This window comes from Rhipicephalus microplus, chromosome 8, assembly GCF_043290135.1.
Source record: "Rhipicephalus microplus isolate Deutch F79 chromosome 8, USDA_Rmic, whole genome shotgun sequence".
NCBI classification, from domain to species: domain Eukaryota; kingdom Metazoa; phylum Arthropoda; class Arachnida; order Ixodida; family Ixodidae; genus Rhipicephalus; species Rhipicephalus microplus.
The window spans coordinates 47,287,397-47,359,485 of record NC_134707.1 but is presented as its reverse complement, the minus strand read 5'-3'; the positions used below and the strand labels follow the sequence as shown (position 1 = coordinate 47,359,485).

The window sequence follows — 72,089 nt, the reverse complement described above, 5'->3', positions numbered from 1 at the left end:
TGTAGGAACTGAACTTTCTTTAATGATATCAATTTACAGCAAAACCTCTAATGAGATCACAACAATGATCGTGTGCACGTAGTTGCCCGCTAACGTCCCCACCGCCACCAGTGTTCGTTATAGTATCACACAAAATAGTAGTAGACCGGCATTCACTATGCTATTCATCATTTTTTCGGAGAAGCGTAGTATTCGCTACACACTTCTTGTGAATTTTGTGCAATTTTTTATGCAGTGGCTCGTGACGATTAAAAATGAGGCCAGTAGTGGGTATGCGCCACATTGAATAGGTGTTCAAGCACAAGATATCTTTTGAGTTGGAGCATTGGACGACCCACTCATTACGCAATTCGCGTTGTTTGGCGCCTGGCCGTTCCTTTGATGTTCTATGAAAGCTTTATTACCCATGCTAACGCCTCCCTCTGCAGCACGCGTCGCCTGCCTGAAGCCTGCCTGTGTGGTAAACTGGGCTAGCACTCGGGGGACACGGGTTTCAATCTCGCTCTGTCCTTTGTTTTTTTTTATGTACAATTTTTTTTTCATATTTCTGGCGATAGTGGTACGGACACGGGCCAGGGTGGCGGCGGTGGCGGCGGACAACTACGGCGTCGAACGCGTTCCTTGTAGTCTCGTAACAGCTTTCGTTGTACAAACTAAGTAGGACGAAAACACAAAAGACACAATAGAATTCGAACCCGGGTGCACTGCGTACCAGCCTGGTATTCTGCCATTGAGCAAAGGCGGTGCTTGAAACCACGTTGCAAACTGGCCTTGGGCAGGCTTCATGGCGGGAAAAGATGACGGAAAAAATCGCGTTAAAAGGAGTACTGTCACGGGGTCATGACGTACCCAAAGGTAGTGAATTAGATGTTCAGATGAAACTGTTTATTTGGCCGAACTTGTATCTGGTAAACGAAGAGAGAGAGATAAAGATGCAAGAAAAGGCAGGGAGGTTAACCAGACGCACATCCGGTTTGCTACCCTGATCTGGGAAAGGGATAAAGGGGAGAAAAGACGTTGCAGAGAGATGAGAAGGTACACACAATCACGAGCACACTCGGGGAGCACACACAGTCTACAGGCGGTCGCTCAGGTTTGTTGACTTTAGGTAAATTAGCAGTGCTTTAGTTGCTTTCTGCGCAACTGATGCAGATGCCCAAGGTCCTAGTATCTTCTGCACACAAAATGGTCCGGGGTCAAGTTGATTCAAAACCATCCGGAGCTGGCATCGCTGTGTATCGTAGCAAGCACAGCTGCACAGGACGTGTTCGATGGTCTCTTCAGCTCCGCTGTAGTCGCATGTAGGAGTGCCTGCCATACCAATGCGAAAGGAGTACACCTTTGTAAAAGCAACACCCAACCAAAGGCGGCATAACAGTGTCGCATCGGAGCGGGAAAGTTGTGATGGTAGCTTTAGCTTGAGCGAAGGATCCAGTTCATAAAATTGACACCTTTGGAAGCTGGTAGACGACCAGAAGGTGCGTGTGAGATCTCGAGCCAGCAGGTAAAGTTGTCTTGCTGCATCATTCCTTGATAGAGGAATCGGGACTACACGGGTTCCTTCATGGGCTGAGCGGGCTGCAACATCGGCTAATTGATTTCCGGTAATACCGATATGTCCAGGCAGCCATTGATATATAATATCATGCTCTCGTGCAAGAGCTTCATGATGGCAATGTCTTATTTTTTGTACCAATTGGTCATGACTTCTCCTACGCATGGCAGACTGCAAACTCTGAAGCGCTGCCTTCGTATCGCAGAATATGACCCATTTTCCTGGACGTTCTCGAACGAGATATTGTAAAGCAGCCCTTATAGCAGCAAGCTCTGACGCCGTAGATGTAGTCATATACGACAACTTAAACTTGATTGTCATTGCTGCAGCCGGAATTACAGCGGCACCTGATGAGCTGCTGGACGAGACGGACCCATCAGTGTATATCTGCGTTCGGTCTAAGTACAACTCATGTAATAATTGCAGTGTTGCTTGCTTCAATGCTACTCTGGAGTGATTGCTTTTCTTTTTGATTCCCTGAATTTCGAGACGCACTTGCGGCTGGTCGAGGCACCACAAAGGACATGCCATTCTCGCAGCTGGCGTATATCCTGATGGAATTCTGTTTAGGTGCTTGGCTATGACGTCCTTAAACGTAGCACGTAGTCTTCTGGAGGGTAGAAGGGCCTAGTGGTGGTCGGGGACATGGCTAGCATGTCGAATGTGCGCTCTGGGGCAATCCACAATTCTATATGTCCTGACCGGATTGTCTTTGGCAAGCATGATTGTGGCATAAATAGAAGCGCATCGGGGCAGTCCTAGGCAGATACGCAGTGCCTGACCCTGCAAACTCTCCAATGAATGAGTATTGGATTTGCAAGTGTTAGTCAGTACCGGCAAGCTGTAGCGCAATAGACCCAGAAATAGGGCCCTGTACAGCTGTAGCATGAAGGCCACAGAAGTTCCCCATGCTTTCCCGCACATGAATTTCATTATATGCACAATAGATAGCAGTCTCTTCTTCAAGTACGCACAATGTGGGCTCCACGAAAGACTTCTGTCGATTATTATGCCCAGGAAACGATGCGTCCGTGCATATTTGACACTCTGTCCATTGATGTAAACAGGGTATGGCGTCATTGGTTTGCGTGTAAACGCCATCAACGCGCACTTCACTGTTGATATAGCTAGGCCTTGTTTCTGAAGGTAGGCTGTTGTGAGGGTTGCTGCCCGCTGCATTCGTGCACGCACCTGAGGGCGAGTAACTGCAGCACTCCAGAGGCAAATATCATCGGCGTATATGGATAGGCACACCGACATTGGCAGAACCTTCACCAGACCAATGAGGGCAACATTGAACAATGTGGGGCTTAAAACACCTCCCTGAGGTACTCCGCAGTAGGTGTAATGTTCAGCAGTTGTACCCTCATATGTTTGCACAAAGAAACACCTGCCAGTTATATAATCTTTTATCCAATCAAACATTCGTCCACCAATGCCCATTGCTGCGAGAGAAGTTAGGATGGCATCGTGAGCTACATTATCATATGCACCCTTCACGTCAAGAAAGAGTGCCACTGATATGCGCTTGTGACTTTTTTCTTGTTGAACAAATGTCGATAAGTCAAGCACACAGTCGATGGAAGAGCGGCCCCGGCGAAAGCCTGCCATGCAAGAAGGGTATTTGGTGTATTGTTCCAAGTACCACTCGAGACGAAATAGAATCATTCTTTCCATCACTTTTCCGAGGCAGCTTGCGAGGGCAATAGGGCGATACGCTGTCAAGTCCAATGGTGATTTTCCCGATTTCAAAACAGGTATTATTCGACTTATTTTCCATTCTCGGGGAACACTGCCGCTGAGCCAGGAGTTCTTGAAGCATGTTAAAAGTTCTTTTCTGGCTTTTTGTCCAAGGTGTCCCAACGCACTATAAGTAATACCATCTGGACCTGGCGATGACATGTGCTTACAAGTGACTAAAGCACCTTCCAGTTCTTCCATGGTGAATGGAATGTCCATTTCTGGTAATCGCGTCTCAGGAACGATCACGGCGTCGATGCTCTCGTTTATAATATTCCCGGCAACTCTCGTGCAAAATTCTTCAGCCACCTCGAGTTCTGTTTTTCCATGATGTAGTGCCAAAGCTTTAAACGGGTGCCGTTGTTGCGGAGAGGAGCGAAGAGCACGAACTGTTCTCCAGATATATGACAGCGGTTTATGAGGGTCTAGAGATTCGCAGAATGCTTTCCAGCGTTCGCTCTCCAGCTTGTAAATGCGTCGTTGAATCTTTTTCTGGAGCCGCCTTGCTTCCCTCAGATCGTAAATTGATCTTGTGCGTCTGTATCGTCGTTCAGCACGCCTTCGTATAGCTCGTAATCTTTCCAGTTCAATGTCAAACTGTGTGCTTTTAGACGAAAATGGTAATTTACATTTCAATGCTTGCATAACTTCCACTATGGTATTTTCCAGACTGCAGGCGAGGCCTTGTTGGCAAGCGTCCTCAACACGCGATGTAAACATCGACCAGTCAGTGCCAAGTACAACATCGGAAGAGAAATTTTTTATGATACCATCGATCGTCACGTAGGTGGGTATGTGATCACTCCCATGAGTCTCAATATCGCAAAACCATTTAACTTTGTGAGATGAGCACCGTGACACCAATGTCAGGTCAAGGCAACTGCCATATGTGAGACCCCGCAGATACGTGGGGGTACCATCGTTCATAATGGAAAGGTCGTAATTGGAAGCGAATGTAACAATGTTCCGGCCCCTGGCATTCATCCTAGTGCTCCCCCAAAGCATGTGATGGGCGTTCAAGTCACCGGTGATGATCCAAGGCCCATCGGTCCTCATTAGGATGTCTTTTAATCTGTCGCAGTCAAATCGCGATGACGGAGATATATATCCACCAATAAGCGTGAACGAAACTGCATTCTTCTTTACACGAAGACACACGTACTGATTGTCGTCATTTGAACTTATTGGGTGCGAAAGATAAGTCAAGTCTGTGCGAATGTAAACAATTACTTTGCTTCGTTCTTCGCAAGCGGCTGAACAAAAAGCTTCATAACCGGACAATCTATAAGGCGTTGATACGTTTGGTTCACATATGACAAGTATAGGAAATTGATTGGCCCGGACAAATTGGCGAAAGTCCGAGATACGGGACTTCTTGCCCCTGGCATTCCACTGAAAAATCGACGCACTTTTAACTTCAGTGCGCAAGATGAGATTTTTTTTTGAGCCATTGTGCTTATACGAAGTTAGCAAGAACTGGATTCAGTGCATCCAGTATTTGCAGTGCACTCTTAGCAGACGGAGATTGTATGCTGCTAGGTAGCGTGCGAATCGTGGCAATTAATGATTGTACAATTGCAGTCACTTGCCTGTCTTGGTTGGAAAGACCTCGAACCGGGATCGCGGACTGGTCGTCATGAAACTCCTTCGGTTCGCTTGATGCTGCTTCCCTTTTTAGTGCAGGCCACTCTGTCGCAGTTAGGGTATGCTGACTGGCTTTGTCCTTTACAGCCTTTCCCACGACATGTGGTCTGGGAGGCAAAGAAGGTGGTACTGATGAGGGATCTGGCAAACGTGTCGAGGAGGTAGCGGCCGTTTTTGAAGACCGACGTCGACGTGAACGACGCCTTCTGACTTTAGCTGTGGCTTCTCGATGAGATGAGTGATCGCGCACCATCTCCTTCAAAATAGCAATTTCCTCCTGAATCCGCGGGCAGTCCTTCAATGTGGCTTCATGGAATCCATTGCAATTAGAGCATTTCTTGACAGTTGCGACGCACTTATCCGCTTCATGGGGCTCGGCGCAGCGGTGGCATACCACCGAATTCTCACAGACGCTGCTCACATGTCCAAGTTTCATGCATTTTTGCACTGGAGAGGCTTTGGAATGAAAGGCCGCACAGCATGTCTCAAGTACCCCACCTTCACATGAGAGGGGAGTGATGTGCTCTTAAACGCAATCTTCACACAGCGAGACTTGCCTAGCCGGGTGACATCAACCATTGGAGTATCAGTTGTTGACTTGACAAGAAATTGTAAGTCATTATGGGGAATCACCACATCTATGTCGTAGATCACGCCGGTTACTACATCACATCTCAAGGAAACATGAGAGCGCACCTGGTTGCCGTCCAAGTCAGTTACACTGCGCAGAACGCCCAACGCACTTGCGTGCAAAACGTCCACAGCCAGTACATTCTTTCTGGCGTTCACTCTTATGTCCGTGATCTCATTTGGCACGAGCGTTTCCAGAGACCTCGACACAGACTGTCTGTTAAGGCGTTTCATGCTGACGGTAAGAAGTGCATGCAGAAACAGGATGGTATAAGTGTTCGGTTTTGGCGCTTCACTTACAGTTTGAATAGTTGAGGATGAGGATGTCCTCATGTTCCTCCTCTTCGCTTTGCGGCTCAGCACAGGTTGGAAACCGTCATCTGAACAGTCCTCACTGCTGAGATAGTAAGCATGAGTATCTTCACTGTCGCTGTCACTCGCTTGTCCCATCCGCTTCCTGGAGACGGCCGCCGCTGACGCCGCTGGTGCCGGCAGGCGCCCGGGGTGGTCTACCTCCATCCCCTCCAAGGGAGCAGCGAAAACCGATCAACAGACTTAAATTACAACTGAAGTACGCCAGAGTTAGCAGAAGTAGCTCCTATTCAAAACACACTTCTTCGTCTTCCCCCTGGTAAACGAAAAGTTACATTAAAGTAACACACTGCGACTGATAGCGGCGAACAGACAGAGCATCGGCCGTCGATCAACTGGTAAGCCGCTAGGCGCGTCGGTGTTTAAACGTGCGTCGTCGAATATTTCAGCCTTATCACTAGCCTAACTGTATCACTACTAATAGTGTAAACAAGAAAAAACGCCTGGGAATATCAATATAAAGCATTTTAAAGCAGCGAATCATAAATCAGGCCTACCACATTGCGCTTCCCGTAAATGGTGAGCCGTTGAGTGCTTCAACCCATACAAAAGCTTCAGACATATTTTTTCAGCATCGTCAGCTAGAGCGAAAAAAATGCACTACAGTTATTGCTAGTGCGTAGCGAGAACCACGCTTTTACAAATAATGACGAAAGATGACATAATTAATGCGTCCCCACTACACAAAAATTATGATGAATAATGGCGTTACTATAGTGGGTATTCTGTTAGTGTGCTTGTTATTTTACCGAAAGAGCGTTTTAAGAAAGCTCCTAACGGTCACTTTACAAGCATTCACTGTGACTGTGCTGCTCGTCTCGCGCAGGGGTGGCGTACTACTGTTATAGTGTCAATGCACCCCACCATTCAACTCTATGAATAAAAAAAAAGGCATGGCTCTTAGCTTCAGGGTTTCCTTCGGGAGATTTCAGAAGTATGCCCCCTACCTTATGGTAGAAATGGCCCGAAGTAGCCCTGTAGTTTAATTCATCACCGATTCTGCTGCCCAATAGAGTCGAGGTGGTTTCATAAATATTTGTTGTTGAAAACATATACATTAGTACTTAAAAAAATGTAAGAATAACAGCACAATTCTTTACCGCTTGATTGTTCTTCTAAACAATGGTAGGTCCAGGTGTATAAAGATAAATACTAATGTGTAGTTCTGTTTTACAATCCCGATCAGGAAAAAAAGTACTACAGACAAGAGTGTCTGGCCCATAACAATCATATGCAAGCGCGTTTTACAGAAAAAATTATTTTTGCTAAAAAAAGTTCTAGTAGTTTTGGGCAAAAAACATTATTTCACACAAGATAATTTTCATGACCAATTTCACGTTGGCTAAACATTACCCTTTATGCTCGTAAGGCTAGCCGGACACCGAAAACATTCAGCTTCATCTACAATAAGAAACTCGAATGCGTCCACGAATGGCGTGAAATACGCACCAGGTATTCGAAAAGTTGCATGTTACCTAGCTGTTGCTAACCTCCAACGACTATCGGCATACATGGCACGGAATTTCCAACATTATCATTGACTACGCTTGAGACTTCAAGGTGTTGGTCAATTTCGTTTTACTGAAAGTACGGCAGTTTTTACTTGAGCTGCACTGTTATGAGTAAGAACTGCAACCACTTCCACTGACGTTGTCCTTCAATTTGATTGAATAGAGTGCCTGGTTATACTTTCACGGCACGCGGTACTGCCTATTCTACAGAGAGGTTTCCAATAGTAACCTAAGTCTGCCTCCCCATTTTGACGTCATTATTTGTTGTGTTTATTGAAGACGATAGTTCTTTTTTTGGGGGATTCTTGAACGCCAAAATTTTGGTCTGCCTGCTTGCCTGTATGTGTGTTGATGTGTCTATTGAACAATTCCGTCACTCAGAGAAAGCTGAAGCCCTTGCTCAGCGCCCAGTCATCTTTCTCTGGTGGCTGCATTTAAGCTTGTGAAGATAGTCAATCAAATAGCAAGTACTGCACATATATGAGGTGCAACATCTATGCTCAAGTATTAGTTTATTTAGAAAATGCACAAATACGTAATTATAAAGACCGCAGTGTTTATAAAGAGTGCAGGGCGATTAAAAAGACCAGTTATAAATCCGCCAGCGTGCACGCATCTCAGATGCCATAAGCACCAGCTCCTGTTTTGCGACATTACTGGCAGGTGGCGTCACTGCCTCTCACAGCGCTTGCTTTATAGTATCAATGCCAGCTAGAGGTGGCCGATTCAACACAGAGATGGCGCTGCCTGATGCATCACAAGTGACCACAGACGACACCAGGACTAGTATCATACGGCCGGCGGAAGACCACCGTCTTTAGACGACATTTCGTGCGTAGCACGCCGATAGACCATCATTTTAGTACTACTTTGTACAATTGACCCTGGCCCTCTTTGGTTACTACGGACCCGTGTTTTATAAAACACCACGTATTATTATATATAGCCTGACACACTAGGTTCGTTTATTTTTTCGTGAGGTCAGTAAGAAGAGGAATACTTTTTTTCAAGAGGGCCCATTTCAATTCGAGACACAACAAAATTAATCTAACAGACAGTATGCACAGGGAAAGCATAGAGGTCATTATGTTCGTTGGTTTAACTTTAAGGTATTTTTTAACAAATTGCATGGTATTAAAGTTCATAAAATATCATGCTGTGAACCCATGGGATCATTGACAGGAAGGTAACCTTGATCTTATTGTATCAATGGGAAAAATGGCTTTTTCGTTCCTTTAATTTCAATCAATTTACGTCATTACTGCTACTTCACAACAAGTCCAAAGGCAAATATTGGCACCGATGGTTTCAGTGAACTTCTATCTGTTAAACTCATTTGGTTTCTTTATGGTGCACCTAATATATTTGTTGTTGCTTTTTGTGAAGTCTTCTGTAGAATGAGAAAGCTGGCTTGATTCGTGCTTTGCTGCTCAACCACGTAATTAAAATGCTGTATCTGAAATTGTTCCATCTAAGATTACGTTGACATCTGCTGATGTCTGCATTTCTTGCTTTTATGTCAATTCTTCGGTCTCAATTCCTGTTCTTAATTTGAGCTTGTTTTGTGAGTGACATAGACTTTGTTGTCAGTTTTCACGAAACCTACCCATGTATGACGCTACCTGCACTCCAGCTTTAACCGCGCTACCTGCCAAAAGCTCTCCGTGGTGAGAAGGCTTTCGTGGTGAGAGTAGCGGAAAGATGCCAGCAAGAAAAAAATTCAAGACCTTGGCTTCAACGGCCATGGAAAAAAAAAGATAGTTTGGGATCTGTGCAAAACGTTAACATTGATAACCAGGAAAGCGGTACGATTTATTTACATTAACTTTAAGTCAACTGACTCCCGCCACGGGTTCTGCAAATGATATGAAATAATTACAAACTCGGAAAAAAAGTTGCCTAAAGTATTCTTCAGATACAGTTACCCATACGCTATCATAGACAGCACCGCATAAGTTTTTATATTGTAAAGCAGGCCCACTCGGCACCACTATCCGATTCTCTAATGCCAATCTTAGCAAGGACTGACACTTTCCAATACTGATTTTTCCACGAACTATGGCTGATGGAAATAAACTAACGGAAGCTTTCCCTCAACGCCCGTGACCATTTGTGCAAACACTTTTGTTATTTCATTGCTCCCTCGGAATTGTATTATATAACAAATTTGATCAATTTCTTTTTTTGAAGTGTAACTCTCCAACTCGCAACAAGATTGTTTAGTAAAAATTAATTCTTTGCAACCTTGCTTCCAGTCATTTGTTGTGTATTTTTCTCACCCTGCTTGGACTTTTTGTGCGCAGTACTTCATTGCGATAGCAAATATTTGGACACTCTGGGCTGGCTTTGGCCACCGGTGTTAGCGTTGGCATCGGCGTCACCGTCAGTCACCGTATATCGATACGTATCTATATGTATGAAAACACCAGAAAGAAAAGTAAGTCAGAAAAAGACTTCGGTGCGCAGAATCGAAGGTGGGACCTCTGAATTCTGAGTGTGAGGCATTAGCAACTGAGCCCCGAAGGAGCACCTCCCTCACCGTTCGAATGGCAAGTTATTTATATATGCCACTACCATTAGTGATGAACATCTCGGGGGAAACCATTGTGTTTTCAACATTACTAGTAAGATGGCGCAATGAGCGCGCGTCGCCACATCGTCAAGACGCGGCGGCGCAAGCTCTCACCTCCCACGCGTACTTTGCCCCGCGGAAAAGGAGCAAGGTGAAAGCTAACGAGTGCGCTAATCTCGCGGTGGGGACATTCCTCTTGCCTGGCCTTTGACTTTCACCGGAACAATTCTGTTTTAGTTATCAGGTGCACCAAGGTCACTGCAATCTTTTCACAGTCTCTGTTTGCGAAAGGGGCGCGCTTTTCAGACAGGGCAAAGCAACAACTCAGACGCTTATTTGCGTTTATCTGTACCTGTAAACCCGTTTTGTGTGCCATTTGTGCGTCGGAAACACGGGGCACGTTTGCATCTGCTTCCCATTCTGCACGTGACCTCCCAATATGTTGCTATTGCATTCATGACTTCCCCATTGGGGCAAAGGTGTAACTTTTTTATTCAGAAGTAAACAAAAATATAAATGCCTATATTTCTAGCTCAGAAAAGACTGGGCAAACGTGACACCACCGTCAACGCAACGATGCGTATCGATCTCGCCGGCGTCCGCAAAACAATAACCCGTATACCAAGATTGACAGAGGTCGACGTAAGCCACAAGCCATCGACAACCATCGGCAGCTTCATCTCATGGCCAAATTGATCCACTCACTTCCGGTAAAGGCTGAGGGCGTTATGTACTTGTTCGTGCGACCCGGCTGCCCCGTTTTCTACATTAGGAAAATGAAGTATTTCCACGAAAGAATGCGGCATCGCAAGAATGACCTCCATCAATTTGACAGCGAACTGAGCGCAATAGCAGAATACGGCGAATTGTTTGACCACCACATCAGTGTCGACGGCAAATTCATTCAGAAAAAAAAAGACAAGTCCTCGCTGGTGGCTTCTCCTCGACTCATGGCACAATCATCAGACAGCATAAAACTAAAAGTGCTCCATGGGGACATCGCCCTCTCTCCACTTCCAGGGCGTGCTATGAGTCAAGGCACGCTTGGAATGCACTGCAAACAGCCTTGAGTGAATGCCACAAATATCGGGTATTCTCGCCTTCAAAGAAGAAGCCAATCAAGCTTCATAAATTTCAGTTTTCTTAAAATAAGTTGGCTTGAGTTTGCTTATTTTTTGCAACGTATATTTTAAAAATAATGTTACTTTTCCTTTTTAACTATAATTTTTTCATGGTATACAATAGGTATACCAAAGGATCCTTTAGAGCAAAATAATTGATGCGTAGTTTAAGCGAAATGGCATGGTCTATTTTACGGTATACACAAGTAAAAAGAGTCAAAAAGTTTGATGAGAGCCTGGTATTGCGAGAAAACTGCCTACAGTAATGAGCTACATCATTTTAAACTCTGCAATGTGCACTGTCGCTCAAATAGGTGTAACCTACATGGCATTAGGTACAATACAAGAATGACCTACATGGCATTAGGTACAATACAAGAATGGCACAGCAATAAAATATGGGTCGTTTATTGTGTGATATAACTTGTACTGAGTTTTCAAGTTATTCATTCAGATATGGTTTGAAGAGAGAGCGTTGTTTGATATTCCCGAACTTGCGGAATAGCTTTTTGTCCTTCTGCAGGCGTTGCTTCGGCTCTTTCGATATCTTCGTTCAAAATGTCTCCGTTCTGCTTAACCTTCACAGCTAAAAAGGAAACACCAATGAAAGTTATCCGACAGCATTAAAAACCTTAGTCATTCAAGAACACCACTAAAATAAAAAAATGGGATATGTAGACATGTGCGTTAACAAATTACCGTGGCCTGTTTCTGTACATCGCGCTTGCGTTGTATATGTGGCATCCCACAAGAAAAAATAATGTTTGATGATAGCTGTGATAGCCACAGGTAACTCTGATGAATACGTTTTCGTTCGTCTTTGAAAAGGTGAAACACAAGGCTTAGCTAAATATCAATACAGTAAACATTTTGCCTACATTTTCCTGGGAACAGGCGTATAAGTAAGAAAATACTGATCATTGAGTGCAACAAACTTGATCCAACGAGAAGATAATCGCGTGAAAGGAAGGCAAATTGTAGGTGGCAGACGAGAATAACACCATTGTAGGTACTACATGGCTGCCATAAGCTCAGGACCTGATTGATTGGCAAAACGTGGAAGGTGCCTTTGCGAGGCCTTGGGCCAGCCATCCATTGATGAAGTTATTATTAGCAAATCAAAAGACGCTGTAATAAGCACAGAAGAAAAATAGGACAAGTAACCTGGTGAGTGCAAGGTAGTGTTTGATGCTGTAGTTTGTTTTTCCAGAGTCTTGCTTTGGTGGATGTTGTAAAAAGGCACCTTTTTCAAAATAACTAAACAGATATAGCAATAATTTTTATACTTATGCACCAAGTTAACGTGGCGAGTGTGCAATGTCTGTGTCCACTGAAGCAAATATTTGATATGATATATGTGGGGTTTAACGCCCCAAAACCACCATATGATTATGACAAACACGGTAGTGAAGGGCTCCGAAAGTTTCGACCTCCTAGGGTTCTTTGACGCGCACTCAAATCTGAGCACACGGGCCTGCAACCTTTCCGCCTATATCAGAAATGCAACCGCCGCCGCCGGAATTCGATCCTGCAACCTGCGGGTCAGCAGCCGGGTACCTTAGCTACTAGATCACCACGACAGGGCGAAGATATTTTTTTTTGCTGCAGTGCTTTTTCAAGAAGCAAAAAGGGGAACAAAGATTCAGAGTAGGGATGCGAAAATTAAGCGTAGCTTTTAGGACAAAGCCTCAGCTCATAATGACTGAAGCTCAACTTGGGACGTAGCAAAATAGAAAAGAATAACAGGAGACTGGGGGCACGTTTTGGAGACGGGGGAGCGGTGGAGCTCAGACGGTAAGTTAAAGAAAAGGAGAATGACGACACACTTCTTAGTTCACCCGCATACGACAACGACAGAAGCTTGTTGAACCACAGTAATGATGATTACTTGAAGAATATTTTCTGTTTGTGGAGGCTGGGCTGACATTATTTTTCCTTCATGCTATAACGTGTGTAGACATTCTCAGTTGCTTTCAAGGGGCCGTCATGAGTGGCATTCCAGGAGACATCGTCAGTCACATTTCGGGTACAAGGTGCGTGTCGCTTTTCGCATTTTATGACCACCTCAGCCTGTCATAATAGGGTACTTGAGATGTGATGCAGTAGTACCATGTGAGATTCGGGATGCAAAAATGTGAGATGTGAGATACTGAAACTTTCAGTAAAAAGTAGGGAAGATGGTGACACAGTGCAAGCGACTTAGAGAGTCAAGGTTACATAATGATTGTGTGCCACACTGTGGCTCGTGATGTCAATTTCATGCAAGAAGTCTAGTTCTAATTGTATATCATAGTGTATTACCGATGTAATAGACGGTTTTTGTTTTCTTGTTTTATGAGGAGTGTAACACGATGATAACTTTTCTCTCAATTGTTCAGGTGAATAAACCACGAAGAAACATGTGGGATGGTTAGTTACATAGTATTGCATTTAGACAGACAGCTGAATTAGCTAACTTAAAGTAAAAGAGATGTAATATTTCAACCTTAGCAAAGCGCAGGGAATTCACTGTTGAAAAGCACAATAAGACAGGACACAGGTGAGGGACACAGGAAATTAAAACTGCATCCATACCAACTAGCTCGCCTTGCTTTACTACTGCTAAGAATTCGGCGGCATGGCCAGAATCTGAGGAACGTTTTTGCGCAAGCCCCTTTGATAAAATTACACTAGCTTGCAGCCCGAAATGTGCTACATTCACAGGAACGCGTTTTCTTTTTCGAAGTGCATGTCAAAGCAGCAGTCTTTCTTTTCAGCTGAAATTTAAATTTTCGTGAGACACCGGAGAGTCATACAGCCTCCCAATACACTCGTTCTTTGGCTTGAACGATAACATTGCGATTGTTATTTCACTCATCTCATAACTAGGTAAAATCCACTTAAAAGAAATGGCTATTTCCGTACGAGAGCACAATCAAGCCTGATAAGCATACAATAAAGGCTGTGTCGGTCTACTGAGATTTCTTCAGTTTCCTGTGACTGTCCAAAGGAGAAAACCAGATACCTGTCATGCTAATCTTGGTGCCTAGCCTGATTTTATGGTACGCCCTGTAGTGAGTCTTCATATGTTCAAAAGCCAAAATAATTTTCAAAATCTACACATGTAAGTCACGTTTTAATTTAACATGACGAAAATCCATGCCTTCCTTAACAAACACTATAGGTGAACCTAATGGCGCACCTAGTAACTACTATTTGAAAAATTTCTCATTAGAACACGCAGCATAACATTCAAAAGTTCTTTTGCCGATGGACCCACTGTTGTACATGCAATGAATGACAGGTTTAGTTAACCAGCTCTTTATCTTCAGTCACCAGCTCGGTTCGATTAAAGAGTACCAATAAAGATTCTTTGTACAACTCTCACTTCAATGAAGACAGAAATTTACTTTTTGTACTCACCATGGCATTTCTTTCGCAGAAAATCATATACGTACAAAATTCCCCAGTCGGCCCTACAGCCAGTGTAGAAGAGCAGTCGGCGCCTTATTCCTTGTTTGTTTTTTCTGAATTCCATCCAGCTTTGTTGACAGCGTCCACCATAGAGCAGCCAATATCTGCAGTTGCCCCGTTTTCTTCCTTTCCCTCTTTTCCCAGGTTCTGCAAGAGAAGAACACAAAAAATTGTGCTCACGTCCCCAACAAGTAGCAGCACCTCTGCATTTATTATGAAGCGTATAAATGTGCTTAGACGAAAAACATGCGAATTCGGAAATATTCTATCTGCATCTAATCCAACAGAAATCAATCGAGGTGACAATAATGTTGAAGCTGAATGTTTGGTGTTTCACCAGCATGGAATGCGGGGCCTAAGCCACCATACCCTTTTTTCCTCTGTTTTTTTTTGTTTTTTTCCTTTGGCATTCAGAAATGTATGTGGAAAAAGCACTTAATTATTCGTGTTCTTTTCCTTCTTCTTAATCGCTTCTCTTGTTCACATCTGCCTATTCAATCTGAATTTGGGGCAAACATAATTGCTCTATTGTTAATCTTGTCGCTGACGAGGTTGTCATGTTGATAATTTTCTGACCTGTCAGTGACACTGATCGAGATTTTTACGCTAATTATTGTGTTTATCAAGTGAACGAGACACAAGTCATTATTTTTCAACAGTGAAGCTTCTCTAGCTCGGGGCAAGTCCCTCGTCTCACCGTGCCCACCAGTACTGGAGGCGAGGGCTAGCGCTTACTGCGCGCTTTATTTTCATCGATGGGACCCAGAGAATTTGCGCTGGCCTGCTCAACGCTCGCCCTTTAACGTCTATGCCAAAGACTTCATTCACGCTCTCGCAGTGACCGCACCATAAGTGTACAGTTTGTGTACTGTACAAGTACAGTACACAATAGATAGCAGTCTCTTCTTCAAGTACGCACAATGTGGGCTCCACGAAAGACTTCTGTCGATTATTATGCCCAGGAAACGATGCGTCCGTGCATATTTGACACTCTGCTCATTGATGTAAACAGGGTATGGCGTCATTGGTTTGCATGTAAACGCCATCAACGCGCACTTCACAGTTGATATATTTAGGCCTTGTTTCTGAAGGTAGGCTGTTGTGAGGGTTGCTGCCCGCTGTATTCGTGCACGCACCTGAGGGCGAGTGACTGCAGCACTCCCGAGGCAAATATCATTCGCGTATATAGATAGGCACACCGACTTTGACAGAACCTTCACCAGACTAATGAGGGCCACATTGAACAATGTGGGGCTTAAAACACCTCCCTGAGGTACTCCGCAATAGGTGTAATGTTCGGCAGTTGTACCCACATATGTTTGTACAAAGAAACCCCTGCCAGTTATATAATCTTTTATCCATTGAAACATTCGTCCACCAATGCCCATTGCTACGAGAGAAGTGAGGATGGCATCATGAGCTACATTATCATATGCACCCTTCACGTCAAGAAAGAGTGCCACTGATAGGCGCTTGCGACTTTTTCTTGTTGAACAAATGTCGATAAGTCAAGGACACAGTCAATGGAGGAGCGGCCCCGACGAAAGCCTGCCATGCAAGAAGGGTATTTGGTGTATCGTTCGAAGTACCACTCGAGACGAAATAGAACCGTTCTTTCCATCACTTTTCCGAGGCAGCTTGCGAGGGCAATAGGGCGATACGCTGTCAAGTCCAATGGTGATTTTCTCGATTTCAAAAGTGGTATTAATCGACTTATTTTCCATTCTCGGGGAACACTGCTGCTGAGCCAGGAGTTGTTGAAGCATGTTAAAAGTTCTTTTCTGGCTTTTTGTCCGAGGTGTCCCAACGCACTATAAGTAATACCATCAGGACCTGGCGATGACATGCGCTTAGAAGCGACTAACGCACCTTCCAGTTCTTCCATGGTGAACGGAATGTCCATTTCTGGTAATCGCATCTCAGGAACGATCATTGCGTCGATGCTCTCGTTCATAATATTCCCGGCAACTCTCGTGAAAAAAATTCTTCAGCCATGTCGAGTTCGGTTTTTCCATGATGGAGTGCCAAAGCTTTAAAAGGGTGCCGTTGTTGCGGAGAGGAGCGAAGACCACGAACTGTTCTCCAGATATATGACAGCGGTTTATGAGGGTCTAGAGATTCGCAGAATGCTCTCCAGCGTTCGCTATCCAGTTTGTAAATGCGTCGTTGAATCTTTTTCTGGAGCCGCCTTGCTTCCCTCAGATCGTAAATTGATCTTGTGCGTCTGTATCGTCGTTCAGCACGCCTTCGTATAGCTCGTAATTTTTCCAGTTCATGTCAAAGTGCGTTATTTTAGACGAAAATGGTAATTTACATTTGGACGCTTGCATAGCTTCCGCTATGGTATTTTCTAGTCTGCAGAGAGGCCTTCTTGGCAAGCGTTCTCAACACGCAATGCAAACATCGACCAGTCAGTGCCAATTGCAACACCGGAAGAAATATTCTTTATGATACCATCGATCGTCACGTAGGTGGGTATGTGATCACTCCCATGAGTCTCAATATCGCAAAACCACTCAACTTTGTGAGAGAAGCACCATGACACCAATGTCAGGTCAAGGCAACTGCCATACGTGAGACCCCGCAGATATGTGGGGGTACCATCGTTCATGATGGAAAGGTCGTAATCGGAAGCGAATGTAACAATGTTCCGGCCCCTGGCATTCATCCTAGTGCTCCCCCAAAGCATGTAATGGGCGTTGAAGTCACCGGTGACGATCCAAGGCCCATCGGTTCTCATTAGGATGTCTTTTATTCTGTCGCAGTCAAATCGCAATGACGGAGATATATATCCACCAATAAGCGTGAACGAAACTGCATTCTTGTTTACACGAAGACACACGTACTGATTGTCGTCATTTGAACTTATTGGGAGCGAAAGATAAGTCAAGTCTGTGCGAATGTAATCAATTACTTTGCTTCGTTCTTCGCAAGCGGCTGAACAAAAATCTTGATAACCGGACAATCTATAAGGCGTTGATACGTTTGGTTCACATATGACAAGTATAGGGAATTGATTGGCCCGAACAAATTGGCGAAAGTCCGAGATACGGGACTTCATGCCTCTGGCATTCCACTGAAAAATCGACGCACTTTTCACTTCAGTGCGGAAGATTAGATTTTGTTGAGCCATTGTGCTTATACGAAGTTAGCAAGAACTGGATTCAGTGCATCCAGTATTTGCAGTGCACTCTTAGCAGACGCAGATTGTATGCTGCTCAGTAGCGTGCGAATCGTGGCAATTAATGATTGCACGATTGCAGTCACTTGCCTGTCTTGGTTGGAAAGATCTCGAACCGGGACGATTGCAGTCACTTGCCTGTCTTGGTTGGAAAGATCTCGAACCGGGAGCGCGGACTGGCCGTCAAGAAACTCCTTCGGTTCGCTTGATGCTGCTTCCCTTTGAAGTGCAAGCCGCTCTGTCGCAGTTAGGGTATGCTCACTGGCTTTGTCCTTTACAGCTTTTCCCACGGCATGTGGTCTGGGAGGCAAAGGAGGTGGTACTGATGAGGGATCACGCAAACGTGTCGAGGAGGTAGCGGGCGTCCTCGAAGACCGACGTCGACGTGAACGGCGCCTTCTGACTTTAGCCGCGGCTTCTCGATGAGATGAGTGATCGCGCACCATCTCCTTCAATATGGCGATTTCCTTCTGAATCCGCGGGCAGTCCTTCGATGTGGCTTCATGGGATCCATTGCAATTAGAGCATTTCTTGACAGTTGCGACGCACTTATCCGCTTCATGGTGCTCGGCGCAGCGATGGCATACCACCGATTTCTCGCAGACGCTGCTCACATGTCCAAGTTTCATGCATTTACGGCACTGGAGAGGCTTTGGAATGAAAGGCCGCACAGCATGTCTGAAGTACCCCACCTTCACATGAGAGGGGAGTGATGTGCTCTTAAACGCAATCTTCACACAGCGAGACTTGCCTAGCCGGGTGACATCAACATTTGGAGTATCAGTTGTAGACTTGACAAGAAGTTGTAAGTCAATATTGGAAATAGTGACATTAATGTCGTAGATCACGCCGGTTACTACAGCACATCCCAAGGGAACATGAGAGCGCACCTGGTTGCCGTCCAAGTCAGTTACACTGCGCAGAACGCCCAACGCACTTGCGTGCAAAAGGTCCACAGCCAGTATATTCTTTCTGGCGTTCACTCTTATGTCCGTGATCTCATTTGGCACGAGCGTTTCCAGAGACCTCAACACAGACTGTCTGTTAAGGCGTTTCATGCTGACGGTACGAAGTGCAGGCAGGAACAGGATGGTATAAGTGTTCGATTTCCGCGCTTCACTTACAGTTTGAAAAGTTGAAGATGAGGATGTCCTCATGTTCCTTCTCTTCGCCTTGTGGCTCAGCACAGGTTGGAAACCGTCATCTGAGAAGTCCTCACTGCTGAGATAGTAAGCATGAGTATCTTCACTGTCGCTGTCACTCGCTTGTCCCATTCGCTTCCTGGAGGCGGCCGCCGCTGACGCCGCTGGTGCCGGCAGGCGCCCGGGGTGGTCTACATCCATCCCCTCCAAGGGAGCAGCGAAAACTGATCAACAGACTTAAATTACAACTGAAATATGCCGGAGTTAGCAGAAGTAGCTCCTATTCAAAACACACTTCTTCGTCTTCCTCCGTGAGACCAAGAAGAGTAAAAGGTATCTTTGGGGCTGTTGGCATGGCTTCGAATGCAAAACAAACTCTCGGTCATGCTTTCATCCACGATCCCCTGTACACAAGCCTGCACGACTTCTACCGGAGCGCAACTTCTCGTGGACTAGGATGACTCCCAGCCACTCATTACTTAGACCTACAGTCTGCAAGACAGGTGAAATAGACGCAGTCCAACCCTACCTGATCCTAAGTTAGATGAGACAACGAAGGTTATGTGGGGATGATTACATTCAGAATCCTTTCTAACCCCTTATGCATTGTCCTTGATAGATCCTTGGGTGCACCATCCTTCATATACCTTCTGTTCTGACACGGCCACTTTCTTTCATATGGTCTAGGAATGCCGAAACGATCCCAGTATATCGGCCAACAATAATTCAACGATTGTCGAGGGAGTGGCGACCTGGTCCAAACCTAGCGCAGTGCAGAAGCAGGCCCTGCTCGAGTGAGCCAGCTCGGCGGCAAGAGCCAACAGCATTCTAGACTAAGAGGCCTACCCTATCGACCTAATTGTTAACAATAATTATTCCACTCTACCTCCCTTTCTTCCCAGAATGGCTTGCTTTTTCTGGCGACACTTATCGCTATTCCTTAGTTGTTATAATTTTTATTTCAAAACTAATTGTCACCTTGCACTAACCACCTATGTGGGCGTCATATATAAATATATTGGAAAAATTTAAACATAGAGAAGGCAGCGCTTTTGGATCCTTGTAGAATCAACCTTATACCGACATATGTCTGAACAATTAGACTATAGCCTACATTATACCTTTAAAAGAACCCATACTAGGTACTAAAACAATGAAACCTTGGTCATTTTTGTTTCTGTCAATTTGAACTTTCTTAGTGAAGATCTTTTAAACCACACCTTGACAATTCTAACTTACGCAAGAAGTAACCTTCGTTGTCAGCCTCTTCAAGAACAGCGACTTCTATAAAACAGTGCAAGATCGAGTAGCATGATCTGTTTACGGCCACTACAGCATAAATGCTTTTGATAAGTAAGCAATTGTGCTGTCGCATTGCAGTGTTTGTGCGGCAAAGTAGTTATAAAAACACAGGTTTGAAACGTTTGCACAAACATTAAACATTGTAGCAGTCACTTATTGCAGCGGTACCATCAGCGAAACACGCCTTCTTGCTCTTGCATTGAAGTTTTCCAGCGAGATACTTAGGCATCTGCCTGCTAGTTTGCCTAAATGTAGTATACGTATTTCAAGATTAATTTTAAACGCAATTATTGGGTACACCTGAATTTATGGCGCTACGCTTTGCCTACATTTTACATGTATATGAAGCGACGGAAATCTTTCCTTTATCCTGTAATGTTACACTCAGTCCTTGAGCACAATATTCATTTAAATGTATTATTAGACTTCGAGAAGTTGAAAACGTCTGGGAAAAAGAATAGGCATCCGCAATTACAGGCTTAAAATTATATGGGAAATGGATCATGGTAACTAAATTGCACTTTTAGGAAGTATAAAGTATGCCTATTGTATTGAATAGATTTACTGAGACAAGCTAGCTATATCCAACATTGTTAATCGATGTTAATCGGTAGATAAGAATAAAAAGTCATGCGTGTTTCTTTCAAGTCACCATTTATTCATATATACGAAAATTCTTATTTAAAGGGTATACTTACTCTGAGGACACGCGGTCATACATTCAAGTTCAGTCTCGAACCTGTTTTGACAGTTGGAGCAGACAAAGCCTTTCTCGCATGTCTTTGTCTCGTTGCTATAGCTAAAGCTTAGTAAAATGGTCTCACATTCTTCTACCGTGGCTTCCACGAGGCATCTTGGACTTAATGCTGAGGCACCTGGACAAATCGAGGTAGTCAAAGTTATTTTATAATTTGTTCGCGAATAATTATTCCGTTAAAGGAGTAGCTGGTAGCACATATCTCCCCAAAACTACGTTTCCAGGCAAAACAATTTGCTAAGTGTGAACAAACCAGTCCAATGTGAGGTGAAAGCAAAAGCGACTTGGATGTCATCATCTTAAAACAAAAACACTTGTTCAAGCTAGTTGCGAAAAGTTTAGCATAGGTTCTAAAATATTTCGCTGCATCGGAGTGACGGGAGAGGAGGGTACACGTAGGCACAAAACAGTGACACATTCGAGGTGTTCCTGTCCTTGCAAAAAGTAGCGATCTGAAGAACACTGCACCACATTGCTGCACGCACTTTGTTTGATAGCCGCTGCACTACTTTACTTGAACTGGTCACATATTGATTTGATTTGTTTTGATCTCTTTGTATTATGGCGCAGACACACTCTGGGGAATTGACCAAGAAAATGTAGTGTAACCACTTATTAAGCCCTACCATACTCTTTACTAATAAATAGTTTATAAAAACTATGAATGGTACATAAAATACAATTACTGCAACAAACAGGCAGAGGGGGCGAAAAAAGAGAATAGAAAGCAAAAATTGAAATTATAAGATTTTTATTAACCATTCAGGGTCTATGCATTAAAACACGTATTCATGGTACTTGAACAGAATTTATCACACAAGAGATTTACAGTGAGATACGTTTCGTATAGCTTACATTTTCACTTCTTTTCTTGTTCCTTCTTTTCTTTTGTACGGCTGCTCCAGCAGGCGCCACACGACAAATAGAATAGATAGCTGGCGCGCAGCCATTCTGGTTGCGTTTACTGCGCCTCCGTCAAGGTATCTGTCCACCCTGATACGTCACAGCAGCGCAATATCCAGCAACCAGTGTTATCACCTCCCTCTCTCCGTTTTTGTGCACGCTCAAGTGTTCATCTACGCCAAACTAACCGGCAATACAATCGGTGAACTTGCAATGTCAAATATTTATAAATACAAACAACGGTATATCCTTTCAGTTTTGCAGTGTAAGTAACCTGTTGAATACTCACAAAATACTGGGGTACCAGCGATTCCTAAGAACGTAGTAGTTATTCAGTCAAGATCTTTTTGTTCATCATGAAGATGAGGAGCAGGAAGGCTTGGAGATCTCGCAGAAATTAACCTTCATTTTCAGGGCTTCCAAGTCTATACATTCTCCTCAATAGACTCGTCTGTTCGGTTATTCGGTTTCCGGGTTTCTGCGTCCAATTCTGGTCAGGACCATGATGCAACACAATCATTTTTTTATGCTCTTCAAGTTATTCTTCCTGAATTTTTAGTTTCCCTCTGGGAAACATTGCCCAAGGATTTACAAGCCTAATACTTATTTACGCCTCAAACAGAATGACATAACGAGCCAGTTCGACTGAACGCTACTTCGGGTGAAAATTAACTGGGAAGTCCTACAGTGCATAAAAAAATTCTACGAAAATTCATAATCGATTGCAACGTGACTCTTACAGTTAAACACTCACTAGTCGCTCGCCTGACACCGTGCCGCATGGCTCTGCCCACCATCTCCAACGCCAGCATAGTTCACGCTGATCGGTCTGCCATCTGCGATATCCTGACGCCGTGAAGCTCTCACCGAGTATTGCCCTGTCTTTGAATTCTTTTGACTATGTCGCAATCCTTTTCTTTCTTATATAATTTAACTATCACTATATTACTTTTATTCGCTCCTCATGCAATTTCCTCATTAGCTACTGCAGAGGTGTCGAACTTAGCTGCAGACAGTTGCGGGGCTGACTTTCATCTCCATTACTCCAATCTTAAGATCACCCGATCAAGTAGGCGAATGCCAAGCAACTGTGTGAAGTCAGCGTGCGTTGGCAAATAATAGGAGAAAGCTTATAGCTATGGATATCAATACAGACCAAAGATAATGGCGCAGATGTTTAGACAATGTTACTATTATCATTTACAAGTTACACAAAATGCATATATGATACATTGCGCCTTATTAAGGTGTAACGTTATAGATGCACAAAATACACACATTACTTCAATGAATTATAGTAGCTTGAACTTAATCCACATTTTTTTTCTTAATTTTCCGGTTGTAAAAACGTGTGTTGGGTTTAAGACCACCGAATTTAGCCCACAGCAACTACCGTTGTTTACTAAGAACCTCGAGTTTTCGCAGAGAGAAAAGTCTAGACGCTTACCTTTTGAAGCATCCGCTGCAAAAATAGATGGTATTACACGAGCAAAGAAAAACAAATATGATAATGTCGATCGAGCCATAGTACGAGGTGGACGTTTCTTGGCACAGCTATACACAAAGATGCGCACTTCACACCAAGAGCATCTGTATCATTTATTGCAAGAAGCAAAAGATTTCAGTCCATAGCCCGAAAGAAAAACGCAGATTCAATACATCATGCTTGCATTGAATTTCCAGGGTTCTCGTGGCTCAAAATTATAGAAAATTGAGCAAGCGCCGACGTTAGAGTTGCCTTCGCATTGTTTTCAGCTGCAGTATCTGCATACGACGCTGGTCTTCTAATTCGGAAGCTTTATTTCTTTAAACAAAGCACGTTAAATGCCCTCTGGAAACGAACTCACTTGACACAATAACACATATCAAAAGGAAAGGGCCGTGCTACGCATTGCGACATCCTTTGTTCGATTTTTTTTTTTCTGCACTGCGTATGCAATAAATTTTGCGCAGTTTACTGCAGTGACACCAACTTCAACAGAAGTTTTTCGTACTTGCTTTGCAATGTACATGTCTGTGAGGTTGAAACTCTCCTGCCACGTTGACGGGGTTACCTCCACATGAACCCATAAAGCTTTTGGTGAACATTATAATAATACAAGCTATATAAGTAGTATACAGGCTATTTAAAAGGTAATTGCTAACAGAGTAAAGAAAACATTTGAATTCAATTAACTAAAGGAACAAGCAGGATTTCGAACAGGCTACCCAACAATCAACCACATTCATACTATCAATCAGGTAATAGAGAAATGCTCAGAGTATAACCAACCACTATACATAGCCTTCATAGATTACGAGAAGACGTTTGATTCAGTAGATATATCAGCTGTCATGCAGACACTGCGGAATCAAGGCGTAGATGAAGTATATATAAACATTCTGGAAGAAATCTACAGGGGATCAACTGCTACCATAGTGCTTCATAAAAAAAGCAACTGAATACCAATCAAGAAGGGTGTAAGGCAGGGGGACACAATCTCCCCAATGCTATTTACCGCGTGCTTACAGGAGGTTTTCAGAAGCCTAGAATGGGAACACTTAGGGATAAGAGTTAATGGAGAGTACCTTAGTAACCTGCGCTTCGCCGATGACATTGCATGGCTGAGTAACTCAGGGGACGAATTGCAACTCACGATTACGAAGTTAGACAAGGAGAGCAGAAAGGTGGGTCTTAAAATTATTCTGCAGAAAGCAAAAGTAATGTACAAAAACATCGGAAAAAACAGCGCTTCGAGGTAGGTAATAGTGCACATCAAGTTGTAAAACACGATGTCTACTTAGGGCAGGTAATAAGTGCGGAGCCTAACTAAGACATTGAAGTAACTAGAAGAATAAGAATGGGGTGGAGCGCATTTGGCAAGCACTCTCAAATTATTACAGGTAGATTGCCACTATCCCTCAAGAGGAACGTATATAACAGCTGTATCTTGCCGGTACTTAGCTACGAAGCAGAAACCTGGAGACTTACAAAGAGGGTTCAGCTTAAATTGAGGACGGCGCAGCGAGCAATGGAAAGAAAAATGGTAGGTCTAACCTTAAGAGACAAGAAGAGAGCAGAGTGGATTAGGGAACAAACGGGGGTTAAGGATATCATAGTTGAAATCAAGAAGAGAAAATGGGCATGGACCGGGCATGTAGCGTGTAGACAGGATAACCGCTGGTCATTAAGGGTAACTAATTGGATTCCCAGAGAAGGCAAGCGAGTTAGGGGGAGACAGAAGGTTAGGTGGGCAGATGAGATTAAGAAGTTTGCGGGTGTAAATTGGCAGCAGCAAGCACAGGATCGGGTTAACTGGCGGAGCATGGGAGAGGACTTTGTCTTGCAGTGGCCGTAGCCAAGCAGCTGCTGCTGCTGCTGCTGCTGCTGCTGATGATGATGATGATGATGATGATGATGATGATACAGGGCCAATGTAAAATTGACACTACAAGCAGGCCCAAACGATACAAGGTTGTATCACCCCTGGCATCCGTTTTTTTTCTAAATATGCATTATGTACTTTCTTTACTACTAATAACATCTCAGATTTAATCTTCCAAATCAGCGATATGCTTATGAGTAATGGCGTGGTTGAGGCCTCCCTAAATTTCGCCTAATTGGTATTTCTTACCTTGCGCTGACATCATTCAGTACACGGACTTCTGCCACTTCGCCTCCACTGAAATGCGCCAACCACGGCTGTAATGAAACACACGTACACTTACTATTTATGTAGCGTTCTAACGTAATAATATCTACCTGTTGTTGTTTTTTCTTTAGTTTTTTTATTCGTACGTGCGAGATAGTATATAGAGTGAGTGCGGAGATCTGCAGCTGAGCCGAAAGCGTAGCAAGTTCAATCGGGGCAGTGGCGCTCGTATTTCGACAGAGACGAATCGGCAGAGGTCCGTGTGATGTGTGACGTGGCGACATCCTAAAAATACAAAAAAGAAAAAGTAAAAAAATCACTGCATTTCAAGCTGCTTAAAGATAATTATGGGGCGAAGCTTTCGGAGGTGATTTTTGTGATTAATGTTGAGAATAAAGTTATTGTAATTAAAGTTTGTTACGTTTTGACTTCATAATCACAGCTTCATTAGCTATCGTCTCTGTTGTAGAGTTTTGTAGTCGGCATTACCGCCTTGCATCCGCTTCAAGTTGTCTCAACTGCGCGTCAGCTTGGCGTTTTTCCCGCTTAGCCTTTGCTTCCTTAGTCCTAGTCTGTGGTGTAGAACTCTGTTGTCGCCGTCGCCGCTTTGCATCCGCTTCCTTTTCTTTTGTTTCCGCAGTAGCTTACCGTCGACGGCGACGCTGATACTCAGCACTTCACGCTTTCCTGCGTTCGTCTTCGTCCATATGAGAGAAGAAAATGTGTGGTATGGAACGTGGTTATATATATAGCGTGCACAGCAGCGCCATCACAATTAACCACAGCGCCCTCTGTTGCGTATAAGTTGAAGGTTACATATGAAACGGTTACCACCAACGCCCTCTGTTGCCTATGATTTGAAGGGGACATGATGTTACGGACAGACGGGAGACGGCGGACATCGCGAGGTCTCAAGAAGCTTCGCCCCTAAACTAAAACGAGTGACTTCTTTGTTACTCACGTTTCTCGTACGTCTGGCGCACTTCGTGAAGCAAGAACAATTTTTCCCGTGGTGTCTGTACAGTTGGTATACTTGATTTGACCATAAACGCCAAATATAAGATGTGAATTTTCTCCTCCACTGCTTTCTCATCCAGCCGCTCATCCGTTCTTGGTCTTCCCGCATGACTATCATGCGCGATCAACAATGTCACTTCATTTGGCGTTTGTGTCTGCGCAAGCAGAAATAATAGCGCATAGCTGAAAAGGGCAAAATCTTTATCGACCCAACGTATCGTGGTAACATTGTACATGTCAAAAAAATTATGCGGCTAGGAGGAGATATCGCTTGTAGAATGGGTGACGAATGTGAGGAGGAAACAAGTTCTTTCTTTGAACGTGGGTTGGTGAGGGGCCTTTCAAACAACGCCAGATAATTGAAACCTTTTGAGTCCTTTATTACATGTCTCCTAACCTTAGTGTGGTTGTGGGCCTCAAAATTCTAGATAATATTATTACGATTGTATTTGTGATTAAACAAGGTAGGCGTAGATACTTGACCACAAGAGAAAATAGCAAGACAAAGCATCTTCTTCATCTCTTCTTTGCGTTCATGTGAGTACGCCTTGCTTATCTTATTATGAGTGCGTTATAATAAGGGCAGCCGTTTGTAATTTACAGTGTTGTCAAACAAAACATGTACACAAACTCCTTACAAGCTGCACATTTAAACGGTAAGAGAAAGGAACATGCAGTTAGCAATTATTGTTGTTAGGGCTGATAGAAAAGATAAGTTTATTCAATCACGTTTCTTAGTTTCATGAACAATTTTTTTGTAATGTAATTACGTAAACGGCGCACACTCTACGTCAATTCCTGAGCTGCTTCGGTGGTGATACACTGTCTGTGGTGGGCCGCTTTTCATCCGAAGGTAATGATTTTGATCCCTTCCGTGACCGTCGCATTCACAGGTCGTCAAACCCACTCGTTAGTCAACTCAGAAGACTCACTCACACTGAGATTTATTCGCGAGTCTGAGTCTGAGGGAGTTGAGAATAATAATATCTTGATTAGCTTGAGTCCCAGTGAGTGCAGCTGAGTTGAGCGTGAGTGAGACTCAGTGCGAGTCAGTCTGGTTGAGAAAAATATTGGAGAGTTGGAGTACGAGCGAGTCCTAACTGTTAAATTATTTATTGAGTGTGTCTCAGTGAGCTCCACCTTTTATTTTTAACCTCTGGTTTTGCTTATATACTCACCTATTGGCATTACCATGAGCCTTTACTCAGCTTACTTCTATTCTCAAGCGTGTTGACACATAGCTTAAGATACTAGAATTCACGCAACAATTTATTGTTTATTTATCAATTGGTCGAGTAAGGCAAAAAGTGCAATTATCTTCACCCCCAACCCCCCTCCTAAACCTTTTTATGAGATGTTGATGGCAACATGTCTTGAAGAATGCATGTTTCTAAAAACACGTTCAAACTGGAGTGCGACACTTGATAATTCGTATTTGAAGGCACAAGATCTATAGACGTATCGTGGCTTTTTATTATGTCAGATATGTGTTATAAAGAGCGAAGATATTATTATCAAAAAGCTCCTTCAATACCAGTGGAGTAATGAGCGACCTTCTATTACAAGTACTGGTAGAACATAGATTAACCTGGAACAATAAAAAATTACTGTTGATAATAGTCACTGTGTTGAAGCATTTTTTATCAGATAAGCTAAGATTGAAGATTCGTAACATCAAACTTCGAAACAGTGAACGTTTATGACACGTTTTGGAGGCAGTGATCTTATTATTCTGGCGTCAGTTGGTTCCCACATGTCAAAGCGCTTACCGGCAGAGTGACACAGGTAGCTTGTTCATCATCTATAATCACTGAAACAGTGATTCATTGCAAGTTTCTCACAATCATTTTGACCCATGTGGATAGTAGCGTACTCTACAACAACATGTAGGATTCTTTGAGAACAAAATTGTGCATCTATGTCAGTACCACGCCCAGAAAACCGTGACAACTCAAGCAAAGCGAAGTGATCGAATATATAGCAAGCAAACGATGACATATATAAGTTAGCTCGAGGAAACCATTATTCAATGTAGGGAATTAGGTACCTGAGTACGTACGCATAAATTCACGTTTAACGTTTTTATGGATAATAAATAAAACATCGTCTTGCGAGCGAGGTAAGCATGTTACGACAAATATATTAGTTCTGGAAACGACTTTATGTCGTACAAGTCGTACAAAAAGGTGACACGCTTCATCTCTGTAACTGCCTACGCATGGTGATGGAAAAGCTCGAAGTGCGTAGAAGATCTGAGAGAGTGCTTTGTGAAGGTTCGCTGTGTTTTCATCCGATGAGATGTTTTGCACAATCCGTCCATTGTCTCCGTATACCTTCGTATTTTTATGTTAGTCTTCCTTGCGTATTACTGCCAGAGTTGTTGACCAGCCATGAAGACAATGCCTCTTGCTGTCGAAAAAACACTATTCTGAAATAATTTTGTCGCACCTGCGTACATCACCGTTATATTGACGTTGTATATTTGAATTATTCTTGCTACTATCCTACAGTGTGCTTCTAAGAGCAACACATCACTGATACTTATTTTTTGTGAACATTCTTAGAGTGGCGTCATTTATGTTCAAGTTTTGGGGAAACTGGAGGAGAGAATACTCTTAGACGATTGTAGCACAAATGAATGACATGCAAGGTCTATGACCTTCACCGATCACATTTATGTATACATGTTTGACTGTTGTAAATAGCGAATTACTTAGCATACTGTCAACGGGAATGATGCAATTAGCCGAAGAACAAAGGCCGCCAGAACAGCTTTCAGTGGCATTCTTAGGTGAATATTGTTTGCATTGCAGTTTGTCATAGTAAGATACTTTTGGCGAAGATAGGGTGCGTCGTCAGGTTTTCGGCTAGTTTTGAGAGAAACGGTTATATACTCTTCGCAGCCAGAAAGCCAGGAGCCAAGCTCTGTGAGTATTAGAATCTAGTAGAAAACATTCACCTGTGACAATCACAAATAAGAATCTGAGACAGCAAAAATAAACTATCACCCATCTTTACAATACTTCGTAATGAGACGTCTAAGCACAGCTTTTCTTGTGTTGTGAACCGCCAAATTCGAAACGTATTTTTTTCAGAGAAACAGGAATCCTTTTCTCGAGTAGCTGCTATAATTCTCTGATTCGGGGGGTGTATATCCACACTATGGCAGTGGTGTCGCTGATGAATATCTCGTTCTTCTCACAAGCAGATATAGAAGGCAAAGTACTTCTGTGGATCGCATTGTAATCAGAACGATGTGGGTATAGCGTGGCTGACAACTGCAAATGTTACCTTTCAAGGAACGACGACGCGCTACTCTGACGCCACTTCTTCGCGAAGGGAGACATCTCTGCGTTTATGCTACACGGCGTTCTCGCTGACGTTGTTCTCCTCGTCCAATTTCTTGCTCTCATTGTTTTCTGTCACCATCACCTGTTTTCCGTCGTAGAGCGTGCTAACGCTGTTTCACCTTCCCCTAGGTGAGCAGAACATTACCTAGTTCATGCGGACAAGTTACACAATTCGAATGATTAACGCGAAGCAGGTAGCGCAGGCCTTTGAGAATTGCTTTCTGTTTTGTATTCTGCAAATCACACACTCAATTTACATCTGCAGGTGCAGATGCAAAATAGGCAGCCCAAGAGGGCACTATATTTTTTCGCTAGTCACCATTGAAATGGTTATCAATAACGTCATAACTTCGTTATTCATCTTCCGAAATTGTTATCAAGCTCATGCGAGACTACATTTAGTTCTAAATTTGTCAAGCATAGCTAGCGCAGCTTGGTTGGACAAAACATCTGTTCAAAAGAATACCTTGCATGCGTTCGCTTGTGTGCGAACGCATGCTCTTGAACATCTAAAAATTGGACCAATGTACTCCTCCAGAGCTGGAGAAATTTTCGCTGTTCTCTTTGAAAATTCGTGTTCATACTTACAGATTATAGAACATGAGTATCCTACTTTCTACTACGTCAAGTAATAAGTTCTGGACATCCCTGTTGCATAAGTGTATTTTCTTCTTTTTAGCAACCCTTGGCTCAAGTCGCACGAAGCAAACTTTTTTAGTAAAGCAAAAAAAATTAAAGATTTCCACGACACGTACAGACGACATGAGGGACGATTAAGGCAGTGAAAAATGAGAAGCAAAATATTTTTTTTTATTCTGCACCTTTTAAGAGAATGCATGTGGCGAAATGGTTCTTTACTCATGCACAAGACGGCCTAAACAGTAGTGTACACAGATGGTGTAAACATTAACCATACGTGCGTTATTTTTAAAGACGAAGCTCCTTTTAATCTAACCTTGCCACTGGTCACGCGTAACCGAGAGAAGAAGAGACAAGAAAGAAAGGAAGGCAAACAAAAAAAATGAACATCTATCTCATCTCATTTTCTAGATGGCGCTACTCTGCCGCTAATCTCCGAAGTGCCGCTACTCTCCTATTGGCTGCTGCGCGCGCTTTGCCTGAGTGCGTAGAGAACTAGTGCCTCTCTCAGTCTCCTAGATTGTCACCGTACGGGGCCGATCGTTGGTTGGCATGGACGAAGCAGACTGGCGGGCGCGTTGTAAGACGCTTGCGCTTATCTTCCTTGACTCGCGTCTCTTTGGTATTGCCCGCGCGCTGTCTGCATTCTCGAATGTGATCGGACGCATGGACGTATGCATGCATGGACAGACCTTTCGCCCCACTCATCAATAGCCACTCCGTGGGTATGCTGTAATTTTTTTTCGCTTCCCAGGTGGATGTTTCTTGTACTGGTCCCGGTACACTGGTAAATTAAAATGGTGTGTGCAAATACAAAAAAACACACAAAAAGATGATATTAAAGTCGTTATTACCTTGAATACTTTTAAATGAGTTCATCACTGAAATTCAAGTACCTTAGCTATTATAAAAAAATTCAGCAAATATATGACTTTACGATCCGAACGTTTCAGGTTCGATCCACGCATTGGCAGCCACATTTCGTTGGAGGCTATATGATAGAGAATCGTTAGTGTGCGATGACATAGCACAGTAAACAACACTAAATGGTCAAAAATTTCGGAGCTCTTCATTAAAGCGTTCCTTATAATCATATTGTGGTTCTTGCATGCTAAAACGCAAAAATTGGGGGACACTTAAGCTTCACCTTTTATAGCTGGACGGGAATGGCGAAATCAAGCCCCTAGTGCGCCCTTCAACCGCTAAGTCCATACTTAATAATATGGTTTCTTACACACACACACACACACACACACACACACACACACACACACACACGCGCGCGCACACACACGCACACACACACACACACACACACACACACGCACGCACACGCGCACACACACACACACACACACGCACACACACACACACACACACACACACAGTAGATTGTGCCAGCGAACGTGCGCAAATAATACATACAAGTATTTGATCTAAAGCTAGAGTCGCATGGCCTCCAAGATACGCGCCGCACGCTCGCCATTTCAGAGGCCATAAATAGTCTCGTAATTTCTCACAGATGGTAGCACATTATTTAGCTTTTGCTGTTTTCTTGATCAACGCCTATGGGAAGACATGACATGTTTTCCGCTAGATAGACATAGTTGTCCATATTTAGAGTTAATTGAAAGTTCTTTTGTCTTTTTGGCGGGGATAGTTGCACTATTCCGGTCTTTTTCGAAGTAGTTTGATGGCCTCCCAAAGCGCGTAAAAATCATCTAGTGGACTCGTTTTCATCGTGACACCTGTCGAACAAACTGCGCTGAGGAGACTCCTTTCACTACATGGCATTTACGTACTGTTTTTTTTTATAAAGCAGCTGCAAGTAACCTCATGGCTTTGTGGTACGACACCCGCTTGCCACGCGAACGGCCCTGGTTCGATCCTCCAAGGGACCAAAAATTTGTTCGTTATTTTATTTGCTTATTCCTCGATTTTTCGTTCACGGACGATTTTTCGCTCACAGTCAACGGTGCCGACGCCGACGGTAGAATTTCCGCGACCCGAGCTCTCTAACGCTGTCGCGTTAAAAGCAGCGGGTACATGGTGAATGACACCCACAAAAGCTCGTCTAGGTCACCTTAAGCAGCTACATCAACATGCACAACCTCTATCTGACGTACGTTTTCGGTGGACATCACTTGATTCCGTGAGTGCTGCCGGCGACTAACGCTGCCGGTAACCGTGACTATGGCACTGATAAACGTCCGGTCTGTGCTAACCAAGGCAGGCCACTCTGTCTTACAGAAACGTGAAACGCCGAGAGACCGACCATCAACGGCAACAAAGTGATCGTTTGTACTGAGGAAGCGTCTAGTTGCCTTCACCGCCGACTCGAAAGAGAAAGAAGAGAGTGTAGCATAGCACAGAGAAAAGGGGCGACGTGATAATGCGTAGTGATGAGCGGACGCAAAAGGGAAGGACAGACACAGCCACAAGCAAAACCTGCTTCGCATCTCAAAATTTTGGCAAATAAAAGGACGCTAGGCGTCGCTGCCAACTGTGGTAGTTCGGCCAGTAGCTCTTGCTACTTGCTGCAAACGAACGCAGGGAAATGTCCAAAAGAATGAAAAATTTGGCAGATCCTACGTACTTTTCGAATGTATGTGATGTGAATCAGGTACATAAGCGGTGGCTGCGTTGTACTTTTATTGAGCGACATGCTAAGAAATGACGCTAGAGAATGTAAAAATGTATGCACAAACATATTTCGAAACAGTGAATATGTTTTACATAAATAATTGTTTACAAAGGCGTAACAATACTATAAGCACCATGGGTAATAGATACACCAGATGTGGTATAATCTTAATATATAGGGCTGGTGCTCGCGACGATGGTATAGCATTGAACATTGCTACATATTTTAACTTCAGTGGATGGCCCCTAACTGGAACAGACGTCATTTTGAAGTGACGGCTGTATCATAAGATTCTATATGTTCTTCTTACAAAAATTGATAGCCAGCACTATCAATCACATTTGAAGTTTCACGAACATTAGCGTCTACTTAAAAAGCAGCTACACGACGTGGTGTTGTTCTGCAGTGCAATACTTGATTGCTGCGTGCTGGCATTCGCTTCCTGCTGGGACACTGGTATTTATTCTATACATCCGCTTTTTTTCCTGGCCCAATCTGCTCTCTTCCATATGATTAGAAGTAACTGCCCCTGAATGCAAGAAAGTGAAGAAGGATCGGGGCACCCAAACTTGATTTATTACTTGCGGGAGGAATAGCAGGAAGATTTAAGGATGAGACCCTGGAGGCGCAAGAATAGGAAGGACTTGTAGCCTAATGTTGCGCTAATCACACTGATGCTACGAAGGTAGAACCTTCATTGTAGCTGACACTGGCTAGGTATTCCAAAATGTCAGCGAGAACGCTAGACAAAACTGTGGCCCAATGTGGTCTGTATTTGCAGCAACCAGTGGGAGAATTGCGTTCACAGACAGATGTGTCAAGCACTTCCTCTAGTCCAGTTATAAAAGCATTCCGTAGCACTCGATTGGCTTCAAGAGTGCAGATGGTGCCACGGTTGCAGCTTAGTCAAGTCTTGCTTCTTGCTGCAAGGGTGTCACGATTTTGTCACCAAATGTGCTTCCTTCAGTGCAAGCACCTTCTTATGAATGACGAAAGTTTCTACAGCAAATACGTCATGTCGCTCAGGAGAGACCTGACAAAGCTGGCCACAACAGGTGTACTACAGTTCTAGTGGACATCCAACACGGACCAGTCATACATACAACTGAACACAAAAGTACATGTATCGCTACCCTCTTGGTATTTGCTGTCATTGAGTGCCCCTCAGAAGCTAAGAACACTTGCTGTAAATTTTGCAAAAGATGGTGAAAGGCTAATACCAGTGAATCAATTTGTTTGAGACGGCTGTTTAGAGAAGTCTCATGCTGAAATATGCTAAAATACAAATATACTTGACAATATTTTTGGCATCCCTGTACTACAAATGCGCATTCTAACAAGATGTGCCACAACGAAAGGGATTTTTTTTTATTTTTATTTATTCATTATACCGTTTTAAAGTGTTCACTGCGACAATGGCTTCACTGGTTGCAATGTAGAGAAGTCACAACAAATAATTAGTCTGCCTTCGTTTCCACACAGTCAGAGCCAATTGTTTTCAATCAATCATTTTTACTTCAAAATAGAGATGCAAACAGTAATTACCACTTTAATAGTTAACACTCAATTTCACCGGGTGATTTACTGCAGATGAACGTGCGGTTTATGCATTTCCTCTTCCACCATGAAGAGAAATTTCTGCGTAGAAAAGAATAAAATATGGTGATTCACATATTAGGTGTACTTAACAAAATAATTCTTCAAAAGTAACATGAAAACAGCCAGCTTTGTAAATTCATAATAAGAATGCACTCTTGCTACATAAAATACAACTAGCAACTATGCGGTGTTATGACATTTTTGTAGGAGTTTGCATAGAGTTTATATATTTTTGTAGGAGTTTGCATGGAGTGCAAAGACGAGAGACAACGCGCAGCCTCTTTCTCAATATCCAGACGAAATACTCGTATTATAAAGATGCTTCATGGTTAAGTTTTCAACGAAACAACATTGTCGGATCCGACATGTTCTTTGTTATTTTCGGGGCTGGCTTTTGTCATTGGCAGGAACAAGATTTCAGTTCTGGCGAGTCCGTGGAACGAAGCGGAATACCACTGGAATAGGATAACGTCTGCATGTCCCACTGGTTCACTTAAACGCGTATCCTGCAGTGCTAAGCGAAAATTTTATCGGCTCACAATACGGGCTGAGACTTAGTGCAATCCTATCGAAGATAATTTAGCATAGAAATTTCGTGCATGTACACAAATACTTCAATAGAAATGTAGGCAACGGAAAGGTGTGTGAATTGTATGGGGCAGTGTTAGGAAGAATGCAAGAACAAAAAAAAGACAGAGCAAATGCCATACATTCACTATGAACTCTAACAAACTCGCCCACTTTTGTACTATTCAGCAGAAACGTGTGAATTGTGGCTGATTGGCTAGTGACTCCAGGAATTGAACGACGAATCGCTTGAGATACAGTGATTCTTTGTCATGTGCGATTAAAAGACTTCTCACCCAGAGGTATACGAGTGGCCAATGCCTCAGTGTTGGTAGGCAGCCACCACATATACCCAGTTTTTCTTTCTTATAGCGCCTGTGGCCACCTATAGCGCCTGTGGCTACTCAAGCTGCGAGAACAGCTTGAGTAGCCCGGACCCCCTAGTACGCAGAGGAGCACAAAAGACGTGCGGCTAAGGACAACTAAAATAAATGTGTTTCTTAATGTGCTATAAAAACAATGAAAGATTACGATGCAGGCATAAATAAAGGTGGTCGCAAGTTTACATCACTATATAACCACTACTCGCTATTGTTCAAGAGATATGCTAGATAAGTGTATGTTATGTTCTCCAATTAGGTGGTTCGGAAGTCTAGGCAGTTGAAGTTTTAACATTTGATTTGCATAGTTTGTTTTACATTTTGATAAGTACCACACTTAAGGTTGACGCACAAAATAAGCAGGAAAATGTTTTTCAAACTTAGCCATTCGGGCAATCATATTATTTTTTAGTAAGCCTAACTTATACAAAAGACTTAGTTTGTAATCATATATTGATGCGACCTGAATGATGCAGCGTATTTAAACAATTCCGTTGTGTGGAAGTGATGTGGTAATCAACAGGCAAGACGTAGAGCGTTCTTTTGCAAGATGATAAATTTGCTAACGTTTACAGTTGTAGTTGTGAACCATACAAGAAAGGCATGATTCAATCAAAAAGAAAACAACAAGTTAAATGTGAGCATGTTTACAGAAACAGGAAAGTAGTATCATTGGCTGCACATAACACAGAATATAACAGATAGCTTAGTAATAATACAGTGATAATAACTAAACATATAAAAAACAAACTTTTTCTTCTGTTGCAATTACCCTTTTTTTTTGCATAGAGAAAGCTCTGGCACGGAAAGTAAACCAACAGGTCTGAATGGTTGTAGCTTTAAACATACCGTTGGTATCCCCACCGGCTACGCTCCGTTTGCCGTTTCCTTTGAGAAACGGCAATTTTGGCAAATTCTGACGAGTCTCAGTCACGAAGTTTTACTTCCACAGCACAGCAGACTCGAATAAGTATTTCAACTTATTGTCAGCATAGACAATGAAACTGCGCGAAACAGCCACAGAACGTTCACGCGTGTTCGCTGGTAAGTTTTTTTTTGTTTTTTTAACCAAGTCCTCACTGTGAAGCTCTGTTTGAAAAATCTGTCGCAAGTTCAAAAGATCACATTTTTTTATTTGTAGAGTGTCAACAATGTTCAGGCGAGATTATTTCTTGCGGCTGCTCAACAATTAAAGAGAGAAAAGATGACCCTGACGGAACCATGACATTGTGTTTCGTTGTGTCGTGTGGCATTTTGTGAAAATCGTGGATTTCTTCATGCTGTTCTTAGCTGAGGAAAATGCATCGACTTGTGCAATAACGCACATAAATATGCGTAGATGGATACTCTTTGGTGAAAAACACAAAATAAAAAGAGTACTTTCCATGATACATGGGGCGGAATCCCTATCACGTAGTTGTATTGAGAAGTGGCGTGGTCGCTACTCGGGATGAGACTTTTTCTGTAGCAGAACAGCATTTGCCGATTGATAATTTCTACTTTCAGGGACATTCAACCTCACATTTGTGGTCAAAAAGTATACATCCAGATTTTTTACCAGAAGAAGCTCTTTAGGCTCACAGTAATATCTCCTACCTTCTCTCGGAAAAACCCTTCGGAGTGCGAACGAAGCTGAGCACGTCACCACAAATTTATACCCTTGGAGGAGCCATGTTCAACCATGCTATACTACAGAAAATCACGAAAAATTCACTCTGCTTGGCTTTACGAATCCATAGTGACTGCGTACTTTTTATGCACGTTTAAGCGGGACAAGACAGTACTGATGTTTTTAAAGGGACATCTCATTTTAGTTTTACAAATTATTAACACTCTTTTAGCAAATTATTTGAAAATGGTGGAATAAAAGATTTACCATCATAATTCGTATTATTTTTCTACCAATTAACATCATGGAACAAGGAACGAATAACTCTTTGTAGTTGTAAAAATATTGTTTACCAAGGTGTTCGAAAAGGCCCTGCTTTCGCGCTGACAGGAAAATATTGAGCATGGATAGATTACAGCTTGCCGTTAATTTTGGAATTTTTTTATCGTTTGTTCAATTAACCGTAAGACAAATTCAGTGTGCGGAACGATAGATTTTTGCCAATAGGACAGGGCAAATAGTAAACTAAAACAAATGGCAGCATATTCACGGAGTGAATGATGGAGAGTGGGGCGAAGCATCTATCCGTCCATTCGTTCTCGCTTCCATCCATCCATGCGTCCGTCTGTGTGACCATCCGTGCGGCTATCCGCCCGTACGTGCGTGCGTCTGTTCGTGCATCCGCACGTTCATCTGTGCGTCTGCCCCTGTGTTCATCCATGCATCCGCCCCTGCGTCCGTCCATGCGTCCATTCGTGCGTGCAGCCATCCGTGCGTCCGTCCGTGCACCTGTCTGTGCGTCCGTTCGCGATCTGGTCAACACTCCACGTACTACCATCTCGCATCTTTTCATCATACATTCCGCATATAGAAGCACCGCCATCCAGCGGACATTCCGAGGACTAAACTAGAGGTGGCACAAGCACACTTTCTTACGGCTTGCGCTTCGTGTCTACTTCCCACCTTTAACCACCTCGAGTTCATGGTATATACTAGTTCACTGTATTCGTGGCACTGGGGCCCAACGCTCGTTAAACCTTTCTAAAACCAAAGAGGTTACGCTCAGGGAGTATAACGTAGCAACCTGTTCCTGTCATACAGTGCTCAATGTACATGTCAATGGCTGCTAATGGGGAATGAGAGACAGCAGAATTCGGCTGTTAGTTAACGCGCACGCTGCGAATTCTTTTATTGTTCAACAACGCACAAGAGAAATCTCTCACCGCCAACACCTTGCAGGTCAAAACGTAAGACTGGTTACGCACTACGACGAGGGACGAACGCGTGCTGCTTTAAGGAGCTTCGCCCCCAATAGAGAATCGACCTACTGATTTTGTGTTACACACTCATGTAGCTTTAGAGAACTTGTATCTGCAACATGAGCTCAGCAACAAACACGGGTAATTAGAAATCATACTTTGCGGCCATGTTAAAAAACAAAAACAGGTCATGAGTTTCAACGATAACTACATTAGTGATGAGTATTCATGAGTAATTTCGTAGGTTATGCATCACAATTAAAACCCTAAGTTATATGCAAGTATGATTGCTTTCATGATGGTCACTCTCATGAAGCACTCCCTAGTGCTTAGTTTGATATTTGTCTTTTTTAAATACGTAGGCGTACGCCAAAAGCACCTCATCTGACGCTGGTCTTGAGAACGAGTCGCACAGTACAAAAAGTATAGGATCATCCTAATTGACACAAGAATATGAAAATCAGGGTTCGAACTAAAACCTGTAATAGAGCCAGGCCCAAGCAGTGCTTGAAAACACTTTAGAAGAATACCTTCCGCAGTTGTCATGTCTCGCAAGGCGTTCGAAGGCAAATGTAACATTGCGTGAAAGAAACATATAGAATTGCACCAGGCATAAATTGCATAAATCGTGCTGGCTTGAAAGATGCGAAGAAATTACGGCAAGTTCATCGTCGTCGCCAATTATGATACTGATGACGATGCGGGGGTGCAAGGGTGCAGAGAGCCTTAGTTAAAGACAGTTGCAAGCTGATCATTGAAACGCAGAAAATTAACCTAAGTGAGTGGCCACATTTTCATATCTTTGTTGGATGGAACATGAACGCGGACTTTGACTGCAGTGCGATGCCATTTCGCGGCCGTTGAAACTATAGCTAGCAGATGCCACATATTTCTTACCTTCACAGCGGTGTCGTTCTACGTAGTAGACGTACATCCTTCGTGGCGAACGCCCGCATCCAGTGTATATGAAAACCCTCTCTCGTCGTCCCCAAACAGACCAGAAGAACGTCATCCACGTCTGTTTGCACTGCTCCAATCGAAGAATCCAGTAATTGCAATCTTTATGGCTCTCTGGAGGAAGTGGTGTTGGAACTGTATTCAGGAAACAAAAACAAAAAAATTATACTTGGTGGAAGCACTTGAAACTGAGAAATTTTGCATAATGCTCCTGAAACAAAATGGCAAGATGGGCAAGTTGGGCAAGTTGGTGCTATTTATATATGATGAAAAAGCAGCTCACTGAGGAAAAAAAAACGTAGACAATTAAGAGAAAAACCACCACTGTGTGTGGTTCCAGTGCACTGCTTTTTCTTCGAATATGAGCACTCTCAAGAGCGGAGCATCAAAACTAATCATACAGCGACGTAGCCAAGGTCCGGTACACCCGGCCCGAATCCTCCCTACCTCCCGTAAAATTTTTTTTTCGCCATCGCATAGAGAGCGAAAAATTACCATTTGAAAGTGTGCTCTTCCCACCAAAAAGAATTTTGGATACGCCCCTGCAAGTAATCGACATTTCAAAATCGCTATTGTTGCTTCAAAGGTGCATTTGCAATTATGCGACACTAATGTGTGTACAAAAAATGAGAAGTAATCATGTAGCTACATTGCTGCACCTGTTGACACTCTAATAACCTCTGATTTCTACAAATAATCTATTGCATATTCACGATTTCGTTTCGTGTGCTGCACTAGGAAAAACAACATGAATCAATTCATAGCCCGGAACTAGGCAAAATCAGCTCGAAATTATCGCATGCAGAGATGCTACCACTTAATTGTTCTCCCTAAGAAATTTCAAATGGAAGTAATGTAAAAAATAAAAAAGTGGAAGGGGAGAGGGCTCATTTTTGCATTGTTAGGCACAATATTGCTAACACCACACTCGCCGTCACGGAGGCGCTGACGGACGCTCCTACGTTTAAATATATGTGCATGTATACCCCATAAAGTGGACGGAGAGATGGCTGCCGTGATATCTCAGCTGGTAGAGCATCGCACGCGTTATTCGTAGGAAAGAGCTACGGGTCCTGCCCATGGCAAGTGACCATTTTGCCCAATTTATTTTTTCATAATCACAACAAATCGCATCTTTTCATCATATATTGGATGAATGGATAGATATGGCTGTACCCTTTAGATCGGGCGGTGGCTAGCGCCACCAAGCCGTAATACCTAATGAACCAAAAACTATATTTATTTTTTTTCCTAAAAAAGTGAGTTTGAGGATTCGTACTTTGCAGTGAAGAGTTTAATTTTCACTCGTGCCTTGACTTTAGCCACCAATCAGATAACCTCCTTCTAGTTAAGTCTACCCGCTTAAAGTTTATTTTGCCCTCCCGGTCCCTAAACCCCAGTGCTTTGAAAAACTCTGCGCCATCATCCTGAACTATAGGGTGAAGCCCTTTACAGAACATTATCAAGTGTTCGTCAGTTTCTTCTTCCTCTCCACACGCACTGCATACTGTATCTACCCCTTCGTATTTGGCCCGATATGTCTTGGTTCGCAGTACTCCCGTCCTGGCCTCAAACAGTAGAGAACTACCCCGAGTATTATCATAGATCCTTTCCTTGGCAATTTCCTGCTTAAAAATTCGATAGATCTCTAGTGCGGACTTCTTAATCATGCCCATTCTCCACATATCAGTCTCCGTTTCTTTCACTTTTTTCTTAACCGATAGTTCTTTTTGGTTTGGCCACCTGCTGTTTTCTAAGTATTTACCAGTCAACTTCCTGGTTCGCTTCCTCCATTTTGTATCGACATTCTTCATGTACAAGTAGCTGAAAACCTTCCTAGCCCAACGCTCTTCCCCCATTTCTCTAAATCGCTTCTCAAATTTTATCTTGCTGCTAGCTTCCCTGCCCTCAAATGATATCCATCCCATATCACCTTGTACTCCCTGATTTGGTGTATTCCCGTGAGCTCCTAAAGCAAGCCTACCTATTCCACGTTGCTTAATTTCTAATCCTGCTTGAACTTCTGATGTCATGCACAAGACCGCATTGCCGAACGTCAGCCCGGGAACCATGACCCCTTTCCATATTCCTCTCACAACATCGTACCTATTGTAATTCCACAGTGCCCTATTTTTCATGACTGCTGCATTACTGTTACCTTTAGTCGTGACGTATATTTCGTGTTCCCTCAGATACTCGGTCCCATTGCTTATCCATACACCCAGATATTTGTATTTATCTGTTATCTCTAGCGTGAGCTCCTGTATTCTAAGCTCACTACCTTCGTTGTCATTGAAAATCATGACTGCTGATTTTTCCTTACTGAATCTAAAATCTAAGCTATCTCCCTCATTACCGCAGATGTCCATCAATCTCTGCAAATCTTCCTTGTTGTTGGCCATTAGCACTATATCATCTGCGTACATTAATGCTGGTAGTGCCTGATCAATAAGTTTTCCTTGTTTGACTAAAGAGAGGTTGAAGCCCAGTCCACTTCCCTCTAATTTTGCCTCTAATCCTTGTAGGTACATCATGAATAATAAGGGTGACAGGGGGCACCCTTGCCTAAGCCCCCGTTTTACCTCTGCAGGCTTGGATACCTGTTTTTCCCACTTTATAACTACCTTGTTACCTTTATAGATACCCTTTAAAAGATTAGTGACTACATGTTCCATGCCTAGTGTGTCCAGTATTCCCCACCATTCCTCTTGAACCACGCTATCGTATGCTCCCTTGATATCCAAAAATGCTAGCCACAGGGGCCTGTGTCATTTTTCTGCTATTTCGATGCACTGCGTCAGTGAGAACAGATTGTCTTCCAACCTCCTGTGTTTCCGAAACCCATTCTGCAGTTCCCCGAGCACCCCCTCATCGTCTATCCACGCCTGCAGTCTTTTCTTTATAATCTGCATCGCCAGCCTGTATACCACTGATGTCACTGTTATAGGACGGTAGTTGTTTATGTCAGCTTTGTCCCCCTTTCCTTTATAGATCATGCTCATCCTGCTAAGTTTTCATCCATCGGGAACTTCCCCATCGATTATTATTGTGCTCACTGCCTCTCTCAAAGCCTGCTGAGACTTCGGACCTAATGTCTTTATCAGCCTAATTGGAATGCCATCTGGGCCTGTTGATGTACTACTAGAAACCCTTTTCTCAGCCCTTTCCCACTCTTGTTGTGAAAATGGAGCCATTGCACCACTTGATTCGTCCTTGTCTATTGTGGTGCATAAAGTACTTCTTTGTTGAAATTTTTCTGTCACCCTTGTTCGTATATATTCAATAGCTTCGTCCCCTTCTAGCCTAGCACCTTGGGCTGTAGTTATAAAACTCTGCTCTAGGCTCGTCTCATTTCTTAGGGAGTTTAGATGGTTTAGATGGCTCGTCTCATTTCTTAGGGAGGTGGATGGCGGTGCTTCTATATTCCGCATATAGAAGCACCGTCATCCAGCGGACATTCCGAGGACTTCCCCCAAATATTCCATTCCCCAAATATTAGGAGAACAAGAACAAGCTTTTGTAATGGGTTCGAGCATTGGATAGCCCACTCGTTACGCTATTAGCATTGTGCGACGACTGGTTGTTCTTTGGCCGTTAAAAACGCTGTATAAGTCGTATTAAAGCGATTGCTTTGTCTACATTAGCCTGTCTAAGGCAAGTTTGCAAACAAGTCACAAGCGCTGGCGTAGCTCAGTGGTAAAATACTCGGCGGGCACCCAGCGAACCCAGGCTCGATCCCCACTAAATCATTCATGCAAAGCGTCCTTCCTAATGTCGCGTGATGTGGTTACAGACACCAGTGGTGGCAGTGGTAGATAACTGCGCGTGACCCGAGTTGTGATCTCGTAACAGCTTTCGTTGTAAAAAAACCTTAACCCAGTTATCATTTTTGCGATATTTAAGCGTGCCGCAGCAGTCAAAAATGTTTTAAAGGTATAACTACTCTGCTATGTTTATTGTTTTCGCACGATCTTGCAGCTAACAAAACATGCTCACTTTTCTAAAAATGTTGAAAGTGAGGTTACGCACGTACGGAAGCAAATTTGATGTTTTCGTATCAAAATTCGCTTTGCATTCAAATATTTTGGGGCCATTAAATAAAGGGGTATTATCAATATTCTAACTTGTATCTTTTCAAATTTAAAAACTTGTATCTTTTCAAATTTAAAGAGTGCCTGAGCCAGATAAAAAACATATGCACATGTAATGTTCCACGACGCGATGAAATAGATGTTCTTTACATACCATAAAGCAAGTCACAGTGCTTTTTACTTTTTTAGTTAACTAAGTAGATATGTATTTTTACTAGCGTTTTCAGCAACGAAGCGAGACAAAAAGTGCAAGGAGAGGCTGTAAATTAGTTTGCAAGTTTGCAAAATGCCTGATTAGAAAGTTTTTGATGTTTTATTGCTCCTAAAACATGAATAATTTGTTTAAAAAATGGACAATTATTAGGACACCCTCCGCGTCGTTGCCTAAGAATAGCCATCCCACTGCTGCGCCACTTTCGGGGTTGACCTCTCTTAGAGGCGCATGCGCGAACAGCAGCAGGTGCCAAGTCATGGTTTCCGACGAAGGTTGTCAGCGCAGGCCCGCCTCAGAGCTTACCCACCTTAGTGCGAGCTCAGTACAAGCGGCGAAATGACAGCGCCTCTATCGAGGGTGCCACAGCCAGGTTCCTACGTCAGTTCATGACACTGTAATTTGAATGGTCCTGCAAGGTCTGTGACAGGGTGCGACTTTACTCGACTGTTTCTAAGCCAGGGAAAGACCTAGGAAGAGCCTAAAAGGCCACGCTAAGCACCAGAATTGAGAAGCTTCGCTGTTTCTTCAGCGTTACACAGCTATAGTACCTGTCAATTTCTTTTTTTTTCTGCTCACAGAAAATGTTTACGAAGCGAAAAAAAAGACACGTTAGATGCCCTATCGCGGGCCTATGCTTGCTGTGATTGCAGTACTCCTTAACATTCCGCTTACGAAGGGTCATAGGATTTGGCGGGATGTGCCACTTCGACTTAGCTGCCATGATAGGTAGTGACTGTGCAGTGACACGCGTATTAGTAGCAGAAACTTAAGTAATAACTGCTGCATGTGCTCCTCGCTGTCGTGAACCATTGTAAAAGAGTCCCATAACCGAGAAGCTTCGCCATTTTTTAAGCGTTACACGACTTGTGTGCCTGTAACCTTCTTAGTTTTCTGCTCATTGCAAATGCCCGCGAAATCGGAGAAAAGTGGTCGATTCCTCCACCATAGAAACCGATAAATGATGAAAGTAAAATGTGTCCCTGGAGAAGTATTTTAATGTTTACTGTGCAAACATGTAGTACTGTTTGCGTTATGTCTCTTGGTGTTTGACAGCTTAACATGAATGCTTCCACGTTGCCGCTTAGTAATACACCTCTATCCCGACGACTAACGCCAATCATTAACGATTGAATAAACCTTTGCGGTCATTGATGCTTGTGGTAGTTGTAGTTTTTAATGATGGGAGCGGAACTAGAGAAAGCGATCTGACGGCCATAGGGCGTGACTGATTGGATACCAAACGTGGTCTAAGGTCACCTACTCGTGGCATGTTGGAGTTAAACACCCCTGCCCGAGGAGAGAGAAACGCAACGCACGTCGCTTCTCGCTTTTGATCAACCGCGTTTGTTCGCGGGGTGAGCGTATGTGGGGAACGCGCAGTTAAAGCCAGACGAAGCTGGCAGGCGTCGCATAACTGCTTGAAATAGTTAGGTGGCGGGAGCCGCCACCCGATCTAAAGGGCACAGCCCAATACATCTATCCATCCATCTATGAAGGAATTTATGGAGGAATGCTATGAGAGACGCTGATGTCTGGACTAAGGTCGCCACATCAGAATGTGTGAAGACGTTGACGAAATTGCACTTCCCCTGAGAAACGCATTGAATAGGGACAGACGCTTAAAAACGACGCGTTAAAGGAACCAATGACGGATGCCACGGTCATGATGCATTACTGCAATTTATCAATAACGCTATTAGAAGCAGTCGTACACAAAAAAAGGCGCATCTTTTAAAGCATACAAGATATTTGACCATGATGCATCATTGCAAGAAAGTCTTGCAAAAACATCTTCATGGCATGCCTATTTAGAAATGTGTAGCAGGTCACTAACCTTCATTGAAGTAATAGCATCGAGCTTGAAGTTGAGTTGATGTGTCTTTGTGCTTGTGTGAATGTTACATGCTGCCATAAAGAAGAAATTGTAATTTTGGTGCAGTAAATAGTATACCCAGGAATCTGTTCTCGCGGACCCAGAAGTCATGGGTTCAAATCCCATTGGCAGAAGTTTCTGTCTTACGATGGTGGGTGAGTTTTCAACATCACTTCCGTCCAGGAAATACGTCACTTAGCTCTTAGTGAGCAGTTTGGGATGACAAAAAAAAACTAGACAGGTTACATGCCCGTTTGCGCACCAATGCTCGCTGTGATTGCAGTACTCTTTAATATTCCGCGTACAAAGGAAGGGTCACAGCTTTAGGCCAGCTGTGCCACCTCGACAGAGCAGCCACGATGGTGTTGACTGTGCGGTGACACGCGTTTCATTTGCGACAACATAAGCGATAACTCCTTCACTTGGTCGTTGTTGTCGTGAATTGTTGCCAAGGAGTCATCACTTGCATGTGGAACATTAGGTAGCGCGATAATTACGGCGCACACAGGCACGTGAACAGGTACACTACGTATACTGATTTTATGCACATTGTGGGCATATGTGAAAAGCTGAAAAACACTAATACTTAGTGATTAGAACGCTACGACAGCTTTCTAATCAGATGTTTTGCAACGCAGTTTACAAATTTCTTATTTTTAGTTTCCGACCAGCTTCCTCGCTTCAAAAGTTGCTTAATTTAAAGCCAAATCAGTCATTAGGCAGAGAACAAAAAGTTGTGTCACGTACTCCAAGCAATAGTAAGCAGCATTCATATGGTCCTACTGTCAAAGAGTGCATAGTATACCTTTATGTTATAATAACATGAAACTATCTATTATTCTAGTTTTCAAAATATACAAAGACAAGAAAAATGTGCAGTAATCAGCATTCTGTAATATGACGTATTTTCATCAGATAATAATCGGTGGCGTTTAAAATCCCAAAACTATCATATGGTTATGAAAGACGTCGTCGTGGAGGGCTCTGGAAATTCCGACCACCTGGGGTTCGGTAAAGTGCACTTTATCACGTATTTTCATTCTAATAACGTGTAAAATTTGTGCGGTCAAGTTTTTAATCGTAGAAACACATAATGTAGGTACTGGTAAATGGCAATAAAACCATTCAAGGATCTCTACAAAGAAACTAGGTTTAATTGCGAATATACGTGCATTTTCATATAGTGGCATCGAGATGTGCGAAAACTCATGACAAGCTCATATCCAGAAATTGTTTTCGGGGGAGACATACTTGGTTAATGTCTTCATAAACACCTAATTTCATTATTATTTGTCAGTAAAACACTCCCTCTACTCTAATTTTGAGAGGGGAACTAGGGCAATTTCCTCTTTCTGGCTATGGGCGTCGTACCTTTTATGGTTTATTGTAATATATGGAAACTAGGTTTTTATAAGAAATTACCTGAAGGACACGCAGCCATGCATGACGCTTTATCTCGAAAGGCATTTGTGTGGTTGGAACAGACAAAGTTTTGTTCGCATTCTCCTGAGGTAGAGATGAAGCTCCACATCCGACGAATAAGACTGCACCCTTCCACGGTAGGCGTTTGCAGACAAGCACTCGATTTTGGATGGGCGCCTGCGATTTCATGCATCAGTCAGATTTTATGGATATATTAGAACACGTTCGTCATAAGTATATTCATGAATTTCTTCAACTTTCTTGAATATATACAAGCACTGACTCACATGTTATATTATAATCACACGTTTTCACGACTATTTTGATACTTTCCTGTCTATATTGATAATTGCTAACAACTCGCACAAACAAGCCACCCAGCATGTCATCGCTCAGACAAAACACCTATAAACAGAACCGCTTCATATTTCATGGGAATGGAAGATGAATGTAAGAAAAAATTATTTGAAACGTAATGAAACAATGACGAAAATTGATCAGATATGATAACATTTACAATAATGATAAGCGAGTCTTTCTTTCAGCCATGTTGAGAAAACGAGTTGAAACACATAGGCGGCCACAGCAATAGAAGCCTAAAAAATGAGAGAGAGAGAGAGAGAAGGGGAGGGCATGTCTCCAGCTTTGCTTGAACAGCTGGTAACTGAAGTTCAGCCTATGTTGCCTATAGGACTCATTGCAAAAAAAAAACAAAAAACTTGCTTATTCATATGAGAGAATAATTGTAAGAATAAAATACAAAAGTTCCACAGAAATTTAAAATGTGCCGATAAGAGAATATTAGCGTACCAGTAATCCGGGAAATAGATTGTGCAGGGTTCTTATGTGAGTTACAGATAACATCGGTACCATTCAATACTCGACCTCGCTTAGAAAACTCAATCGTAGGCTCCACCATCTATGTTTAGTAATTCATAACGGCAGTAATTAACACGTAATATATCATAGTTTCAGTTTTAGTTGCTTCTCGCGATAAACCAGAGGTTTCCTGAGTGCACTGACATTTTATGTCCACCATGATTTCTAGATTATACATGTAATAAAGTCTAAAATATTATAAGTCAACTTCTTTATTGCAACGATGAGGTTGCAACTTTATTGTCATGCTTATTTGCGTACTGTTGGCGTGTTTTCTTAGCTGCACAGTGAGGCTTTTGGCGAGCCAGCTGTAACTTTCAAAACTGTCCTCGTCATCTTTTATATCGTCATATTTAAAAATGTCCCACTAAAACCCCTCAGGGTATCATCAGGACCTCTTTTCAACACCTTGTTTGTATGTAGAATTGTATAAGTATCAAGTAAGGAAGCGTATTAAAGTTTGGATGCACAGAGCAAATGCAGATAGTTTCGCTCTTGAAATTTTCTGTATTCTTAGGATGAGGCTGATGATTGATAATGATTGATATGTAAGGTTTAACGTCCCAAAACCACCATATGATTATGAGAGATGCCGTAGTGGAGGGCTCCGGAAATTTCGACCACCCGGGGTTCTTTAACGTGCACCCAAATCTGAGCACACGGGCCTACAACTTTCCGCCTCCATCGGAAATGCAGCCGCCGCGTTTTAAGATGAGGTTATTTTGGGTTTGTCATAATAATTCTGTTCCTTCGTTAATACAGACATGCTTGTGTGAAAGTCAAAATTACCAATTTTCTGGAAATTAAACTGCATTTAAAGACAGCATTTTCTCTCCGCCAAGTTTTAATGTTCTTGCTTTGTATCCACATACAAGTATATTTAAAACAATCATTTTATAAATAAACTTAGTCCATACTCTGTATATCAAAAGCCGATATGGTTACTTAATTAAAATATTCGGGACAAGTGGACCACAATGAGGCGCATAAAGTTAGACGAGTCATGACAGCACTTGTTTTTATAAATGCGGTATTTCTGCAAAGTTAGGTCTAAGTAATGGACTGACACCGCAAGGTAAACAAGGACTAATGTACGTGCGCTAAAGGGTCCTTGCAATGCTTTTCCACGAAAACATCAAATGGCTTTACTGAAGAAGTTTACAGCCGAATGAATCAACCAACATAAAATTTTAGAAGGCACCTACGTCTCTTGCTTAATCAACACAAGATGTCTTATCCAAATTTAAATTTTGGTTGCGCTGTCCTGGGCTGATATTGATAACTGATGACCAATGGTATACTCACATGTCATTAGCTGTGACTATAGGTCATCGGAAAGGGCAGAGCTCAGTGAGACTCACTCACGAAATATACTTTGCCCGGGCTCATTTGCACTCAGACTCGGCACGAATTCCTTCAGTCACCTCAACTCATACTCAATATAACGTTTGACAACATGACTGACTTGAGCATGAAGTCACCAAAATATCGCTCCCACCAAGACACCAAGTCAAGGCTCGGCCTGAACCTGAGTGAGCCGACTGATGATTCTGTAAGTGCATATTTAGATTTTTTAAACATGGTGCCATTGTCCTGTAACCCGATTCTCTTGCACAGTTGGTACTCCACACGGCGACTTTAATCATGACTCATCATATACAAATTATAAATGTTTCCTATCCAGTGAGGGTGTTTATATAGAAAGATGGCTCACATTCAATATTTTATTAAATGCTTGCAGTCAACTAGAAGCGAAACTTACGCTAGTTTCGCTAAAATGTTTCACATTCCAGTAAAACAGTTTACGGACGGTAGTGTTTAAGGCATGCCCTTTATCCCTTTCGCAGAGGTATGGCCTATAAAGTATTGATAGCAACTGAGTTGGTGTATAAACGCTGGTACGCATAAAAACATCTGCGTATACGTTGACATAAACATGAGCCTAGAAATGTGTGATATTAATGATAAGTGGAGTAGACAGTACATCAAGCCGGAAAAACCGTGGAGCTCGCGCAGGCTCACTCAAGAAACACACTTTCCGTCAAGGACTAACTCGGACTCGGACTCAGAAATGGGTCTCTTAACTAGACTTTCTCTCTCCCATACTCATGAAAATTATTTTGCAACCGAACCAACTCGGGCTCAAAGTCACCAGCTCATACTCACTCAGAAAACCTAATCACGACTCGGTCTGAGTCTGAGTAAGTATGGGTGACTCGACTCTTAAGTGAGTTGGCTGACCTAAGGTTTTATGTGGCAAGCTGATATTCTCCACAATCGATCGTGGCCAAAGGTTTCGTGAATTAGGCGTTGAGCATGTTGTGGTATTGATTCGAGGAGGTGGCATTTCCAGAGCTCCATATTTTTCTAAAGAAGTTTTCAATAATATCTGGTGTTTTACGTTCCGAAACTACGATATGAATATGAGGCGCCTACCAGGAGGACTCCGAAAATTTCGACCATCTGGTGTACCTAAACGCACACTGACATCTCCCAGTACACAGACCTCAAATATTTCACCTCCAATCAAATGTGAGTACCGGGATCGAACTCACGACATTCAGGTCAGAAGCATAGCACCATGACCCCTGCTCCACCGCAATGGACGCTGTGCAAACTTTGTTATCTACTACGGTAAGCAGGCACTCATGACTGCACCCATACATAGCTGACCTGAAAGAAGTACAGGTAAATGGAAAAAAAATCGATCATGGGGCATCTGGTACACAAACCAATATACAAGTTTTCAGGTGACTAAAACAACAACATGAAGGAGCCAACATGAACACAAATATTCATCGTGTTCGTCTCACCTGCACTGTGCAAAGTACGGTTCTTTTCTTTGTGAATTGTTGCAAGTTTAATCAGTGATTCTGTAAAATCAAATAAAATGCCAGCCACCTACCCACCTACTTCATGTACGTATGATACCAACAGGACACGCTTTTTAGCTGTTGCCAGGCTGCGTTAAAATTTTCATAAAGTGTCTTGAAGAACAAAAATCTAGACTTCATGAAGAATATATATATATATATATATATATATATATATATATATATATATATATATATATATATATATATAAGGAAAAACAATATGTGTATAGTGGATAGTCGAATTGTATGAGTCGTTTCATTCTGAATTAAGTCCTATAGATTCAGAATAAAGTACCTATGCTGGCTGTGTACTTTGCACAGTCGTAAGGTTGGGATCTACAGGGGGCATCTTGTCCATACATTGCACCTTAATATGCCCGAAATTCTTCTTTCAGTTTGAATACCGAGTGTGTGCTTCAGTACTGAATTTTGATTGGTATGTGGGGTTTAACGTCGCATAACCACCATTTGATTATGGGAGACGCTGTAGTGCAGGACTCCGTAAATTTTGAATACCTTGGGTTCTTTAACGTGTCTCCTGATATGAGCACACAGGCCTAGAGCATTTTCGCCTTCATCGAAAATGCAGCCAACGCGGGATTCAATCCCGCGACCTGTGGGTCAACTTCCGAGTACCTTGTCCAATAGACCACCGCAGCGGGGCAGTACTGAGTTTCAACACTGACCATCAACGCTTAAACGAACTATTTCAGCTTGAAGGCCGTTTTCCCACAACTTTCAGCAAGTCTAAGATAACTCATTATTAGGCCACGAGACATCAATTTACCAAATGCAGAAACAAGAAATGATGGTGCTTACTTCTTTGTTACCGAAACACACAGAAACTCTAGGTGCTCAAGATGAAATAGTTCAATACCAAGGCATAGTGTTTGGGCACCTGTTTCCATAGTGAGGCGGTGAATGTCTATGTAGATAGGTTAAGCACGCAGGAGCAGCATAACTTTCAACCCTCAAGAGTTAACACAGTTACGGGGAAAATACAGAACGTCTGTGGAAAATTACATGCTCTAAATTAAATTTCAGAAACAAAAATAGCTTTTTTAGCAATCTCTTTTATGAATACCCTCATACTTTAGTGTCCTTCATTCACGCGCACGTGAAACATTATTTTATTGTCTCAACATACGTTCTAAGACCGCCACACAGCTGAATGTAAAAGGCCCTCTTAACGCTACCAAATATTATTTCAGATACTTGCACACTCACTTGAGGGGTACTGCTGAAATAGGACGGGAAGAACCAGGCAAATTCTGTTTATGTATGAATAAGCCATCGCACTTTCACTGGCAAAGAGTTTGAGAATACTGTCATGCACCGCATAGCAACACTTTTTATACTTGTCGGGACACTTCAGGAAAGCGATGTACGTGAGTGCGTAGCTAAGCAATGTATATCTATGCTCGTGCGCCATTGTGTAGCTCCTATGCCGAGGTGCGTCGCAACTTACTGCCATGTGCTGCTGCGGGCATTGTCGTGTGCGATCTTTAACGAAAGGCGCATTGTGCTTGATATTCCCTCCTTACAGTGATGTACATGCTCCTCAGTAAGGCCGCCTTTGTAAAAAAGAATATCCTAAGGAATCTCAACATTATTATCACTTATTCTCTCGTTATTTATTATATGTTCTCATTATTTGGTTCCTAACAATGCACAACAAGCCTGTACATTTCCATTGATCCATCAAATATTATGAAGGTCTGCTTCTGCACACGTGAATCCTTCAGGTATTATACGAGCGAATGTTTGTCAGTGGCATATTTGCAATTAGATCACACCATCTGGCAGAAAAAAAAAAGTTTTGCGCACTCACCGCCATGAGTATTGGCCGCACTAATGAACAACTCTGGTTTTAAACGAACAGGTGTACCCCTTAAAACGGCAGAGGGGATGAGCGTCGTGGTAGCTCAGTTGAAATAAAGTCAGACGTGTTATCTTCCCCTGCTAGCAGGAAGTGAACATTGACCTAGCCTACCTCAAATTTAAACTGCGGTTGCTACAAACAACACCCCCCAATGCTCTTTAGCATGATTGCGGGTTAGTTCTGACTAAAAGTGTAGCTAATATTGCAAGTAATTTTACTTAGGAACCAAGATTCACTGTGACAGCTGAAAAGTATCGTGTCAGAACCAGCTGCAGTTGTCGAGGGGTTTCTCTTGAGGCCCCAGAAAAGCTCCCACATAACAGCTTTCAGGATAACTATGAATTGACTTCTTAGTGACATGTAGTCATTCAATAACGCACCTGACATGTTTATTCATATGAATAGGACAGTTGTCCTTAGTATTGACGCATCAAGGCACAACAGACAGTGGTTACGGCACTGTTCTGCATTGACACAATTTATAAACACCTAAAAAACCATAAATTGTTGAACTGCCGGTCCCCTTTGAGACAAACCTTCGGTGGAACATCTTTTGTTTCTGCAAACGCGTATATATATTGTTATTTCATTGCCACACATAATTTGCTGATTGAAAATGAATTACCGAATAGCTGAGTCTCACCCTCTGCGATCTGACGTACTGTTTGTGATATATGTCGTGTTTTCATGCGTGTGTTGGGTTGTTTCACGAACATCAAAAAATATGTACAATCTTCTCGTATTCTTCCATAAAAAGCTCTACATCAATTTTTCAGCATGGTGAGAAAACGCTGCTGGTTCATAGCCGAAGCTTTAGGAAACGCGCGAGAAAAGAATTATATAGAAGTACGCAGTCTGCAATCGAATAATCATTCTCAGTGAGTGAGAAATTACACGCTTTTCTGTCGACATGATAATCTATAAACCGAAAGTTATGTGCCATAGGAGTTAAGTATATGGGCATTGGCAGCAGATTTGGGCATCGTGTGCTACATCGCTACAACGGCCTGCGCTAGATGTCACCACGTGCATTTACTAGGAAAAAACTCGACACATACAACGTACCGTGGAAGCATGAAGCATGTTAACCGAAGCATGAAGATGCAAGGTGATTGTGTTTTAATGTTTTATTGAGCGTGACTTCATGAAGTGGTGCTCAATATAGGTACAAATCAACGCACACACAAACGTTAAACAGCCGCATACGTTTTATATTAACAGTTCTTTGCCGCAGCACTTTTTAACATTTGCAGAATTTTCGCCAATTCTATAACACCCTGATGGTGTTATAAAAGTGGTGGTCTTGGGACATATGGTGCTTTGTGGGACGTTAAACCCGTGCGATTTTTATAACTTGCGGTAGTGAAACTCAGTTGTATCAAGTGCTTCATGAACTGGCTACACTGCAACATAGCAGTTCCAATGTTTTCTCGGGGTTTTCTGAAAAATTGACGTCAGCAGCACTTGCGGTCAAGGAGCCATTGCTCTCTGTTCCTCATGATGAATCATGCCTTGCTATTGTCCACGAGGAAAGAAGCACGGCTTGACTTGTTAAAAATCAACGGTGTTGTCTGCCGTTTATACATAAAGATTACATTATCTGTGTTGAAGGGGCCCTGCAACACTTTTTGAGTGTGGTCGGAAAATCCTGCCGATGGGTAGTAGACGCTCCTGAGAACACGCGAACCAAATAATGAAGCGCTGCCCGTGGCCTGGTATTCGCAATAAATTATCAAAGTCAGCTAAAAGTGCTTTCTTTTCCTTTGAGAAATTACAGAAGATGCTCAAAACTTGTGCAAAAAAGGCCATCCATCAGCCATTGGCTGATTTGAACATGACACGCACGGTTATTACATGGATCGCCGTGAGAGGCCGCGACTTGTCCACGCGTGCGCACGCAATCACACGGAAAAATCCGCAGATAAAAAAAATTGCCCGAATCTACATGTTACAATAGAAATGTCGTCGAAAACGATAGTCTTGCGTCTAGAGAGAGTGAACAAAACGTTTATTTGATGTTCTGCGCAAGAAAATCGGTGAATGCTATTCTGGAGGCGCTGTGTTTGAGTGGCTCGAGCGTGTGACGGAGGCGAACGAGCGCATCTAGGCACGTTAGACCCAAGTGCAATCTGGCAGTTATCTTCAAAAACGAAGGCGTGCAACCCGTGGTGAAAGATGCGCGCCAGTCTCGGGGGTGATAAGATGTGGAACGCAAAGCGACGCGCAGGTGCCACCACCGTGACGTCGTAGCAAAGCGTTGCAAACACCTTTTTGAGCATCGCGTTGCACTGTCAGCGCAGCGCGATTAAACGCTACATTCCTTAGAGTTAGTTGTGTGTGTCTCTTCTAGTATAAAAGCAGACATAGAAAACATCGAAACGCTGTTGTGGCGCCTCAGATATGCGCAATAATTGCTTTTAGGTAAAAAATCGCACAACTATGAACGCTAAACCTTGAGAAATATTGGTTGGCGGTGCGGATGGGGTTGGCCGTATAGTGCCGTTTGAGGTATCGTTAGGGCCGACAAACAGACAAAAGTACACACAGACAGACAGACAGACAGACAGACAGACAGACAGACAGACAGACAGACCAAATTTTCCGTCGAAGGTCCCCAAGAAAGACTATTGTCTTAAAAAAAAGTGCTCGTGGTCACAAGACACGCGTGACGTATTCGCTTTACCCCTGCTATTCTTCCCTGCTTAGCCTCCAACACTTTCGCCGGGACGAGAGAAGAGAGAACGCAATATCATCGTGCGACAATTCCTTTTAACTCCACTCGTACTGGATGAATTCTTAAAATTTTTGTGGCATTTAATTCGTGAGGCTACAAGCACGTTTAGTAAATTCATTCTATAGTTGTTTGAAAAAGTGTTTAAAGGACTTTACAAGCTACCAATGATTCATTTTTAGTAGTACAAATGATCAATAGTAATCTTCCTTTTCAGTATTTTTGAATATTCAAAAAGTTTTTTTTTCGAAATAGGCCAAATATGAAAACATACATATACTCCTCAAAAATTCTAATTATAACTTATTGATAATCATTTGTAACATATTAATAATGTCTTAGAGAAAATTTAAGTGTATATGTGTGCCAATAAAGCCCTGTTTGAGCTATTTTCGGTTCTGAATTTTGTCCATTTCAAACATTCCTCTTTTTTAACATGCTTTTAAACGTTTACAGCAATATCTTTTCTATCAAAACATATAACAGCTATTGGATACCTAGATGTTCAGGGTTATGGCAAACTAACACTTATGATTCGAAATTTCTCTCACATACATACACTATTTGAAATTGTGCCGCTCTTTAGCAGCTGCACTATGCAGTCAACACCTCACATTTTTAGTGGGCGCTGTGCAGTGTTATATAGTGTACTCACAGACTATCTTCATACCATGCGTGTGGATTTGTGTGCAAGGTGTGATAATCCATTCTACTCTGACTAACTGAAACCTCTACGAGCGTACTAATGGGGCACACTCGGCGACTCAACCAAAAACAAATCCTGTGCTATTGAGGCTATATGTGAGATTATGTGACAGGTATTGATGCCTGGAACGTTGAAATGGTACACCTCCTGCTTTCAGTTGAAAGTAAGTATCGCGAAGACTCTGCAAGATAGGCTGTAAAATACAATTGTTACAAGACAAATGAAAGGGACACATATCGAACATTTTTATTCGGTCAACCTAATGAGCTTTGCTTCGTTGTATACCTGTGGTGAAATTCTGAAACGAAAGCACGCGGGAAGAAGACTTTGTTCAATTTCATCAACCATGCAAATATCAGAGCTCGTGCTTCAGGTTTTGGCATGGAAATATTGAAGAACTCTTTAAAACAGACACCTATGTGCTCATACACGATCACATGAGAAACAACTCGGCATTTCTGAAAAAGTAATAGCATGAACGTCAGTGGTAGCATTGAGGGATCGTTGGTGCATTTTGAAGGATCAGTATCTTAGTGCTGCTGATAAAGGAGAAGGACAAGGAAGCTCCTGTGTCCCACGTCTCTTATTTGTTGGAAAGCGTCCTGAACAGTGCTGAGATATCTTCTTTTCTTGTCCAACTTTATTATTTCATAATAAGATGTACAAAAAAGGATATACAAGAGAAGATCAACTTCAGCCATATATGTCCACGCAGAAAGTTTGTTGAGATATACGTACAGCAGAAAATTCATTTCGCTAGTTTTCTCTCTTCTGAGAACACATTTGTAGGTGCACGCAATTATTTTCAGACATAGTCTGTGAGCAGCAGAATTATGTCAAAGCATATTGCTAACAGAATAGTTTCTGAAAGCCCCTATCAGTTGCTATCAACTTTTATAGTTTGAGAATGGCAACAGTAACACAAGAGTCATTGAAATTTAGTTGGTGTTATGACATGCGTACATCTAGTAGTTGTGTTCTGAGATGCCAAAGAAACTGTTTTAACTCTGAGCGAGTCCAGGACTCAGTGGCTTCATTTCTGACCGCTATCACTTTCTGTCGCTGGGGAAATTTAACTGTTCCTGTATTCCTAAAAGCAAAGCTCCAAATACAAATTGTAGCAGAATAATGGTTACCTTGACAAGTCTGCCTCCATGGATCGTAGACATAAAGTTTGTTCTTCCATTCTCCGCATCCCGTGTAAAACATGTAAGGGTGGAAAAGTCCGTAAACGTCAGGATAATATGCAAACCAGTATTTGTAGCATGGCTTTCCACGCAGCCAATCGGTGCACGTAACCTTCTTTCTTGGAGGTGAGGGCCGCCAAACTGCAAGCGGAATTCAAAACAAGAAATCACTTTCTTTTATGAGCTAGCACGACAACATTGTGTTTAGCTGCATGAAGATGTGGAGAAATTCTTAATGAAATTGGTTAATCAAGAGCCGATTCAGGCTACAAAAACGTATAAAAATTGCGTTAATGAAGACAGCATGCACACTCGTAGGAATCGTACGTCGTTGTATGCAGAGTGTTTCTTGACAACAATAGATGTTTTGGATGCCTTGCTATTTGTCTGAACCTAATGTTGCTATGAACGTAATTGGCTGAAAAGGAGATTTACCTTTATAGATAAGCATTGCGGCTAACAAACTCAAGACTGGTTCGTCCCTAAAAATTATTTAGGAGCAAACGCAACTCAAGAGCCCGTAACGCAACATAGAAGTTTTTTTTTTTTTGCACCTTTCTTTCTTTTTTTCAAATAGTTCAGTTCTTTTTCCCATCCCAATACAGAGTGTCACGCCAGTGAAGTTAAGATGTTGGCAAAAATCTGTTTTCCTTTAATAAAAAGTATCTCTCGCTGTCTTTCATTTGTGTACACTTACTGTTCAATTCCACCTGTAATAGGAAAGAGAAAAGGGACAACTATGCTATTGTGCGATGAAGCCTCTAGTAAGGCTATGCGACTTGAGGAGAAGGAAAAATTTTGAGCTGAAAAAAAAAACTTTCATCTTGGACTATGGTTTACTGCTGATATTGATTTCTCACTGATAATAGTTGCTGGTGTTTCACGTGTTGGAAGGACGATATGACTTTGAGATGCTTTGAAATGGAAGACTGTGGAATAATTTTGACCAAGTGGCATTCTTTTAACGTGCGCCCATACATAAGCACATGAAGTTGCTTTGAATGTCCGGTCACCATGAACAATAATTGAACCCATGCCTTAAAGCTTAGGAGCGCGACGTATACACTGGACGGTAAGCTACCAGAGTTGATTATCGTAAGCTGCCATACAAACCCCGGGTGCCACAATGATCTTTGAGCTCGCCATGCTCAAATATACGAGGGTTCGGGCCCATGTGTCTCGGATGCCGCAAAATTGAAGGTTATAGCATCCATTGTTGAGAAAAACTATGCCATTTCTAGGTGATCTGCGTACCTAAATTCAAGTTCCATATTACGTGCTGATAACTGATGATAATGTTTGGCCGAAATGTTTTTGGTATCATCGAATATCAATCGGCAGCTTTTTTGGACAAAGTTTGGCAAGTAAATAAATAAATAAATAAATAAATAAATAAATAAATAAATACACTGTTCGCACTACTTTATATTTGATGCATATTATTCAGCAGCTAAAAATTGCTAAAATTCCAAAATTTGCAACTAAAGACAAGCACAATGCAACGTAATGGAGGAGGGTCAAACGTTATAAGGCTTTCATGCTCCGTATTCTTATGGCAGCGTGGCTTGGAAGTACTTGACCCCCTCTCCCTTCCTGAACACTAAAACTCACTAAGCTCGATGGCAGTTTCTCAAGAGATGTCCCAGATATCAGCGAAATATACGTAATTTAGAATTTATCTCACTAATAAATATTAGGTTTTTAAATAAAAATTATAATTCTGACTTAGATTCATTAGGAATCACAAATGAACCACAAACCGCTAAAAATTCACGCGCAGCGATACAGTACTCACGTGGTGGGCAGGCTCTTGCACACTTGAATTTGTCCTCGAAGTTGTTCATGTGGTCTGAGCACACATTGTTCTGGTAGCAACCATTTAACCCCTCGATGAAACTCCACTTATATTCTACGGTAGTGCAGTTTTCTTTCGTTGGTGGTTTCAGACAAGCCTTGTTTCTTTCATACTTGTTGGCTAGAGCGCGTATTTGACGTTTACACGAGAAAAAAAAAGCAACAACATTAAATTGTCGACAGTGAAACCGTCAATTACGCTCAATTTTCAGTGATGGGGCGTCAAATCTACTGAAAAATTACGACAGCTTTGCATTAAGATTTCTAAGGCAGGAGGAAGGGTGCAGCTGGGAGGCCTTCCTTGTTTTACTTCAGTTTTAATTTCTCGTTTGTCCCCATTTTAAATATTAAATTTTTTTGTGTGTTTTTCTCTTCATTTCACTTTCTTGCTTGCTTTATTATTCCCCAATTATTCCCTTTCTATTTTTTGCGCTTTTATATGTGTTTTTTCTCTTTTTCTCTATTTTACATATGGTTTTGTCTGCGTTACTGTAAGTGTACTAGTATTTTTATGGTTGTTGGTTGCCTCGCCGTGGTGCTCTAGTGGCTAAGGTACTCGGCTGCTGACCCGCAGGTTGCGGGTTCAAATCCCGGCTGCGGCGGCTGAATTTCAGATGAAGGCGGCAATGTTGTAGGCCCATGTGCTCAGATATTGGTGCACGTTAAGGAGCCCCTGGTGGTCGAAATTTCCGGAGGCCTCCACTACGGCGTCTCTCATAATCATATGGTGGCTTTCGGACGGTAAACCCCACATATCTATCTATCTATCTATCTATCTATCTATCTATCTATCTATCTATCTATCTATCTATCTATCTATCTATCTATCTATCTATCTATCTATCTATCTATCTATCTATCTATCTATCTATCTATCTATCTATCTATCTATCTATCTATCTATCTATCTATCTATTGTTGTTGGTTAGGGAGGTAAGCGATAATCATCCAGGCGCTTCCCGAAGAGGAAGGATACTTGTCCATGGTTAAGACCACGCTCACATATCATGATCAAGGCACTTGAAGACCAAAAGGAAGAAGATTTCTTCTTGACCTGAGCGCGCGCCCAATATGCTACGCATGAAGCATCACACCAAGCGATGACAGTGCACTATTGCCCGGCCCAATAAAAGTGCTCCACAAAACTCACTGTAGTACAGGTGTGGCATAAAAGGAATAAGTGCATCAGATAAACTGGCCTAGCTTTGTATTAAGCGCACTGTTTCTTGGGCATGATATTTCTTAAAGGGCTCTTTGAAAACGATTGTTCTGCTTTTTAGAAAGAAAGGCAACCTTTTCATTGTGCATTGAAGCGTTTGAAGTTAAATATATAACTTCCCGTAAAAAACACTTGATTCAATGGCACATTTTTTTCCTGAATTTTCGATAAGTAATATCGATTCATACTTGTAAGACTCTCAAAAGTATCCTAATGCTATTTACCATGCAACTACAAATTATTCGTCTCTGGCAGTGCATGTCCTGAGGCAAAGTATAAAACAAAACGTTTCAAAGAGGGACAAACAGTATTCATTGGGCAGCACAAACAGAGTACTTCACAGTAGCGAAACGTTGCAGAATCAGTTCTCAAGAAAGCTCTAATTTAAATTCTTTCTCAAATTGTCTACAGTGACTGGTACCGAAGTCATTCTTTGTTTAAGCTTTCTCGGTGTTATTCGATATTCAACACTTATATTTGTTGTATATCTATTTTGCTTTTTGTTTTTATTGTAACACAAGTTTAATTAAATTTACCATCAAGGTTGTGCGCTCTTCAGTAAATCATAAAAACATCAGCGTCTATAAAATTGGCCTAATATAGAGCGAATACTAATGAGGACAAAAAAACAATTATTTCAAGGAAAGTGCAGGGTACGAGAATAGTAGCAATCGTGAGTGCTACATGAGGCCAACGGGCAGAAAAAGAGCGTTCCACACTCGCCATATTGACTTATGGCAGCGCTGACTGACGCTATCTCGCTTAAATGCGTATTTATTATACCTTATAACGTGACGAAAGGCATGACCGCCACCTTCGCTCAGTTGGTAGAGCATCGAACGCGTTATTTGAAGATCGCAGATTTGATCTCCGCCAGTGGGCTAAATATTTTCTTCCACTCTTGTTTCCTCAATTTTACTATGCAATCGCTACTGAGAACTTCACCCTATACTTTCATTGGCATTACTGACAGTTAGTTCCTACTATTACTGTGTCTAACAAGCAAAACAAGCTCTTAAATTTTCACTGATGTTTTTTTAACATGGATAGGGCCACTTACTAGTTCCAAGACTGGGTAAACACAGTTGAACAAACAAGACCACGAATGCTTGAAACAACGTATTCATCGCACTTTGTGCGCCAGTGTCTGTGACTGCTGCAATGTTATCGTCTTGCAACTGAAGCTGGGCAGCCGTTTCTTTTTTTTAGACAGGCTGGAAGGACTAAGCATGCTGAAGAAAAAAAAAATTGCTGAACCAATTCATCTCTACGAGTGAGTGAACGCACTTTTAATTATGTTTTCCTATTTCGCAATATGGGCGAAAGCAGCCTGCAGCAGGCATAATATCTCTTCAAGACATTGTTCTGTAGTATCTGAAACAGCACATATTGTGCAGTGCAGGACGTATATCCACTGCACCTGGTGGCTCCCAAATCAATTCTTAAGATGCCCCACAGCCACATGTGCTGCAGCAAAATTGTGATGTGTGTGCAATGGAAATAACTATGTGAATTTTTTATTCAAGGTTAAAGTGAAGTATTTGCCAGGCTAATGAAGCAGTGGCCAGATACAGACACAATAAAGCAAAATGAGACAAATTATTTGGGCTTGAGTGTTGTGGTTGTCTTCTGTGGTTGCCTAATAAGCGTTGAGATTTATGCGTGATTACCTCAGCCACTTATATAATACATTAGCCAATATGCAGAGTATCATGCATGATATTCTTTTCTGAAGCTCTTGTCATGTTTCCTTTACTATTTCGCGGCAATGTACCTTTAAATGACTGTAGCCCTGGAAGGTGTATCTAGAAGGTGTATTTTTAAGCAGGGATGCAGGGAGAAATCGACTGAAAATGCTATATTCAAGTTTTCATAGAACGATATTCAAGCACTACTGACAAGTGATGCTGATCACGTGATACTGAGAAACTAGCAAACTTTGATTGATTGATTGATATGTGGGGTTTAACGTCCCAAGACAACCATATGATTATGAGAGACGCCGTAGTGCAGGGCTCCGGAAATTTCGACCACCTGGGGTTCTTTAACGTGCACCCAAATCTGAGCACACGGGCCTACAACATTTCCGCCTCCATCGGAAATGCAGCCGCCGCAGCCGGGATTTGAACCCGCGACCTGCGGGTCAGTAGCCGAGTACCTTAGCCACTAGCAAACTTTTGTCTGTATTTATTTTTGCAGTGTATATACTGATGCCCCCAATACTAAATGCCCTTCGAAGGGCCTCTACAGCATTTTGATTAGAAAAAGTTCGTTCACGAAGTGGCCTGTTTTTAGGCGCCGTGGAAAGCATTCCAAAATGGCCCCAAACGCACCTTGTCTCGTCACTGCACTGCAACTCCAAGTTTAAAACGGCGTTTTCTCCAAACAATACTTCTTGTCAGAAAAGGAACATTTTCTTTGCAAGCACTTGTCGATATCCCGGGCCCGCCCATGACAAACGGGCGACAATTAATCGGCAGATGAGTGGGCGATGGCCAGCTGCCTTTGCAGACCGGTAGATAGAGTGAATTACGGAGACGGCGATGTGGGGCTCCGAGGTGCGCCAACAACCATTTCGCGGGCATTTTCAACGTACTGCCACTCCCTTTCCTTCTCCCGTGCTCTTGTTACGGCACGTGGTGATAGATGGTGCCACGCATGGACATGGCAAGTGATCTAGGGCTGTGAGAGCAATGCCACCTAGAAGATTATCAGGCTTGCTCACTGCTGTCGGGACGTCACTCGTTTTGAGCGAGCGAGCGAACGTATGGGAGTCTGTGAATACATTGCCACTATCATCTCCCATAAAGAAGATAAAGTGTTCAATGCATGTTTCACATGCTTACCACTGCTTTATTCTGCCTTTGGGTCAAAAACATCACTGGTTTAAGTAATGTATTGGCGCTTTAAAGCATTTGGAGACTCACCTGTGAGCCTTGACGCTATCGAACGTGTGGTCGATCTATAAGACCTAACTTTGATGGACCAACTGATTGACAAAGTGAATACGTTAAATTTCATTCAATCTCTATATATTTGCACACGCATATACACACACGCTATCTGTAGCACGCAGAGAAACTCTGTCTAATTGTGAAGAAGAAAACGCATCGTTGGCAAGCAACATCGCCACTGCTTGGGTACTGGGTGCTGGGCTTCTCTCGCTCGGCTCGTGCTGATCATCGCCGGCATCTGCTTTACCGTTGCTCTGTCCCGATCGTGTTTTCATCGTAGGGCCACCGTCGCAACCGTCACCAATAAACCCCTTTTCACTAACTAATTTGCAAATTCTGTGCAGTCTTATTTGTACTCTTTCCAACTTCTGTCTTCATAGACACGTAGTTATTGAGGAGAGTGTGTGCTGCTGCCACAGTTATTGTACTCAGCACAATATCAGGGTGGTGACCATTGCAAGAAAAAACAAAATCTTTCATTGCACGAAAATCTCTCGCAGTGGTGCGTAGTCGCTCATATACCTTAGGGTCTCAGAAAACTGTTTGTACTGGGTATATATTAAACTATGTAGCCCTGTGGGCGCTTCTACCGAACTGATGGTTCCTGGATCGCTATATTTTTGGTAGTGGTTCTTGATTACTCTAGCTTGAAGTGGAGATTACGCACCTGAAAACCATTTAAAAAATTGGCCCCGTATCTGCACGTAATCTGCAAATGTCGTCAAAAGACGATAGTCTTGCGTGTGGAGAGAGTGCACAAAAATTTATTTGATGTTCTGCGCAAGAAAATCGGTGAATGGTATTCAGGAGGCACTCGTGCCTCGAGCGTGCAGCGGAGGCGAACGATCGCATCAAGTCACGTCACACGTGAGACTTGAGTGCCATCTGGCAGTTTTATTTGAAAAACAAAGCACGTGGCCCTAAGACGGGCGCGCACGCCCATCTCAGAGGTGAGAAGGTTTAGAACGCAAAGTGACGGGTAGGTTCCACTACCGTCTCGTCTTAGCAAAGCGTTGATAACACTCGCTTCTTCATGCAAGAATTGCATGGTCAGCGCAGCGTGATAAGCGTTACGTTCCTTAGAATTACTTATGTACGCCTTTTCTAGTGAAAGACGAACATGCAGAATATATACGTGTTGTTATTGTGCCTCAGATATGCGCAATAATTGGTTTTTAATTGACAATCGCACACGTATGAACGCCGATGCTTGAGAAACTTTGGTGGCTGCTGTGGATGGGTTCGGGCGTTCGGGCTATCGGTTGGTGCTGTTTAGAAAACCTGGTTCGCGGTAACGGTGGACAGACAGACAGACAGACAGACAGACAGACAGACAGACAGACAGACAGACAGACAGACAGACAGACAGACTGCTTGAAGTCTTTGCGTCGAAGGTCCCCAAGAAAGACTGTCGCCTTTAAAAAGTGCTTTATCATGATTGATTTGATTGGTATGTGGGGTTTAACGTCCCAAAACCACCATAAGACTACGAGAGACGCCGTAGCGGAGGGCTCCGGAAATTTCGGCCACCTGGGGTTCTTGAACGTGCTACCAAATCTGAGCAAACGGGCCTACATTTCCACCTTCTTCGGAAGTGCAGCCGCCGCCACCAGCATTCGATCCTGCGAGCTGCGGGTCAGCAGCCGAGTACCTTAGCCACTAGACCAACAGGATGGGGCTTATCGTTAATGTCTACATGCGTATAAACTTCAAGGACATATGTTGAACTAAGCTTCTGACCACAATACTGCAATAACATGATATGAACACCGCAAGAAAATACTATGCACAAACCGAGGCAATAAGGAACGCAACAGCATTTCATCTATTTTTTTATCATCCAAGTCGACAGAGGTAATACAAGACCGTGGCGCTAGTCACCAGTTGCAAAATGTTTACTGGCCCTGAAGCAAAAAAACGCCTGTTCTAAAATTGTTCTGCTACGCGGGTTTCTTAATTTAATGCCAGGGTCTACACCAACAAGGCAGACGCAAACATGACACTAGCATTTTGCAGCGAGAACAGAAGATGGTGGTGACGAGGCCATTGGAACGGCTTAAACATATTGTCACGGCTAAAGGCCGGGAAAGAAAACAGAGGACGATAAAGTGATGAGCGTGGAGAGCACCCACGGTTCCTCCGAGGAAGAAGAAGTCGAAGCAGCTGTTCTTTTGTTTTGTTAATACAGACCTCGTTTTTTCTGGTCACACCGTCGTCCTGTATTCTGTTATTTTCACCTAGCGACATTGGTGGAGGTGCTGGACTTCTCCAACTGATGCTTGGGACAACTCCACGCCCTAGCACATCGAGTCCACCACCGCAATCCGTTTCTGCAGTAGATACTCCTTTCCACCGCTACAGTCGCCGACAGCGAGGCCTTAGTCCCGAGGCGATCCCGCTCAAACTTCTCCAGCAACACACCGTACCAGGAGAAATGGCTACCGGAGGGCCTTCACAGCTTACTGTTGATCAGCCTCTAATTCCTGAGACCTTCCACGGTGAGGCTTATGAAAACGTCGAGGACTGGTTAGCCCAGTATGAGCGAGTCGCCAAAGCCAACCGCTGGCCCACTGAACAAAAGCTATCGCGCGTCTACTTTGCTTTAGCAGACAGCGCTCGTACGTGGTACGAGAACCACGAGTCAACGCTGTCTTCGTGGAAGGAATTTCGGCAGCAAATTCTCGGGACATTCGCAAACATCGACCGCCATGATTCTGCTTTGCAGCTCATCGAGACACGCTTACAGAAACTAAACGAGAGCGTCGCCCTGTTTGCGGAAGACATGGCCTGCCTATTTCAGCGGGCCGACCGCGAGATGCCTGAAGGAAAAAAACTCCGACATCTGATTAGGGGCGTCAAGGAAGAGCTGTTTGCCGGTCTCCTACGCAACCCACCAACAAGCATAGTGGAATTTGTCAAAGAGGCTACAACAATCGAGCGAGCACTACAGCAACGGCGCCGATACCATGACCAACCAAACAAAACATCTCCCAGCCTCTCTGCTTTGAGTGCCGGTAGTGGGTGTTCTTTGCGCGAACTCATTCGTGAGGTCGTTCGGGAGGAGATCCGAAGCCTCCTTGTGACTCCGCAAGAAAATACCATGGCTTGCGTTGCAGAAGTTGTGCGGCAAGAACTCCGCCAGGCATTTTCGTTGCCCGAATCGCTCTCAGACCAGCGGTCTGTAAGCTACGCATCAGCTGTCCGTCGAGCCACTCCAGTGTCGTACAACTCGTCACCACTGGTTTATCGTGACGTGAGCCAAGGGCCTTACAACGAGCCGTGGGCCCCAGCTCCCAATCCGCCGCAGCCGTATCCACAGTCCAACGTGCCTATGCAAACGGCGCCGATGTACACTCCGCCGACATCTGCATCTTGGTCGCAAGGTATGCACACCAGTCGACCATTCATCCGTAAGACGGACTTGTGGCGCACCGTCGACCGTCGACCACTTTGCTTTCATTGCGGAGAAGCCGGCCATATTTTCCGCGATTGCCCGTACCGTGACCGTAGATATCACAACTTTCTACAAACCTCCCCTCGTGCCTATTTCGATAACCGATGTGACAGCAGTGCAGGCCCGCAAGCACAGCAACCCGAAGTGCCGTATTGTCGACCCCGCTCTCCTTCACCTGCACCGAACTCGCCGCCGCAGCGCAGTTACTCCGAGGTGGTCCGGGGCAGATCTCCTAGCCCTCGTCGGGGAAACTAACAGCTGCGACCTTTGGGGGGAAGGTTGCCGCTCGTCGAGATGCTATCACACCCCCAACATCTTCTCTACAACGCGATACGACGAATGATACCGCGGATCGTACGACGCACGATACCAAGGACGATACGACGTCACCGACATCAACGGAAATCATAAGCGCCAATCTAGACATTTGTATAGACGGACGCCCAATAACAGCACTGGTTGATACTGGTGCGGACTTCTTTATTATCAGCCGTAAACTCGCCGACTGCCTAAAGAAAGTAACAACAATATGGACGGGCCCAAACATAAGAACTGCAGGAGGTCAATTGGTGACGCCGACGGGCAAATGTACAGCTCGAATTAATATCGGCAGTTCATATTTCGTCGCTACTTTCGTAATTTTACCGGAGTGCTGCAAAGACCTGATCTTGGGCATGGACTTCTTGCGTGAATACGGTGCCATTATCAACATTCCTGAGAGATCGGTTACGTTTTGGACGGCCCCAGATCAAGTTTCGGATGTGCCCTGTACAGACCAGCGACGTCAGCCTTTGCGCGTCTTCGAAGACGACATGACCATCCCACCGCGGTGAAGTGCACTCGTGACTGTGACATGTGACACGTCGAGCAATTCTGAAAACATCGCCGAGCAAATTCCAACACTGCTATTCAGCCATGGTTTATCTATCGCAAGAGGCGTCGTAAGCATAAAATGCGGACACACGCACGTCCGAACATAATGTTGAACGGTCGCCATCAGTCTTGGCCAGTAGTATTTCTGCCTCACTCTGCCCAACGTACGCGTGTAACCCAGGTGGCCGGATGTTGGTTCATCGTGGCATGCCTCGTTTTTTCTGGTCGCACCGTCGTCCTGTATTCTGTTATTTTCACCTAGCGACAATATACAGTACGGAGACACGTACCTTCGGGTCACGAAGACAACGAATTTCGACGTCAGCTTCACGAACGACATGCTCCCATTTCGTTCTTCGGTTGTCCTTACTAAACAAAAATACTCGTAGCATCGGTCCTTATGCCGCGACAATTCGCCACGCAGCATCATCCAGTCATTCGGATTTCCAGCCGCACAGATTGCGGATATCTAGTGCACGAAACGCATCACTTATCTACGCTGCAGTTCACGGGCAGTGAAAAAGATGGTCTGCTCAAGTCGCCAACAACAACACTAGCATACCACAAAAACTTTTGTCTGGCTTGGCAATTCATGTCTGTCGAGCGACGAGAGCAAGCGTAGGCACGTCTGTGCAGCGAAACGTACTGATCAAAACAGAGTGACGTCAGAGCCCGTGGCCAACGCACAGTGAGCAGGCCTGAAGTAATTTAGATGGCATTGGTGAGAGTCGGCAAGTCGCGTATGCATCGGGAAGGCTCTCTCTTTCTTTCTCTATTTTGCCGGGCTGTGCAATAAAAGCACGTGTATTAACGCAATAACGTTAGAGAGGCCGTGCCGCAGAAATTCCGCTGTCAGCGTTGGCACCGTTGGTTGTGAGCGAAAAATCGTCCGTGAGCTAAAAAACGAGAAAAAAAGCAAATATAATGAAGTATAATATTTCGGTCCCATTGAGGATCGAACCCCGCCCGCTCGCGTTGCAAGCAGGTGTTCTACCACAAAGCCACGATGTTACTTTTTTTTTCTTTAATGAATGACATTAATCACCAGTAAAGTACACAGAACATACTTCATCAGAATTCAGACAAACACACACAAGCGTCAAGAACGGGAAGCCACTCCGGAGCGGGGTCAAAAGTCTCGACAACACTGCGCACTTGAGCAGCTGCTTCTCGGAAGACAGATCTCGTCGACCGTGGTGGCTCGGCGTGTCTATCGATCATGCGACTTTTCCATAATGAATAAAGTCCCAACAACATAAACAATTCGTAAGGAGTACTATCAGTCAGACTCTTTTTGAACGGAAGGAACCTAATACCATGGGCTGTGATTGGAAGTTCTTTTCTTAACGTTCTTTTTAGAATGTCCCAAAAATAAAAAGCATCACGACAATGAATAAAACAATGCTCTATAGTCTCTGGTTGGTTGCAGAGTCTACAATTCACTGTCCAGGGTACGTATATTGATTTTTCATTCAGCCACGTTTTCACTGGCAGCGTGGAAGTGTGCAGTTTAAAGAAAAATGTTTTCGCTGCAGGAGATATACACATTCTACGTACACGAAATAATACATCGTGACCAGACAGAAGCGAATATGGCTTTCGATAAACAGGTTCGGGGAAAAGGTTATTCACAAGTGCAGCGATTAAATTTGTTCTGTCAATAGTATACAAATACTCTAAGGTAAACCTGGCTTTCAAAAAACTGACAGTATCAACAATTTCCTTTAGGAATCCCCGCAACGGCAATTCCTTAGCAACGCTTGTTGTGACATGAATAAAAGGAAGGTGGTAACAAAGACGGTTACGAAGAACCGCTAATAGAAATGGGTGGCACACATCCTTGAGGTAGAAAAATCGCAACACCAACTGTCGCACGAACAAATGCACAAGGCCGAGGCCACCCTTTTCGAGTGGAAGAAAAAGATTGTCTCTTCTCATGGGTTCCCAGGAAGAGCTCCAAATAAAGCAGCCAAATATTCTATGAAAGGCTTGAATGTGTACCCGAGAGCAATGCAACACCTGCAGAATATAAATAAGCTTCGATACAAGGAATATATTGCACGCTTTCGCTCTGGCAAAAATGGAAAGCTCCCGTCCGTTCCATGTTGCCACCTTTCGGCGGATAGTAGTTATCGCAGCGGTCCAGTGTGGGCCGCTGTTACGATAGTTATCGAGAGGCACACCGAGGTATTTCATAGGAGTCGCATTCCAATGAATATTTGCGAAGACCGAAGGAGTTGTAGCCCACATGCCTAGCCAGAATCCACTACTTTTATCAAAATTTATGCTGGCGCCAGCGACTTCACAGAAACGTAAAGTAGTGTTGACTGCTTCTTGAACGCTGGGTTTATCAGCGCAAAAGAAGGCAATGTCATCTGCATAAGCTAGCACTTTAACTTCCTCAGCATCATATCGGTAGCCTCTTATGCTGGACTTTAGAAGCACACTTAAACATAATGGTTCCAAATAATTTCCAAAAAGCAAAGGTGACAGCGGACATCCCTGACGTACAGATGAATTTAACTCTATTATATTGGAAAGTGTGTGATTTACAATTAGCCTAGTTGTGCACTTCTTATAACAGAGTGAGATACCATTGTATAGTACATCACCCAACTGCAGGCGTCTTAGGAGCCGGAACAAAAAAACATGCTTTACCTTATCAAATGCTTTTGCAAGGTCTATTTGAAGGAGGGCTACTTGGTCCATGCTACCATCTATACACTCAAGAACTGAACGTGCAATATGTATGTTTGTCTGTATAGAGCGACCACGAATTCCACATGTTTGGTGGTCACCTACACATTTAGTAATCACTGTCTGTAGCCGATTTGTCAACAATTTAGCAAATATTTTGTAGTCAACGTTACATAACGATATAGGCCTGTATTCGTTAACTCTCTTTAATGCGTTAGGATCAGCACTTTTTGGGATTAATGTTGTATGGCTCTGATAGAAGGAAGGAGGAAGTTCACCACGGTCATAAGCCTCTTTAAAAAGTTGCTCAAGGAAAGGTATCAGAAGTTCCTGAAAAGCTATGTAAAATTCACCACTAAGGCCATCTGGGCCAGGAGTTTTGTTTTTCTGCAACGTTGTTATTGCAAATCTAATTTCCTCTCTGGTTATTGGCCCCTCTACAGGGAGTCTATCATCATCTTCTAACTGAGGCACAAGGGCAATGAAGTGGTTAGCTTCTTCCTCAAAATTCTCCTGAAGCTCAGCCGCGGTGAACAAACATTTGTAATAATCTTCAAATGCAGCTCTTATTTCACATGTCTCTGTGCAAAGGGAACCCCGCGACTCAATTTGCAGTATCTGTTTAGAAAGTGCATATCTCTTTTCATCCCCAAGGGATTTTTTAGTGGGTTCCTCTTCAGTGAAATGGGTAACACGGGAACAAATCTTAGCTCCTCTGTATAAATCTGTATCATGTTTTTGTATCTGTGCTCGAATCACATTTATCTCGTCCCTGTACAATCCCGGCTGTTCACTTTCAAAAGTATGGAGCTTATGAAGTAAATCATGAAGATAGCGCTTTTCAGCTTTTTTTCTTTGCGCTATTTCGCATGAAATACTAATTGCCTGATACTTGACTCTTTCTTTGAACCTTTCCCATTGAGCGAAAATTGGTAACTGTCGACACCGTTTTACCTCTTGTACCGATTCTTTTACTATTTTAACAAAACAATCTTCGCGCAACAACTGTACGTTAAGCTTCCATAGGTGCCAGTTTAGAGGGGTTTTACGAAAATTTTTAGGACCCCAAGAAACAGTCACCAAGCAATGGTCTGTAAAAAATATGGGCTTTACAGCATAATTATGAATGTGAGACCATAAGCTTAGAGATACATATACACGGTCAAGCCGAGCATGAGAGATGCCTTGAAAGTGCGTGAACCTCACCGAAGAAGGTGCATGCGCTCCCACATCTATTAAATTGTGGTCATTCAATAGTTTCTGCAATAAGGCTGCACTTGCATCATAACGATTTGTTATGTATGAATGATCTCTAGCGTCACAAACACAATTAAAGTCTCCAAAAACTACCAAAGTTCTGTCAGTGTTTAGTAGCGAAGTCAAAGAAAGGAAAAAAGAATTCCTTTCATTCACTTTGGAGGGAGCATAGACACAGGTAAACCTCCAATTATGGGAATGAAAAGATAAGTCGCAACAAATAAGGCGTCCTTCCCCATCAACATGTAGTGACGTCAAAATATGATTCAAGTGCTTTCTAATTAATAAAAAGCATTCAGCGGATGCACCACGTGCTGGGCTGATGTATAAATTGTAATCACGGAAAACTTCCAGTGCAAGATAGGCGTCACGAGCAGCGGAAAT

General features: G+C 43.0%; 2 protein-coding genes across 2 annotated transcripts; both read right to left on the bottom strand.

The window, feature by feature from the left end:
* Positions 1-11,537: 11,537 nt before the first annotated feature.
* Positions 11,538-23,503, bottom strand: LOC119165809 (uncharacterized). The gene is made up of 4 exons (XM_075871734.1): positions 23,331-23,503; positions 20,922-21,098; positions 14,548-14,745; positions 11,538-11,731 (listed from the first exon to the last, which is right to left on the bottom strand). Exons 1-4 carry the CDS (start codon positions 23,407-23,409, stop codon positions 11,592-11,594), a joined length of 594 nt encoding a protein of 197 aa, XP_075727849.1. The 5' UTR covers positions 23,410-23,503; the 3' UTR covers positions 11,538-11,591.
* An 11,018-nt stretch (positions 23,504-34,521) lies between these two features.
* On the bottom strand, positions 34,522-52,308 carry LOC142769000 (uncharacterized). Its single transcript, XM_075871733.1, has 4 exons — positions 52,119-52,308; positions 47,137-47,313; positions 39,477-39,671; positions 34,522-34,803 (listed from the first exon to the last, which is right to left on the bottom strand). The coding sequence occupies exons 1-4, from the start codon at positions 52,183-52,185 to the stop codon at positions 34,769-34,771; spliced, it is 474 nt and encodes a 157-aa protein (XP_075727848.1). The 5' UTR covers positions 52,186-52,308; the 3' UTR covers positions 34,522-34,768.
* Positions 52,309-72,089: the final 19,781 nt, after the last annotated feature.

What these genes read in the sequence shown, in the direction of transcription:
- LOC119165809 (XM_075871734.1), bottom strand. Translation starts at nt 23,409, where the DNA reads ATGGCTCGATCGACATTATCATATTTGTTTTTCTTTGCTCGTGTAATA. An exon ending in TATGACCGCGTGTCCTCAGA is followed by an intron (nt 14,746 to 20,921) that starts GTAAGTATACCC and finishes CTTCTCTTGCAG; the next exon opens with AACCTGGGAAAAGAGGGAAA. An exon ending in TCTGCGAAAGAAATGCCATG is followed by an intron (nt 11,732 to 14,547) that starts GTGAGTACAAAA and finishes TTTCCTTTTTAG; the next exon opens with CTGTGAAGGTTAAGCAGAAC.
- LOC142769000 (XM_075871733.1), bottom strand. Translation starts at nt 52,185, where the DNA reads ATGGCTTATTCATACATAAACAGAATTTGCCTGGTTCTTCCCGTCCTA. An exon ending in ATTTCAGCAGTACCCCTCAA is followed by an intron (nt 47,314 to 52,118) that starts GTGAGTGTGCAA and finishes ATGAAATCGCAG; the next exon opens with GCGCCCATCCAAAATCGAGT. An exon ending in CATGGCTGCGTGTCCTTCAG is followed by an intron (nt 39,672 to 47,136) that starts GTAATTTCTTAT and finishes TCCTGAATACAG; the next exon opens with TTCCAACACCACTTCCTCCA.